The sequence below is a fragment of the Peromyscus leucopus genome, chromosome 1 (genome assembly GCF_004664715.2).
Source record: "Peromyscus leucopus breed LL Stock chromosome 1, UCI_PerLeu_2.1, whole genome shotgun sequence".
NCBI lineage: Eukaryota > Metazoa > Chordata > Mammalia > Rodentia > Cricetidae > Peromyscus > Peromyscus leucopus.
In genome coordinates, this window is record NC_051063.1 from 171,492,694 (window position 1) to 171,561,934 (window position 69,241).

Here is a 69,241-nt window from a genome sequence, read left to right on the forward strand (position 1 = left end):
AAACATTGAGTGCAAGCTCCTGCCCTGCTTCCCAGCCCCACCCTGCAAGATGTTTGCAAGCATCTCAATCAGCTCTGCTATAGAACACCCATGCCTCTCTGCACTATTGGGGCTTGTCTGCTGTTTCCACGTGATTACAGTCGGGTTCTGTGTATCCTTCCTGCCCAGTTCAACCCACATGATGTCTGTTTGTCCCATGGACCCCCATGGTTTTGATTATTTGGTTCAGGGAACGTTGGCCATATTCTCCCTCTTAGATCATTGCATCTATGGTATGTATAAGCAGCTAGTGCTGGTCTAAATGGAGCCTGTGGGTGTAATCTGCGCCTCTGCTGTGGGCATCCGCTAGCGGTTTTTGACTGAACCAGTGATCGCTCTGATGAGGGTTGCTCGGTCGTGTTTCGACTCCATCTATGCCTCCTTCAGATTTGTGTCTGTCTGTCTGTCTGTCTTCTCCTAGTGATCAACTGTTGGTTGGTTGTTTTGTTGTTGTTTTGAATCAGGGTTTCTCTGTGTAGCTCTGGCTGTCCTGGATCTTGTTCTGTAGTCCAGGCTGGCCTTAAACTCACAGAGATCCGCCTGCCTCTGCCCCCTGAGTGCTGGGATTAAAGGCGTGCGCCACCACTGCCTGGCTGGCCAGATTTTTTAAATGGGGTGTGTGTGTGTGTGTGTGTGTGTGTGTGTGTGTGTGTGTGTGGTAAATTCATGCACACGTTTGTGTTCATTTGGGTGTAGGTGTGTGTGTGAGCATGTGAATGTGTACAGGAGGTACAGTGGCCAGTGCTCAACTTGGACTCTTTCTCCAATCCCTTCCTCTTTGTGTTTGAGACAGGGTCTCTCCCTGAACCTGGAGCTCACTGCCTGGCAAGACACCCAACAGCAAGGTCAGGAGTCTTCCAGTCTCCCCCTCTTGCAGGACACACCACAGCCAGCTTTTACCTGGGTACTGGGGACCCAAACTCAAGGCCTCAAGCACCAGCTAAGCCACCTCCCAGATGCTACTTTTTTGTTCTTTGAGAATCATCTCCCTCTGTCACTCAGAATGGCCTTGAGTTTTCAGTCTTGCTGACTCAGCCTCCCAAGAGCTGAAACTGTTAGATACAAGCCACCATGCCTGCCTGGATATTTCTTTGATTTTCATTAGTTAACTTTGGATCACAAGAAGAAACTTTCTGCTGGACAGTGGTAGTGCATGCCTTTAATCCCAGCTCTCGGGAGCCAGAGACAGGCAGATCTCTGAGCTCGAGGCCAGCCTGGTCTATAAAGGGAGTTCCAAGACAGCCAGGGCTACACAGAGAAACCCGGTCTTGAAAAACCAAAATAGAAAAGAAAAAAGAAAGAACTTCCTTTTCTATTTTTTTTAATCCAGGCTGTTCTCCAAATCACTATCTAGCCAAAGATAGCCATAAACTTTCCACTTTCAAGTACATCACAGGCATGAACCAACTCAGCCAATTTTATGAAGGGCTGGGGTTCAAAGTGCTGCATACTAAGCTCTATCAAGTCAGCTCCCCCCAGCCATTTCTCTTTATTTGATTGTTTTTTTTTTCTTAAATAGCCCAAATTGGCCTTGAATGTTTGATCCTCCTGCCTCCGCCTCACTGGTTTGCACCTCTCCCAGGGTCCTAGTTTCTTCTCTAGTACTGTGATGGAAGACTGGCCAAGAGAGACTTAAGGGAGGGAAGGCTTTATTTGTCTTACACTTCCACGTTATCGGCTATCATCAAGGGAAGCCAAGGCAGGAACATGGAGGCAGGGACTGAAGCAGAGAGAGACCATGGAGGGACGCTGCTCACTGGCTCTTGCTCTCTGTGGCTTGCTTACCTATCTTTCTTATACAGTTCAGGCCCACCTGCCTAGGAATGATACTGCCCACAGTGGACTGGACCCTCCCATACCAATCAGTAATCAAAAAAATATGCCATAGACAGGCTTACAGTCCAATCCGATGGAAGCCCCACCTCAACTAAGATTCCCCATCTTCTCAGATCTATCTAGGTTGACACAAACTATGACACCCAGCTATGTATTTATTTATTTATATCAGTGTTGACTCATATTTCCCAATATGGACTCTTATTTCTTTTAATACAAGCCAGTGTTTTTCCATATGGATTCTTGTTTATTTAGTGGGTTATAGTCCTTTGCTATGGTTATTTAACTTGATCTTGCACTTGTCCTATATTTAGTCACAGAGAGCCTTTCTTTTTTTGTTTGTTTGTTTGGTTGGTTGGTTATTTGTTTTTTTTGAGACAGGGTTTCTCTGTGAAACAGTCCTGGCTGTCCTGGAACTCACTGACCAGGCTGGCCTTGAACTCACAAAGATCCTCCTGGCTCTGCCTCCCCAGTGCTGGGATTAAAGGCGTGTGCCGCCGCCGCCGCCGCCGCCGCCGCCGCCGCCGCCGCCGCCGCCGCCGCCACCACCACCACCACCGGCCACAGAAAGCCTTTCTAAGACACTTCCCTTTGTTATATTTCTTTGGGTGTTCTCTAGTCTTCTCTCTGTGTGTAGGTCTGTGTGTGCATGTACACACACGCTCTCTCACCTGCCCTCCTCAGGCACTGTCCACCTTTATTGTTTAAGATTTTGTTGGGAGCCAGACGGCCTAATTTTAAATCAGTGTCTGAGCACTCGTCCAGTGGGTCTCCAGATGAGGCAAAAGCCTGCAGAGACAGTCTCACTTAAGGACCCGTGGGCGTTGGGGCAGCGCAGAATACTGCTGGGACCACACAGCCTGCATGCTCTCTTCTCTCTTGTAATATCGATGATTCTCTTGGTGGTTTTTGTGCCATTTTTTCAATCATGCATAGAACAGATGTGATCATTCCTGGGACCCCCTTTTTTTTTCTTGAATATCTCTCCCTAAAATTCTTCGGGAGCTAATGCTTCTCAGGTTTCTTGTCTGGGGACACCAGCTGTCACTCCAGACCCAAGAGCTGTTCTGATTCGGTGCTGACAGGATCAGAGGCAGATCACCCCTATTTCTGTAAATATGTTCTGAATGACATTATTTTGAAAATGTGTGCCTATTTTTTATCACCTTTTAGTTTTGTACCTGGCTTGATATTTGGCCAAGCTAGCAAAAATGGTAAGTGTTTTCGGTTTAAAGATGTTTTGATGTAAAAGTTGGGAGAAAACATATTTGGCATATTTGGTTTTGCCAGGGGCTAACGTTGGAGGATGGGAAAACTTGCTCGGTAGTATGGGAAGACATGCTTGTTTTTGATGTGTAACTAAAGACGGCTGAAGCTATTCAGGGCTGGCTACATGTATGAAACTCATCTGGTGGTTGGACAGTTCATTTCTTCACGCCGACACATCTTCCCCGTCTCAGGACCTGAACCCAGGCTGTGGCGGGACTTCTGCAAAATTTACTTATTTTTATGTGTATAAGTGTTTTACCTGCATGTATTTGTGCACCACATTGTGCAGTGCCTATGGAGGCCAGAAGAGGGCGTCGGATACCCCAGAACTGGTGTTACTGAACGTTGTAAGCAGCCATGTTGGCTGGGAACTATGGCAGACCCGCTCCCACTTTTATGACCAGGGAACTCTTGAGTAGGGAAAAATGAGAAATATTTAGATAGAAATATAGAGGGGAAAGAGGCAGATAGAAACACAGGATATCCTCAGGAGGGCCTGGGTCAAAATTCACCAACCCCTTCTGTCTCTTTTAAAGGGCTATTTATAGAAATGCCAAGAGGTGGGGCAAAAGACCTCCCCTTAGCACAGCCAAGTGCAGACCCTTCCACACACCTGGTAAGCATGCACATGGTCAGTCCATCCCCTTATGCAGCCCTGCTGGATAAAGCAAGCTCAGATCTCACTAGGAAACTTCTGTGGGCTCCTACAGGAAACCCAGCTGGTTCCTCTGCAGGAGTGTGGCAAGTGCTCTTTCTCTCTGATATCATCTCTCCAGACCCCCACTTTGCTTTTTGAGACAGGCTCTGCCATTAGCCTGGGACTCTCAGCTGGCTGGCTGGCTCCTTATCCCAGGAATTCCGTCACCCCATCTCTACTCCTTAGAGCTGGGATTATACTCATGGACCACCAGGCCCAGCTTTTTCTCATGGGTTCTGAGACCAAATCCCGATCCTTACTGACTGGGCCATCTCTGCAACCCCCTACTCCCTCCCTTTCTAGATCACCTCTTTTTAAAAATGAGGAGGCTAAGGTAGGGTGCAGACTTTTAATCCCAGCACTTTGGAGACCAAGTCCAAGGCTAGTGGAAGAGACACATGGTAAGTCATTGTCTCAAGAGTGTAAGGCTAGTCTGTCCTATGAAGCAAGTTCAGGCCAGTCAGGGCTACATAGCAGACCTTATTTCAGCAAAACAAAAGATGTTAAACGAGTGAATATGTGACCTGTCTCATCTATCAGGTCTCTCCAGCCCTGCCTTCTCTCCCGTCCTGTCCATGTTTAATTTCCTTATAACATGTACTTTTTTTAATTTTGCTTGTGGGAACACACATGCCATGGCACACAGATGAGGGTCAGAGGGCAAATGTTTTGTTTTGTTTTTTTTCCACTGTGTGAGACCCAGGGATTGAACTGAAGTCCTCAAGCATGGTATCAGGCACCTGTTAATGCAAGGATCCATCTCAATAGCTCCCCCCCCCCATTTTTTTTTAAGTTTTTTTTTTTTTTTTTTTTTTTTTAGTTTTTTTGAGACAGGGTTTCTCTGTGTAACTAGCCTTGGCTATACTGGAACTCACTCTGTAGGCCAGGCTGCCCTCGAACTCACAGAGATCCACCTGCCTCTGTCTCCCGGGTGCTGGGATTAAAGGCATGCGCCACCAATGCCTGGCCCCCCTTGATTTTTAAGACAGAATTTCATGTAGCCCAGGATGGCCCTGATTCTCCTGCCTCTACCTTCCAAGTGCTGAGACTACAGGTGTGTGCTGCCATACCCCAGCTCTCTAGCTTTAATTTCTATCCAATATATATATATATATATATATATATATATATATATATATATATATATATATATTTGAGACAAGGCATTGCCGAGTAACCTTGGCTCTCCTGAAACTCACTGTGTAAGAATAGGCCGTCCTTGGCTGCATTTTGGGGGTGGGGAAGAAGACAAAGACCTTGGTATGAAAAATGAACGAGGTGGCAGCGACACAGTTAACCCACTATACAAAGTAACTAAACCTTTATTGATGCCTTCCTGTGCCAGCCAGAACACACAGAAAGGCCAGAGGTTTGTCCCTGCCCTGGAGTAGTTCAGTCTCCTAAGGAAGACAGGTACAAGGTTCAGATTCCGACAGGCAAGTGCAGCATCCAGGAGATGAAGCCATTGTCCACCTGCCTGGTCATCTTCCGGCCTGGCTATGAAAACGGAAAGAGGAAGCTAGCCAGGGACTCTCTTGGGCCTCCCTCTGCCAGTGGCTTTTCTTCCCTCTTTCCTGGTCACCATCACGGGGGATGCAGTCACTGCATCAAGAAGCTGGGTCACCCCAGCAGTATATTTACAACAGTAGGCTGTTTCCCAAAGCTGCAAACCAGTGCAGTGGAACCAGGGATGCCGGGGGATGCGGAGGGGCTGAGCCAGTCCAGTCCAGTGGGAAACAGACAGAGTTGGTACCCCAGGGCCAGGGAAGCAAGGTGAGATGGACAATTCAAGATGAGAAGCTCACAGCAGCGCACCAGCAGCCACAGTCAACAGAAGAGCCGGCAGCCCAGACCCCAGAACCACGGAGGCTGAGCCTTCATTAGCCGGGATCTGGTCCCCACCTTTTGGGGGGTACTTCCCCATATTGCTGCGGTCTTGGTGGCCCGCAGCACCTCCAGTCAAGTGCGACTCCCCATCTTGTGCAGTTTCGTGTTCTACCTCATGGGGAGAACTGTGGCTGGCTGGGGCTGAGGTGGGCTTGGTGGTGGAGGTGGTCGTGGTTGGGGCTCCTGTGGAGGTGGTGCTGGCGGAGGTCTGGGCCCGAGTGGACGGGGCTAGGGTGGTTGGAGGGGGCAGCAGGACTAGGGGTGGGATTCGAGGGGAGAAATAAGTCTTGTTGCGAAGGTCAGAGTTACAGCGGGGCCCCTGGCAGCAGGAGCCGCTGAGTGTGAACCCTGGACCCGTCACCCCGTCCCGGGTGCAGGACTCATCCTGGACGCAGCCTCGGACAGGTAAGGACACAGTCACATTGGCTGAAAGAGAGAGGCACAGGAAGGTCCGTCATTGGGGGTGGCGCAGCCTGAATAAAGCTTAGGCGGTTCTGGAACAAGACAAGAGCAGCGAACCCCAAAATGAGACAGAGGGTTCTGCGCTCATGAGTTCAAACAAACTCTGGTCCCACTTTCTGCAGAGCGTTGGGCTCTTGTTATCTGCTCACGACGGATTATGTTTCCACAAAATGCTTTGAGAGGAAAAGGGTGGACCCCAGACTCCAAGTTTGTCTTGGAACAAACGTTTCAGCTGAGACACTTCTGAGATCAAAACTCAGACCTAACCTCACCTTTGCCTCTCACAGCTCCCTGCTAAATTTTAGTCTTAGAGTCTGAAGTAGAAACACCTGGCACCAGAGGAATTGAAAAACTCCTCCCATGGTGTGAGTACCAGCCCCTCACTGGGGGATTCTAGGCAGGGGCTCTACCACTGAGCCACACCCCCGGCCCCTCACTGGGGGATTCTAGGCAGGGGCTCTACCACTGAGCCACACCCCAGCCCCTCACTGGGGGACTCTAGGCAGGGGCTCTACCACTGAGCCACACCCCAGCCCCTCACTGGGGGACTCTAGGCAGGGGCTCTACCACTGAGCCACACCCCAGCCCCTCACTGAGGGATTCTAGGCTTGTGCTCCACCACTGAGCCACACCCCCAGCCCCACACTGGGGGATTCTAGGCAGGGGCTCTACCACTGAGCCATGTCTCTAGCCCTGAACTACATCCCTTAATATTGTGGAACAAGTGAGACCCCTAAGTTTTCAGGGCTCAAACCAGATTTCCCATGGCACACAGGCAAAAAGCTTATAAACTTAAACATAAGTCTCGTTTCATGGTCTCCGATTTCGTACGTGGCAGTCACACACACACACACACACACACACACACACACACACACACACACACACCCCTCAGGATCTATAAGGTACTGGACTACATTTCCCATGATGCTGTAGGACAAGGCAAGCACCAAAGTCAAGAGCAGTACCCAGAGTTTGGGGCGGGGTAGGGGGTGGACCTTTAGATGAAGCGTCCCCCCGCCCCCTCCCCTCGCTGCGGACGGCTCTCAGAACTCCCACAGATCTCAAGCCCCTTCAGAGGGCTGGCTCACCTGCCGTCAAGGTGACGTTGCCATCGAAGCATCCCTTGTAAACGCGGCCGCTGGCGTTGTAGCAGTTCACAACCTGCGGCCTGGTGCCCTGGCACTCCTCGCGGCTCTGCCCCACGCAGCTGTAGCACTGTGCGCCGTTGGGCTCATATGCACTCTCGTTGCCTGCAGGGGGGGGGGGTGGTTGGGGGGAAGCGGAGGAGAGGGAGTGGAAACAGAAAAGGAAGGTTCAAGATGATGCCCGGCGGTGGTGGCGCACGCCTTTAATCCCAGCACTCGGGAGGCAGAGGCAGGTGGATCTCTGTGAGTTCGAGGCCGGCCTGGTCTACAGAATGAGTTCCAGGACAGCCAAGGCTACACAAAGAAACCCTGTCTCAAAAAAAAAAAAAAAAAAAAAAAAAAAGACTCAGGCCTGTGCTCCAACCGATTCAGAAAGCTAGGGCACGAAGATAGCAAGTTCAAGGCCAGCATGGCCTGCAGAGAGATCCAGAGAACCACAGCTCCCCAGGCGTGACTAGCTGTCCCTGTGACTCCGCCCCCTTTCTCCTATCCCCACCCCCAGTATCAACCTGGGGTTCATACAACGTTGATGTCTGCAGTCTTCAACCCACCACCCCCGCAGCCCTGCCTCAGCTTGCCATGGCCTCAGCTCCCAGCCCGGGTGCGGCTCCTCCCGCCACCGACCTGCAGGGTTGAGACCTCGCAAAGTAAGGTTGAGCTTGGCGTTGCATCGGTCCTCGGTGCACTGCTGTAGCTGGACGAAGGCCAGGAGCCCGTGGAGGTCCAGTCCGCGGTCGTTCTTGCCCTCGAGTCCGGAACCACAGCCCCGCACCGCCACAGCGAATTGCCCGTGGACTGCGTAGAAAAGGGGGCGGGGTCAGAGCAAACGGGGCCTCTTTGGGGCCGGGCTTTGAAGGAACAATACTTCTGGGTCTGCTGGTGGGGATCTTAAAGAGAGCAGATCCCTGGGAAGAGAGCTACAGGTGTGTGTGGGGGGGGGGGTCAAAGAGAAGAGATTCAAAGAATACAGTCCAAAGAGAACAAGCTGATTGACAAACAGGACAGCCGCGAGTGGAGCTAAAACTGGAGCCTCGATCGGTACTTCAAAAAGGGGAGGAGCCTCCGAAAGTAGCTTCAGAAGGATCCAATAAAGAGACTGGAAGAAAAAAGAAAAGGAAAAACAAACAAACAAACAAAGGCTAAGAGACAAATATGGCAGTGCGAGCCTACAGTCCCAGCTACCGGGGAGGCTGAGGCAGAGGGATCTAAAATCTGGGTCCAGTTTGTAGTACGCATAACGAGACCCTACCACGAGCAAACAAAGCCTGTAAACCCGGTGACTCGGGAGGCTGAGGGAGGAGATTCACAAGTACAGGGGCCTGCCTGAACTTCATCATAGTGAGTTCAAGAAGCAAACAGAGCAACTTGGCAAGACCCTGTCTCGGAACAGGAACGTAAAAGGGACTGAGGCTTATGGTCAATGTAGAGTGCTTATCAGGCATGGGTGTGCTGGGGCGCGGTTTCAGACCGCAGTACCACACAGACGCCTAGAGAGAAGGCCCCGTGAATGACTTGGGGGAAGGCGGGATTACTACGGAGTCTGGAAACTCCGTGTTGGTGGGTAAGCCTTCCTGCAGGGAGTGAGCAGAAAGTGGTCAAGATGTCTGGGTGATGGGCAGAAACGGGGATGGGATGTGGTCTCTCAGCTTAGAGCTCTCCAGTCAGTCCAGAACAGGATGCAACAATCAGCCACACAACAACCCCCCTCCCCCTCGCGCGCGCGCTCACCTCACCTCCACCCCCACCCCGGCCCCCTACCTGTCTACCTGCCTAAGCCCTAAAAAAGAAGGGCATCTCTGTGCTGCTGGAATGGAAAGGCGTGGCCAGAATCAGAAAGGTCTGTACGGAGGCGGAGCCACATTGGAGGAGTCCTAAGGGTAAGTCAGAGACCACCAGGTGGCACTTACTGGTCTCCACCGCCCCCACTGCCTCGGTACAGACGTCCACTCCTGGACCACACTTGACTGTCTTCATCTTGTACGGAGAGCATCCGTCGTCCGCCTTCTGCACGCAGCTGTAGCATTCCAGGGCCTGCGCTCCTGCGGGTGTGGGCCAGGTAGAAACGAGTGCTCTTTGTTAAAGACTTCTCCCCACAGGGAGAAAGTCTTTCCCGGTGGCCTCTGTCCCGGGGTAAGAGGACCCTACCGTGCAGGCCAGAACAGCAGGAGAAGAAGCCTCAGGGTGCGGGACACACCGGACCCTCTCCCTTCCCACCCCCTGGGCCTGCAATGGGAGCGTTCCTCTCCCATCCGTTTATTCCCAAGGGAGGAAACCCCTGCCGTGGAGCCCCTGTCTCAGGATCAGGGGGTTGCCTCTTTTACAGCTACCTGCTCAGTCCCCCACAGTCCCTCTGCCCTGGGTAGGACAACTCACAGCCTTGCCTTTGGCTGGGATCAACTTTCTTTAAAGGTCTTTCTGTGAAGGGCTGGGGGCGGGGGCTTAGGATCCCCCCACTTCGCCCTCCTGGCAGCTGGAAGCACCACTTACCTTCACACAGCAGTAGCGGCAGCAACAGCAGCCATCCGGTGGTCCAGACCACTGTCTGGGTATCTCCTCTCCTGGCAGCATCCATGGCTGCGTCCTGCTCTCTCCGCGTCCCCCCTGGGTGTGCCGCCTTCCAACACCGGCCCTCTTACCTGAGCCTCAGATGAGTAACCTACCCCGGGGCAACCCTGGCCTTGCCCAACCAGGCCAACTCAGCGTCCGCTGTGGGGCGGGCCCGCCTGTAGGTGCGTCACCCACAGGGAGAGCGGCCCCTGCCCTGTGCCCTTGCCAAGGAGGGAAAGGGCGGGAGGGAGAAGAGGTTCCCTGACAGTCCCCTGGATAAAGGATGTGTGAGTTTGGAGATGGAGTACCAGGGCTCAGCCGGGGGCATTCAGAGTGTGCTCCAGTCCTAAAGCTTGTTTGGAGTGTGTGCCTACCTTGGTCTGGGGACTGGGGAATTGACAGACCATTGTCAGTCTTCACAAAGCTCCTAGTGGGATGGCAGAGATGGATATGAACTGAATAATCGGGGAAAGTGCTACTCACACAAGTGCCAGGAGTTTGAGGCATGGTGAGTTCCAGACCTGGCTGGACTATAGTCTATCTCAAAAACCCAAAACCCAAAACAAACATCTCGGTTATTATTTACAAGAGATTAAGACTTTGGAGGAACAGGTATAGAGAGCTACAAGCAGGGTTGGGATTTAGAAGTGAGTATGACTTTCAATATGGTTATGCTGGGAAATAATATCACATACCTATCAATAAATGATTAAAAGGGTATATAAAATCAAAACATACATGGATGAAAGTCTCAAAGAATGAATAAAAACTGGAAAAGAATTCTTGAATGCCTATTGTGTGCTGGGCACTGCAATAAGTCCTTAAAATTAAAACAAAAAAAGGTAATTGGAGAGCTAGGATAGTGGCCTAGGGGTCAGCAGTAGAGAGCCCCTGCCTAGAATCCCCCAGTGAGGGGCTGGGGTGTGGCTCAGTGGTAGAGCCCCTGCCTAGAATCCCCCAGTGAGGGGCTGGGGTGTGGCTCAGTGGTAGAGCCCCTGCCTAGAATCCCCCAGTGAGGGGCTGGAGGTGTGGCTCAGTGGTAGAGCCCCTGCCTAGAATCCCCCAGTGAGGGGCTGGGGTGTGGCTCAGTGGTAGAGCCCTGCTAGAATCCCCAGTGAGGGGCTGGGGTGGTCAGTGGGAGGGGGGGGGGGGGTGTGGCTCAGTGGTAGAGCCCCTCCAGAATCCCCCAGTGAGGGGCTGGGGTGTGGCTCAGTGGTAGAGCCCCTGCCTAGAATCCCCCAGTGAGGGGCTGGGGTGTGGCTCAGTGGTAGAGCCCCTGCCTAGAATCCCCCAGTGAGGGGCTGGGGTGTGGCTCAGTGGTGAGCACTTGCCTAGAATCCCCCAGTGAGGGGCTGGGGTGTGGCTCAGTGGTAGAGCCCCTTCCCAGAATCCCCCAGTGAGGGGATAAGATAATGCTCAGTGGTGAAGCACTCACCTAGCATGTGTGGAGCCCTGGGTTGCATCCCCAATACCATCCCTCCTCCCCCCCCCAAAAAAAATGCAACAAATGGAAAAAGCAAGAGTAGTCCCTTCATTTGATGCAACGTTGCTCAGAAATGGAAAGTTTCAACGGATAATATATGCAGCTCTACATAGATGGATCTTTAAAACTGTGTGACTCAAAGAAGCCATAAGCAAGACAACACACGGTGTCACTTTGTTCACATGGAGTTCTGAGACAGACTAAACTAACTCACAGTGAGAGAAAAGTGAAGAGGGGTTCCCTCTGAAGGAGTCTGGTCCCAGAAGCTGCCTCTTCCACCTTCATCTGGGGAGGGTGGCCTCTCATGCGGCTGGGACGGGGAGAACCACTGAGCTGCATAGTTAACCATTTCACTGGAGTACATTATCCTTCAGTAGAAACATGAGGAAGCTGAGCCCGGGCCTGGTGGCCCAGTCCTGTAATCGTAGCACTTAAGGGGCTGAACATAACAAGTTTGACCCGAGTCAGCTACAGAGAGAGAGAGAGAGAGAGAGAGAGAGAGAGAGAGAGAGAGAGAGGTGGTTCAGCACATAAAGGCACTTGCCTCCTAGCCTGACAACCTGAGCTGGATCCCTGGAACCCACATGGTGGAAAGAGAGAACCTGTCTCTGACCTCCAGGTATCTGCTGCGGGATATTTGAAATACCCTCAACATGTCCACTAACTGATAAATAAATGAATGTAATGAGAGAGAATCACAAGGCCCTACCCAGTGAGAGCCTCTAGAGAGATCAAGCATAAGAAAGGGACAGAAAGAAGGCTGGGTGGAGTGACTCATGCTTAAAATCCCAGACTCCGGAAGCTGAGACAGGAGGATTGCATCGAGTGTGAAGCCAGCCTGGGCTGCATAGTGCAACCCTATTTCAAACTCCCCTCCGGACTTGCCAAAGGGTCCAGGAGACTAGAGCAGCCGGGCAGCTTCCAGATGAAAGAAAGAAAGAAAGTTTGGTTGCTTGCCTGGCGTTCGATGAAGCCCTGGCTTCTCTCCCCAGCTTTGTGAAAACCCAGTGCGATGGAGATGGAGTCGGGAGGCTGTGAAGCGGAAGTTCATCCTCAGTTACAGAGGGAATGTGAGGCCAGCCTCAATGTGAGACCCTGTTTTGGGGAAGAGGAAAAAAGACCCAGTGGTGACTGTCAGGATTGTCCAGTTAGTGTGGGGCCCGTGAGGCTGTGTTGGACACAAATAATCTCACAGAACACTGTCCTAGGCCAAGGTCACCTGCGGCCGTGAAAGATCAGTGCAAAAGCAAGACCAAAGACCACCCCATGACTGCGCCCGAACCCAGAAACCAACAAAATCATTACACAAACCACGATGTGACTCAGCAACCCCGCATCCTGGTGAACATGAGCAGTCGCTCAGGTTACTACGTTAACGCAAGTTACGATTTTAACCAGCTCCGCTCTTCCAGCCTCATAAATCAGATTTATGAAGACCCTAATGCTGCCCTTGCTCTGTGACAGGATCCAGTGCGGAGCAAACCCTACTTTCTGGACTGTCCCCTAAACTACCACACAGGAGGAGTCCATATGTTTACAAAGATGTCTCTAGTCAGGAGCAGTGATCCAGCCTGGAGTCCCAGCACTTGGTAAACACAGGGAGTTCAAGGCCGTTGTCAGCTATATAGCAAGTTCTAGGTCAGCCTGAGCTACACAAGACGCCGGGGAAAAAAAATCCAAAACATTTTTAAGAGGAAGAATTAGCAGGGATTACTGATGAATCAAATGGGAGGGAAGCCTAAAGGTGTGGCTCAGCTTCATGTGGCTCAGCAATACAGTGCTTGCCTAGAATCAGTGAGAGGCTGGGACCTGGCTCAGTGGTAGAGCAATTACCTAGAACCCCCCAGCAAGGAGCTGGGGGTGTGGCTCAGTGGTAGAGCCCCTGCCTAGAATCCCCCAGTGAGGGGCTGAGGGTGTGGCTAGTGGTAGCCCCTGCTAGAATCCCCCGTGGGGGCTGGGGTGTGGCTCAGTGGTAGAGCACCTGCCTAGAATCCCCCAGTGAGGGGCTGGGGTGTGGCTCAGTGGTAGAGCCTCTGCCTAGAATCCCCCAGTGAGGGGCTGGGGTGTGGCTCAGTGGTAGAGCCCTGCCTAGAATCCCCCAGTGAGGGGCTGGGGTGTGGCTCAGTGGTAGAGCCTGCCTAGAATCCCCAGTGAGGGGCTGGGGGTGGCTCAGTGGTAGAGCCCCTGCCTAGAATCCCCCAGTGAGGGGCTGGGGGTGTGGCTCAGTGGTAGAGCATCTACATAGAATCCCTCAGTGATAGAGCTCTTGCTTAGCATGCATCAGTCTCTGGTTCAATCTCCAGCATGTAGAAGAAAAGGGTTGGGGGAAGTGGGAGAAGGAACACAGGCATGTGGCTCTGTGTGTGTGTGTGTACATGGCACACACGGGAAGGGTGCACACACACACACACACACACACACACACACACACACGTCTGCAGGTGAACACATCCGTACTTGTGGACGTCAGAGGAGATATCTAGTGTCCTGCACCCTACGTTCCCCCTTATTCCTTGAGATGGGGTCTCTCCCTGAATGTGGAGTGAGGCTGGGATCCAGCAAGCCCCACCAATCCTCCTGTCTCCGCCACTGAGGTTACAGGTGTGTGTGTGGGGGGGATTGTCGGGCCTCTGCGCCTCAGTGTCCTCCATCTGGTTTGTTTTGGTTTTTCGAGACAGGGTTTCTCTGTGTAGTCCCGGGCTGACCTGGAACTCGCTCTGTAGACCAGGCTGGCCTTGAACTCACAGAGATCCACCTGCCTCTACCTCCCGAGTGCTGGGATTAAAGGCGTGTGCCCTCACTGCCTAGCTGTCCTCCATCTGTTTAATAGAGAGCTTAACGTAGACTTACCTCAGAGTCTGCTGTGAGAGCAACAGAAGATGGATGTGAAAAGCTTCAGGCAGTTCTCAGTGCTACAAACGCTTTTGGTAAATAGATTGTGATATTATTATTGGTTAATATCCTTATTGGTTATTGACAGTTCCCAGGTTTTCGGCTCCAGCTGTATGCTGGACAAGATGTGGTCCATGTCATTGTGGGCACGGGCCCATAGCCCCAGCACTCAGAAGGCTGAAGCAGAAGAGTGCACATTCAAGGCCAGTCAGGGCTACAAAATGATTAGAGCAGAGGCGCTTGCCACCAAGCCTGACGACCTGAGTTTGGCCCCCAGGACCCACATCGAAGGAGAGAACCAACTCCCCTAGGCTGTCCACCAAATGTGCACCATGTCACACGTGCCCTGGATATGGGCACAGCAATAGTCAACAGAATACACTCTGTAAAAAGAGGGGGCATACACCGGCTCCTTTTATAAGCAGCCTGTTGAGAGAGGCGGAGTGTGGTACGCGTTCCTTAGAAGAAGAACCTGAGACCAGAGCAGAAGCTCCTCATTCAGATCAGCAGGCCAACGGAGTGGCAGTCAGCCCCAGCTGGCCGGGTCACTGACTGAACATAGCGGCTGTGTTCAGAAGATACCTGCTCCCCAGACCCTGCCCAGCACCCCTGTTCCCAACAATGACAAGCACCTCAGTCACCTAGGTGGGGTCACCCGTCATCCAGGGAAGACTCAGAGAGAAAGTGAGTGACTCTTGTGACGTCATTCAAAACTGGCTCCAGCTGTGTGCCCCTGAACTCTTGTTTGTCCCTCTCTGAGGCTCCAAGGTATCTTTTTTGGGTTTGTTTGGTTTTGTTTGTTTGTTTGTACCCAGTTGTTCCATATAACCCCGCTGTCCTGGCATTCACTCTGTACACCAGGCTGACCTCGAACTCACAGAGATCCATCTGCCTCTGCCTCCCGAATGCTGGGATTAAAGGGATGCGCCACCACCACCCAGCCTGGCCCAAGGTGTCCTTCTTCTCATAAAGGAAAGGATGAGGCAGCGAGGAACAATTCAAGTCTAGAACTGGACAGACTGAACAATCCTGCTGTGTGACTCCAGGTAACTCAATCTCCCTCTCTGGATTTCATCCACTTCCTTCATAGAATAGGTCTGAAAATCTCAGGAGAGCCAGAAATCCCAGTGAGTGGCAGACAGAGTGATACTGCTGTGTTTTAGGCTCAGGAGGCCCCATGGGCCCCAGGAGCGTGGGAGAGTTTCAGGGGAGGAACCCCAACTGGTCAGACAGGAAGAACAAGCATCTTGGGAAGGAGTGGGACCCAGGGTTGGGAGTCTGCTCCTGCTCAGACCTGCCTGGATTTGGGCTGTTGACCTGAGCCTGGCCCAGGCCCAGGGAGCAGGAGTTTGTTTGTGTGTTACCTGGCTAATTTGCATGTTTATTTACTGATTTACTAATTTACACATGTTTTCTGGCAATCTTTGTCTTTTTGCTGTGCACTGGAGACGGCAATCAGAGCCTCGTGCCTGCTAGGCCAAGATCCCAGTGTCTCTGGAACCTCTCGGCCTCGGCTCCTCCTGCACTGGTGGGCTGTGGGATTCTCCTCACTTGCCTGGGATCCACAGAGGGGTTCCCACCTAAACAAAGGTCTCAATCAGAGCAGCCATGATGCAAGACTCAGACGCGCCTACGGCCTTGTCCAGAAGGGGTTTCAGGTCCTCTGAGACCAGGTAGGCTCTGAAACTCAGATCCCCTCCCCTTGGGATACAGTCAGAGGTACCAGGGAAGGGTGACCCACACATAATCTTGTCCATTGCACACCATTGTTCCCCCACACTTGATTTACAAACGCAGATCTAAAACTTAATTAAGAACTGAGCCTTCAGCGCTGGAGGGATGGCTAGGCGGTTTAGAGCACTGTGCTCTTCCAGAGGACAGGGGTTCAATTCCCAGCCCCCACATGGCAGCTCACAACTGTCTTTTAGCCAGAGAACTTGACACCTTCACACTAGATATACATGCAGGCAAAACGCCAATGAACATAAAATTTTTTAAAATTATATATTAAAAAAAAAAAAAAAACTGAGCCTAAAGGTAGGTAGGCAGGCACTCTTCTGAACAGAGACCCGTGGACTACACTGGTCACAGACCTCGTGAAGTTGACCTCTTCACAAGGCATCTGACTCAGCCTGGGGACCAGTGAGTTTCTTCCCAGGGGACACCCTGGATGGGACCCAAAGGAGCCCAAGAGTTCTGATAGCCTTGTCCACAGCTGTCTATCATCTTCTCACAAACTGACTCAAGGTCATTACCCAAGACCTTCACTGCATGCCAAGGACACAGGAGCCACAAGACAGCCTAGGAACAGCGTTTTTTGCCAGGAATGACCCAGGGCCATCAAAGCCAGGATGGGTGAAACTTAGGGTACAGCAGTCAGATTGCGATGGGATGGGCAGGCAGAATTACGTGACTCAACCAGGGAGGGCTTCCTGGAGAAGGGAACAGGCCACAGGGTCCAAGATGTGTGTTAGGAACGGGAGAAACGCTAAATACCTAAACAGATTGGATGAGCGATGACTAGGAGGTGGCAGGGGCCCTCTCTCCTCTCTGTCTTACTTTCACGGAGTCACAGAAATGTCACCAGAACAGTCCTGGCCTGGTCCTCTGGGGACAGCAAGGGCAGGATGGGTCGGCTCAAAAGGAGGTGCCTGGGTAAGCTGGGGAGTCGGGGGTGGGGGTCTTCCAGGTGGGGCCACTGAACTAAAACTTGACAAAGGGAAGAGGAGGTCAGAGCAGAGAACCCCAAGGAAAATCCAGGAATGAGGACATACTTCAATCAAAACTATAGACTACAGCACCAAATCAACCCCTAAGGCCACTCGTCTCCCCACCTCTTCTCCCATCTATGCATGCATGGCCTTAGGAGCTGAAAGTTTCCATTGCTAAGGAAACCGCTTGGCTCAGGGGTCCTGCCTAGGGCCAGAGGGGCCCCAAGACGCCCGCGCTGGAATCCACACCAGCAATCCTATTTTTCCACCATGTTTAATTCGGTATCAGAGGAGCACCAATAAATAGTTCCTTCCCCTACCCTCCCACACACACCCCCGCCCCCGTAATCTTCCTCCTGCCCCAAGCAGGGGCCTCCAGGGCCCGGCGATGTCACCCTGGAAGCCACCCGCAGCCCAGATCTCCGCGGCTCAGGCCAGCTGAGCGGGAGCAGCTGCAGACTTCCCAGGAGAATTCCAAAAGGGCGGGGCCGAGAGCGTCCTGAGGTGGGCGGGGCCCCGAGGGCCCGGAACGTGCGTGCAGGGGCGGGGCTCGCCGCCGGGACGTCCTTTCTCAGGGGCGGGGCCGCTCAGGGGGCGTGGTTTTCGTCCGCAGCCGTCACAATGACATCCATCCAAATACGCATGGCTTCCGGGCTGGGGGCCACCATATAGAAAAGGCGTTCGTAGGTCTTGACGCAGAAGGTCAGGCGGGGGCTGGGGCTCTGAATTTAGCAAGGAGAGAGGGTGGTTGGATCAGTTTCCACAACTGTCTTCCTAAATGAGGTCTAAAATGCCTACTCCCCCCCCCCTTTCTTTTTTTTGAGACAAGATTTCACTGACTGGCCCGGAACTCGCCCAGGCTGGCCTCAGAACTCTGTCTGTCTGTCTCTGTCTCCCCAATGCTGGGATTAATGGTGTGCACCACCATGCCTGGCGTTTTTTTTATTTTGGTTTTGTTTTTACTCCACCCCTTTTTTAGAAAGTGGGTTTGACTTTGCAGCTCAGGCTAGCCTCAAACTTGAAAGCCTCCTGCCTCAGCCTCCTGAGGGCTGAGATTACACCATGCCCATGCCCAACTATGGCCCGTTTACTGGGCACCAAATGGGCAACTCTTGAGTTGGGTAAAGCCTTTACTTGTATCCATTATGTTTTAACCCCAATGGAAGGGGCTGAAATGTACCCTTTTTTTTTTTTTTTTTTTTTTTGAATGAGAAAACTTAAGGCTTGAGATTAAGAAAAAAAAAATCAGCTGGGATTCCAATTTAGCCTTTAAAAACCCATAGTTGGGGGCTAGAGATCATGAGCAACTCCAGTTGAGATCAGCAGTTGAGAGCACTGACTGCCCTTGCAGAGGACTCCGGTTCAATTCCCAGCACCCACATGGTACACAATCTGCAATGCCAGGTCAGGGGACCCGATGACCTCCTCTGGCCTCTAAGGGGATGTTCATAAATACATGCAGGCATAACACTCATACACATAAAATATAATAAATCTATAAAATACATTTAAAAACAAACAACCGGATGGGGGTGGTGCACACCTTTAATCCCAGACTCAGGAGGCAGAGGCAGGAAGATCTCTGTGAGTTCAAGGCTAGTCTGGTCTACAGAATGAATTCCAGGACAGCCAAGACTAGTTACACAGAGAAACCCTGTCTCAAAAAAAAAAAAAAAAAAAAAGCCATGGTTGGCTCCTTTCCAAAGAGGATTCTAAGCAAAGTACCAGCTGCCAACATTTCATTTTCTGACCTTGTCTCCCTTATAGCCCAGGTCTCCAGCTTGAGATCCTCCTGCCTCAGCCTCCTGAGTGCTAGAATTACAAGCATGTGCTAAACCAGAATCTAATAATCTCCCTCTCTCTCCCTCTCTCTTTTTTCTCTTTCTTGAGGTCTCTGTAGCCCTGGCTGTCCTGGAACTCACTATGTATTCCAGGCCGGCTTCCAACTCACAGAGATCTGCCTGCCTCTGCCTTCCTGGTGCTAAGATCACAGCTCTCTGCCCCTAGTGTATATGATGCTGGGACTAAACTCAGGGCTCCGTGCATGCCAGGCAAGCACTCTACTACCATCTGAGCCCAAGGAGCAGCCCCAGGCAGAACATTTGGTCACTCTCCAGTGCTGGACAGTGAGGACAGCAAGGGTGACTTTCCCCAAAGTGACCCAGAGGTGGGCCGAGGTTTCAACATAGGGTCTCGGCGGGCACTGAGTGAGACGTCACCTTGAAGGCACAGCGTAAGTGGTCATAGTAGACTTCCTCGATGGCCTGGAAATAGATGACACCTTTGAGCTTGGTCTCTTCTTTGTCTGGTGGGAAGAGAGGGAAACAGATCTACTTAGAGACAGGTGTGTGTGTTCGTGTGTGTGTGTGTGTGTGTGTGTGTGTGTGTGCGCGCGCGTGTGTGTGTGTGTGTGCATGCATGTGCATGTGTGTGTGTGTGCGTGTGTGCGCATGCACGTGAACCGGGGTCATTGGGCCCTAGCCCTGAGACTATCTAGGTAAGGGACATTATAACAAACAGTGTGACAATCTCAAGGCGGGCAGGGAGGCAGATGTCTATACTAGGTAGGAGACAGGTCCAGCGACTACATGAACCTGGAGATGGGTCCAGGAGCCGAAGCCCTGGGTCCCTGAGGAGAGAAGGCATGCAGGGAGAGCTTGAACACCGGGGCTCCCCTGGTTCTGGAAGGAAAGGATGGGTTCTGGGGTCTAGGTATTCCAGCGGGTGCGGGTGGGGCCTGGTCTCCCTGACGTCTTAGGAAAACTGGATTAAGGAGTAGCCGCTGGGGGAGGGGAGGACTCTGGCGGCTTAGGGAGGAAGGGTCATGGAACAGAGCGGCTTTAAAGCCTAGACTCCAGAGTATGGAAGGGGCTGGGAGCCTAAGCCCTGGGTCCTAGTGGCAGCAGGGACCTGGACTCTCCAACCCGGGCCTTGAAGAAGCCTGGCCCCCAGCTTACCAGCATAGTAAGCCAGGCGGCGAGCCTGCCGGTCAAAGCAGAACCAGCGTTTCCGCCAAGTCTTGATGCGACCGCCCATCTTCACCAGGGGCCCGCGACAGCAGCCCCCGGACACCCGCAGGTGGGGGCAGCTTTCGGGGTTGTGGCCCCAGCGTTCCAGGTGCTGTGGGAGGTCCAGGACCCGGGGACCTGGAGGGCGCGGTGGGGTGGGGGTGGGGGTGGGGCGGAGCCTGCAGGGCACAGAGAAGGAAGGGTCATTGACCAGGGGCCAGGGGCAAGAGAGGGACTGCATGCAGCCTACAGACTGAGAGAGCCAAGCCTGTGCAGGGATCCTAACACACACACCATCCTGACGCCAGGCGTGCGGCTCACATGTGAGGCTGAGGCAGAAGGATTGCCGTGAGTTCGAGAGCTATAGATGCTGCTAAAAGCAAGAAAACTCTGTGTGTGTGTGTGTGTGTGTGTGTGTGTGTCTGTCTGTCTGTCTGTCTGTCTGTCTGCCAGTCTGTCTGTTCTAGCACTAGGGAAGTGGAGGCAGAAGGATGAGAAGTTCAAGGTTATCCACGGCTCCACAGTAAGTTCAAAGCCTGATGAACTCAGACCTCAGGGCTACAGACAGCATCTCAAACAGCCAAACCAAAAAAAAAAAAAAACAAAGGTCTCCATTTGACAAAAGACACAGCCAAGTCACAAAGTTTGCACTCCGTAGGAAAGCAGAGGTGGGCTGGGGGAACTGTCAACCTCACCCTCCTAAGTGAGTGAGTCACTTTCATAGACTGTCCCCCTGAGAGCCGCAGTCCCGGAAGCGAACGCTAGGTACCTCAGCATCCCACAGCTGGCTCCAGCCCTCGAACGTGGAGCCAAGAGTCTCAGAGAGGTGCGTGTCTGTGCACACAAGCACCGTGGGGACACGCGTAAAGGAACAATACACTCCACAGGGGCTGTTTAATAAATGATATTACTGGCGCTGCATTTTTAATGAGCACAAGTTTGTGCGGATGAACACAGAAGGCTCCATGGCCCTCGCTGCTCCCTGGCTCACTGAGTCTGGGGGGAGGGGTCTCTCGTAGCCCACTCGGCCTTGAAATCGCTCCGTAGTGGAGGGCGATCTTTCTGCCTCTACCCCCAAGTGCTGGGATTACAGGCTCGAGCCACCACGGCTGGTCCGTAGGGTGCTGGGGATGAACTCAGGCCTCAGGGCGATGCTACACAAGCACTCTGCCAGCTCCCGACTCTTTCCATAATTAAGTTTTTAAGTGGATTTTTCTAACTGCTACATGTGCTTATTCTCCATCTATAATAACTGCTGAGATGGTCACCGGCGTACGGGAAGGAAAATGACGAGACAAACTACCTGGAGCATAGCTCAGGGTACAACTTGTGATTAGCACACACAAAAACACACACAAAACAAGAACAAGGGGGAGGAGAGATGGCCCAGTGATAAAGGTGCTTGCCGCCAACCCTGACGGTGTGAGTTCGATCCCTGGGACCCACATGGTGGAAATCAAGAAGTGACTCCTCAGACTTGCACGCGTGCATTGTGGCTCATGCTCGCCTGTGTAAGTACACACCACTTAAATGCTAACCAATTAAAAAAACAAACAAACAAAACCAAGGACAAAGAAACGGAGTGAATTACCCGAGCAAAGACCATGGATGTCAATGAGTGAAACAGGAGTAGAATCTGGGACCTTTGGAGTTTTCTTCACGGGTCAAGCAGGACCCTTATTGGGTTGCATTGGAAGGCAGGAAACAGTGTGATGTAACAAAAGGCAAAAGCGGAGAAGGAAAAGAGACCAGAGGGGACTGACCATGATGGCAGGAACTGAAGGGCCTGTGGAACCTTCTGGGCTTCTTCTCATGCCTTCCTGTGGATTCATGACGGAGAATCAGTGAGGATCCCAGCTAGTAAGATGAGGGGCGGGGTCTGGGCCCCTGGATCTGAGGGAGGAGGGCTGGGCCTGGACCCCTGGGTCTGAGGGAGGAGGGCTGGGCCTGGACCTCTGAGTCTGAGCGAGGAGGGCTGGGGTCTGGAGCCCTGGGTCTGAGGGAGGAGGGCTGGGCCTGGACCCCTGGGTCTGAGGGAGGAGGGCTGGGCCTGGACCCCTGGGTCTTAAGGAGGAGGGCTGGGGTCTGGATCCCTGGGTCTGAGGGAGGAGGGCTGGGCCTGGACCTCTGAGTCTGAGGGAGGAGGGCTGGGGTCTGGATCCCTGTGTCTGAGGGAGGAGGGCTGGGGTCTGGATCCCTGGTCTGAGGGAGGAGGACTGGGCCTGGACCCCCGGGTCTGAGGGAGGAGGGCTGGCCCTGGAGCCCTGGGTCTGAGGGAGGAGGGCTGGGCCTGGAGCCCTGGGTCTGAGGGAGCAGGGCTGGGGTCTAGATCCCTGGGTCTGAGGGAAGAGGGCTGGGTCTAGATCCCTGGGTCTGAGGGAGGAGGGCTGGGGCCTGGACCCTGGGTCTGAGGGAGGGCTGGGGCCCAGACCCCTGGGTCTGAGGGAGGAGGGCTGGGCCTGGACCCCTGGGTCTGAGGGAGGAGGGCTGGGGCCCAGACCCCTGTGTCTGAGGGAGGAGGGCTGGGGTCTGGCCCCCTGGGTCTGAGGGAGGAGGACTGCCCTGGACCCCCGGGTCTGAGGGAGGAGGGCTGCCCTGGAGCCCTGCATATAAAGGAGGAGGCTGGGGCCCGGGCCCCTGTAAGGAGCAGGGCCTGCAGTCTCACCCTGGCCTTGAGCAGCCGTTCCCTCTCTGCCACAGCCTGCTGCAGGAGCCGCTCCATGTGGGCGATGTCGGGGTGCAGTGCCGAGTGTCTAGGTGGACCAAGGCGCAAAGGGGGGTTCCCTTAGCTAAGCTCCTCCTCCCTCTTCCCCTCACCCCCCTCATGCCTCACCTATTCCCAGAGCCACAGTTGAGCAGCTGATAGAGAGGGTGTCTCCCAGGAGTCCCCACTGCTTGCGCGAGAGCCGAGGCCTCCAAGGGTCCTGAGGACGAGGGCACAGAAGGAGGCCAGGTGTTTCCTCCCCCATCCCTCTAACTCTCCAGCCAACACCCAAGCTGTTTGTCCATCCTCTGCTGTGGGATGGTGAGGGGGGAAGCAGGAGGGGAACAGAAACCATCCTCACCTGTACAATGGAGAGACAAAGGTCGAGGGGATCCCCTCTGACTGGCCCTGTCTCCCCTCCTCCGGGGCAGGCTTCCTGTCCTCTGCAGACCGATAGACCCCTGAAAACACAAAGATTGGAAGTGTTTGAAAGGGAAGCATCCCCCGTAAGGTGCTTAGGAAGTACTATTGAACGCATTGGCACCGGAGATCACTTCCTAAATATAACACCAACAGCACAGACACTGAGCACAATTAATAAATGGGACCTCTCGAAACTGAGAAGCTTTTGCAGGGCAAAAGACAAGGTCAATAAGACACAAAGACAGCCAACAGATTGGAAAAAGATCTTCACCAACCCCACATCTGACAGAGGAATGATCTCCACAGTATATAAAGAACTCAAGAAACTAGATATCAAAATACTGAACAATCCAATTAAAAAATGGGCTGAAGAACTAAACAGAGAATTCTCAGAATCACAAATGGCTGAAAGACATTTAAAGAAATGCTCAACATCCTTAATCATCAGAGAAATGCAAATCAAAACGACTCTGAGATACCACCTTACACCTGTCAGAATGGCTATGATCAAAAACACCAATGACAGTCTATGTTGGAGAGGATGTGGAGCAAAGGGAACACTCCTCCACTGTTGGTGGGAATGCAAACTTGTACAACCACTGTGGAAATCAGTATGGCGGTTTCTCAGAAAATTGAGAATTGATCTATCTCAAGACTCAGCCATTCCACTCTTGGGCATATACTCAAGGAATGCTCAATCATGCCACAAAGATACATGCTCAACTATGTTCATAGCAGCACTATTTGTAATAGCCAGAACCTGGAAACAACCTAGATGCCCTTTAACTGGAGAATGGATTAAGAAAATGTGGTACATATACACAATGGAGTACTACTCAGCAGAGAAAAACAATGACAGCATGAAATATGCAGGCAAGTGGATGGAACTAGAAAATATCATCCTGAGTGAGGTAACCCAGACTCAGAAGGACAAACATGGTATGTACTCACTCATAAGTGGATACTAGATATAAAGCAAAGGACAATCAGACTGCAATCCACAGAACCAGGGAGGCTACATAGCAGTGGGGACCCCAGGAGGACTGTGGCTTAAATACGTTTTGGTTTTACTCAATTACTGGGCAAGCCTTAATGAAACATTTCACTATTAGGATAAGAATTTATCAGGCTGCAGAGATGGCTCAGTGATTAAGAGCACACTGACTGCTCTTCCAGAGGACCTGGGTTCAATTCCCATCAACCACATGGTGGCTCACAACCATCTGTAAAAGATCTGGCACTCTCTTCAGAATAAAAAAATTTAAAAAAAAAAAAAAAAGAATTTATACTGTATCAAGATGATAATAGAAAAATAATTAAATAAATATGGGGGGAGTACAAACCACCACATCTGGCTAAAAATAAATCTTTAAAATAAAACAAGGAGGACAGCTCCTTAGGAACAATAGCCGAGGCTAACCTCTAGGCATCCACATGTGTATCCTCACACACGTAAATATGAACACACATACCAAGAGATGGGTCCCTCTGCTGAAGTAGGCTTCTTGAAGTATCCCCCTAGAAGGGTTTATCTTGTCCCACACCCACTCTTTTGTTTGAGACAGAATTTCTCTGTGTAGCCCTGGCTGTCCTGGATCTCACTCTGTAGACCAGGCTGGCCTGGAACTCACAGAGATCCGCCTGCCTCTGCCTCCTGAGTGCTGGGATTAAAGGCATGTGCCACCACCACCGCCCACCCAGCTAGCCCCCACCCACTTTTGTGCTCTCTGCCACTTCCTGGCTGACATGAGGTGAGCAACTTCACACACACAAACACACACACACACACACACACACACACACACACACACACACACACATACTTCTACCACGATGCTTTCTTTCTTTAGCTCACCACAGGCTCAGCACCCATGGTGCCAAGTGACTCAGGACCGAACCTATGAAAACTGTGAGCTAAAAGCTTTCTCACTCATTGTGTGTGTCAAGTACTTTCTCACGGAGATGGAAGGTCACTAGCCCAGACGCACACTCCCAGGAAGAGGTGTGTCGTCTCTGTCTCAGCGAAAAGTCAAGAACACTGCCTAGGAAAGCCACCAGCTAGCTGTCCCAGATCAAACATCATAGGGGGATGAGGCCCCAATCTTACCCCTAGTACCAGAAAAAAATTTTTTTTTTTTTTTTTTTTTTTTTTTTGTTTTTCGAGACAGGGTTTCTCTGTGTAGCTTTGCGCCTTTCCTGGAACTTACTTGGTAGCCCAGGCTGGGCTCGAACTCACAGAGATCCACCTGGCTCTGCCTCCCAAGTGCTGGGATTAAAGGCGTGTGCCACCACCGCCAGGCTCCAGAAAAAATTTTTAAAAGGACTGGGGATGATGCTCAGTGGGTAGAGTGCTGGCCTCACAAAGTCCTGGGTTCGATCCCCAGGACTACATATAACTGAGCATGGTGACACATGTCTCTAATCCCAGCACTGTGGGGGTGAAGCAAGAAGATCAGAAGTTCAAGGTCATCCTTGGCTATACGGTGAGTTTGAGGCCAGCCTGGGCTACATGAGAACATGTCTCAAAAGTAAATAAATCCTGGCATTGACTCACGCTTTTAATCTCAGCACTCGGGAGGCAGAGGCAGGTGGATCTCTGTGAGTTCCAGGCCAGACTGGTCTACAGAATGAGTTCCAGGAAAGGCGCAAAGCTACACAGAGAAACCCTGTCTCAGAGGGAAAAAAAATTAAATAGTCAGTACTTATTAAAATATATTATCTACCTGCTGTGGGATGTTCTGTATGGCAAATGTGTTGCTCTGATTGGTCAATAAATAAAACACTGATTGGCCCGTGGCTAGGCAGGAAGTATAGGCGGGACTAACAGAGAGGAGAAAAGAGAGAACAGGAAGGCAGAAGGAGACACTGCCAGCCACCACCAGGACAAACAGCATGTGAAGACGCTGGTAAGCCACGAGCCACGTGGCAAGGTATAGATTTATGGAAAAGGATTTAAGCTATAAGAACAGTTAGCAAGAAGCCTGTCATGGCCATACAGTTTGTAAGCAATATAAGTCTCTGTGTTTAGTTGGCTGGGTCTGAGCGGCTGCAGGACTGGCAGGTGACAAAGATTTGTCCTGACTGTGGGCCAGGCAGGAAAACTCTAGCTACATCTACCCAACTTCCTACCGTTGGCCGGTGGCTCTGTATCCCCAAGCCCAATACACCGGGACAAAGATTCAAGGAAAGAAACTACAAAACAAGACAATGTGGCAACTGCCTGCAGCACACGACCTCCCACTGCGGATTATGAATCAGCCAGAGGGCATTTGCTTTTTAGAAAAAAATATTGATTTACTTACTTATTCACTTAGAGATAGGCCCTTGTTGTATAGCCTAGGCTGACCCTAAACATTGCTAAGTAGCTCAGGCTAGCCTCCAATTCACAGTCCTCCTGCCTCTACTTCCCAAGTGCTGATTTATGTGTCCATCACCTCCCTTGGCTTCATTTTTATTATTTGGAGACAGCATCTCACTATGTAGCCCAGGCTAGCTTGGAACCTCCCCCTTCCTCGGATCCCTGCGATTACCATGCACCACCAAAGGCACATGAAAGATGGTTTCCAGTGTGTGGGAGGATGTGCAAACAGGATGCCAGCCTGAGCTACACAGTGAGACCCTCATGAATAAAGGGCTGGGCAGTTAAGAGCACCAGCTGCTCTTCCGGAGGACTCAGGTTCAGTTCTCGGCGCCCATATAGCGGCTCACAACCGGCTGTGACTCCAGTTCCAGAGGTATGCGTCGCCCTCTTCTGGCCTCCATGGGTACTGCACACACACGTAACGTGCGGGCAAAACACTCACGAGAGTAAAATACAACCTGAGACTTTAAAACTGCTAAAGGAAAACACTCAAGAGACAGGCAGGATCTTTCTGAAGAGGACTCCAAGCACAGGAAATAGCTCCAAGAGAAGGGATTTCAGGGAATTAAAAAGCCAGTGCACAGCCGTGGGTGTGAGTCCAGCAGTACTTCAGATGGATGGAGCCGGGATCTAGATTCCAGAACACTCACAAAAACTGCAAAATTTAAACACACACACACAGCCCACACAACTCCAAGACTGCCAAACAAGATTGGGCTAATGAGCTGAGTACACAGTTCTCAAAAGGCAGGAAACAAATGGAGGATAAACATTTTTTAAAGTGGTCAGCAGGGCTGGAGAGACGACTCAGCAGTTAAGAGCACTGGCTGCTCTCCCGGAGGACCCGGGTTCGATTCCCAGCACCCACAGGGCAGCTCACAACCATCGGTGACTCCATTTCTAGAAGATCTGATGCCCTCCTCTGGCCTCGGAAGACATCAGGCATGCATGTGGCACATAGACACACACAGGTAAGTAATTAATAACTAATTAAGTGCTCGTCCAGGAGTACACAGAGAGGACCTCACCAAAGTAGCCTGTCGGCCACTTTTAAATGTCTCTCTTGGGTTACGGGCTCCCATCTCGCATAGAGAAGTGGGTGTTGTGCAAAATAATAATAATAAATATCCCATGCCAGGTTTCCCATCTCCCATCGCCCCGTCCCTAGGCAGAGAGCACCCATGGCGGTTCCCTCCCTCCCCAGGGAGCACACCAAGACAAACAGCACCTGTAGGGAGCTGTGGACGGAGAAGAGGCACGAAGATGTGGAGGCAGCATGCGCAGCAGGGTCCTGCAGAACCAGCAGCTGACGGTCTGTCTTCTGTGTGAACAGCAGCTGGGAAGAGGAGGGGGGGAGTGGTTACAGGAAGATAGGGTGCGCGTGTGCGTGTGTGTGTGTGTGTGTGTAAAGACAGGGTTGTGTGTGTGCAAAGACAGGGTGCGTGTGTGCACGTGTGTTCGTGTGTGTGTGTGTGTGTAAAGACAGGGTGTGTGTGCAAAGACAGGGTGTGTGTGTGTAAAGACAGGGTTGTGTGTGTGTAAAGACAAGGGGTGTGTGTGTGTGCAAAGACAGGATTGTGTGTGTGCAAAGACAGGGTGTGTGTGTGTAAAGACAGGGTTGTGTGTGTATAAAGACAGGGTGTGTGTGTGTGTGTGTGTGTGCAAAGACAGGATTGTGTGTGTGTAAAGACAGGGTTGTGTGTGTGTAAAGACAAGGGGTGTGTGTGTGTGTAAAGACAGGGTTGTGTGTGTAAAGACAGGGTTCGTGTGTGTGCGTGTGTGTGCGTGCATGTGTGTGTGTGTGTAAAGACAGGGTTGTGTGTGTGCAAAGACAGGGTGCGTGTGTGTGTGCGCGTGTGCACGTGTGTGCATGTGTATGTGTGTAAAGACAGGGTTGCGTGTGTGTGTGTGTGTGTGTGTGTGTGTGTGTGTGTGTGTGTGTGCTGGAGAGATGGCTCAGCTCTTAAGAGCACTGGCTGTTCTTGCAGAGGACCTGGGTTCAATTCCCAGTACCCATATGGAGGCTCACAACTATCTGTAACACATACAACCACCCACAAGAAATAAGGACCTAGGAGGCAGTCCCAGTTCACAGATGGTCCGGCTTCAGGCTGCCAGCACCAGTCCACTTCTCAGATGGAAAAGCAAAGGCCTGATCATAAGAGAGCCAGAAGACAGTCCTCACTGCCCAGTCTCCCAGCAAAAGCCAGGGCTACAGGCATAGAGTGCCAGTTCTTTGCAGCCTTGATCCCTGGGTCTCATGGAAGAAAGCTGGGGCTTCAGTCCTTGAGTTTTCAGAGAGAATAGCTAGGGCCTTGACTCCTGGTTCTGATGTCTGAGGGAGGAGGGCTGGAGCCTGGACCCCTGGTCTGAGGGAGGAGGGCTGGGCCTGGACCCCTGGTCTGAGGGAGGAGGGCTGGGCCTGGACCCCTGGGTCTGAGGGAGGAGGGCTGGGTCTGGACCCTGGGTCTGAGGGAGGAGGACTACCCTGGACTCCTGGGTCTGAGGGAGGAGGGCTGGGCCTAGATTCCTGGGTCTGAAGGAGGAGGGCTGGGCCTGGACCCCTGGTCTGAGGGAGGAGGGCTGGGCCTGGACCCCTGGGTCTGAGGGAAAAGGGCAGAGCCTGGACCCCTGGGTCTGAGGGAGGAGGGCTGGGCCTAGATTCCTGGGTCTGAAGGAGGAGGGCTGGGCCTGGACCCCTGGTCTGAGGGAGGAGGGCTGGGCCTGGACCCCTGGGTCTGAGGGAAGAGGGCTGGGCCTGGAGCCCTAGATCTGAGGGAGGAGGGCTGGGCCTGGAGCCCTGGATCTGAGGGAGGAGGGGCCAGAAGCTCATACTCCTGGGATCCAGGCTCCCCAGGAGGAGGACCAGCAGGTACAGAAAATCCCCTACCTTGGTGAGCGCTTGGTCAGGCTCAGAGAAGTCGCCACCACATGTTCCCTGAAGGCGATTGAGCTCAAACAGCCGGCTCCGTTCCTAGGAGAGGGTATCAGGGACCTCACCTCACAACACAGGCCACACCCATAGATCTTCTGATGCTGGGAACTACCCAGGGTGCAGGGAGCCAGGACAGTGAGGGTGGGGACAGGTCTCCGGGGAAACTCACCTGTGTGAGGGCCTGAACTGCCTCTTCTTTCTTCCTGCTCAGCCCCCAGCTCTCAGCCGCCATCTGCTCCCCCAGCGACTTGAGCTGTTCCTCCAAAACCTGGATGCGGCGCTGCAAGGGATCCCCAGTCTGGTCATTCAGGTGGTTGCCTGCCTTGGGTTCCCAGGCCACCCTCCCACAGCGCCCCGGCTTTTCCACACCCCCTCATACACCTCAGGAAGTGGGGAGAGAGCGCTGACATTAAGCTCCTTGAACCCTCTTTGTTTTTTGGAGGTGAAGACCCAGAAGACATCTGGGGTTGGTATAGGGGAATAATGCAGGGCAGATCCCAAGGGAGACACAGAAACTCATGGAGAGCAGAGAGCCTGGCTCGGGGGTTCAGAGTCTGTACTGCTCTTGCAGAGGGGACCCCTAGTTCAATCCCCAGCACCCACAGCAGGCGTCGTCCACAACTGCCTCTAACTCCAGCTCCAAGTGTCCCAACACTCTCCTGGCCTCCATGGGCTCCTACCAGCACATGCACACACTTGCACACAGACTCACACACACACACACACACACACACACACACACGTCTCTCACACTCATACACACACATTCACACATACAGTTAAAATAAATAAATAAAAATAAATCTTAAACAGAGAAAAAGGAACCATGCCTATAATTACAACACTCAAGAGCCTGAGGCGGGAGAATGGCCTCGAATATGAGGCCAGCCTGGACTACATAGCGAGTCCTAGGCCAGCCTTGGCTAGATGAGACCCCGTCTCAAAGCCAAGCGAACCAGCGGGAGTGGAGGTGTGGCTCAGTTGGCAGAGCGCTTGCCTGGCAGGCCTGAAGTCCTGGGTGTCACCCGCGGTGCTGCATAAACTGGGTGTGGTGGTTCACACCTGCAGGCCCGGCACTCGGGAGGTAGAGGCAGGAGGATTGCAAGTTTAAAGTCATCATTCTTGGCTACCTAGCTGGTTCCAGGCAGCCTGGCCGCCCGCAGACAGAAACAGGAAAAGAGAGAAAGGAGACGGCCGTCTTCCAGAGGAGGGGTGTGGAACTTTTTACAAAGGGGTGGGAAGCTGAACTGTACAGTCAGGCTCGCCTCGCTTCCCCACAGCGCAAGGCCGAACTTTAAACGTCAAGCTGCCAGAATGAATGAGCGGTTGGGGCCAGCGAGACGGCTCAGCAGGTAAAGGTGCTTGCTGCCAAGCCTTACGATCTGACTTTGATCCCGTGGACCCACATGGCGGAAGGTGAGACTGTTCGCCCGCTCTGTGACTTCCAGTGCATGGCGGCATGCATGCTCTAACACACACATAAATAAATGAATGAATTTAAATGTGAAAACAACTCCCTGCTCTCCCCTTTATGAACGACGTGGGAAGAAAGATAACGTGAGCACCTTGGCTTTCACGGTCTTCGGGTTCAGTGGGAGAAAACGGAACAGCGCGTGCCTCGGAGTCTGACACACAGCGAGGGTCCCAGGACGGTCACGGGAATGGGCAAAGGGAAGGATGGAGGAGGCAGGGCAGGTCCAGGGGACTCACCCTGTGCTGAGCCACGCTGGCCTGAAGTTCCCGGACCTTGGAGTCGGGGGCTCGGACCTCAGGGCTATCCCGCTCCTCATCCGCGCGGCTCTCGCGCTCCAGCTGCTGGAACTCCAGGTCCTCGTAGGCGCGTTGGGCAGCATCCAGCTGCTCTCTGATCTGAGGGTGGGGACACAAGGGCTGGAGGCAGGATCCCTAGACCCGGGGAAGGAGGGAGCTGGTGGGCTTGGCCCAGGCCCCTAGATCTGAGGTAGAAGACGGGGGTCAGGACACTGGGTCAGAGGGAGGAGGCTGCGGCCTACATCTGAGGGAGGAGGGGTAGAGCCTGGACTCCTAGGCTGAGGGAGGAGGTTTGGGGCCTACAACCTCACATCTGAGGGAGGAGAACTGGAGCCTAGAACCCCATGTATGAGGGAGGAGGCTAGGCCCTCGACTCCTGGACCTGAGGGAAGAGGCCCGAGCCAGGACTCTTGGCTGCTAGTGGAAGGAAGACAGGCATGGAACCCAGTTTCTGAGGAGGTCCAAAGAGCCCTCACCTCCTGTACCCGCTGCAAAAGCCGTTCTCTCTGGTCCTCCGGCTGCAGATCAAGCTGTCCTTGGGCCTCCCTAAGTCTCTGGCGAAGACTCTCCACATGATCCCGCTCCTGGCTCAGCTGCCTCTGCTCCTGAAGGAACACGCAGGCTATGGGCCTGGACTCAAGCAAGGACATAGACAACCAGGACTCAGGCCCTGCTGGGGTGTCCGCTCCTCATGGAAAAACCCCCATGTCTGCTTTATGGCCCTGAATCACCATGGAAACAGTGTAAGAAACAAGTGACAGCCAGGCATGGTGGCAAATGCCCACAATCCTAGCACTCAATAGATGGAGGCAGGAGAATGGCAAGTTCAAAGCTAGCCTGGGGCATAGAGCCAGACCCTACCCAAGGAGGGGGGGAGGGAGGGGGAGGGAGGGAGAGGGGAGGAGGGAGAGAGGGAGGGGGGAAGGGAGGGAAGGAGGGAGGGAGGGAGGGAGAACAAATAAAGGCATGAATATAAAAACACAGTCGTGCTGAGTGAAAATGGAGAGCCAAGGCAGATGAGCCCCGGGTCCGGTGCTCTCCCAGAGACAAAGCTGTTACAACTGGGAACTGTGAGGGGCACTGAGATGCGCACCCACAGGAACTTGCAACATGGATTCCATTTCTTTTCCTACTCTCTTTTTTCTTAATTTATTATTTATTTTGGATTCAATCCTATATATGATACAGCAGTGCTACACATCCCAGCCCCGCACTGGGGGATTCTAGGCAGGGGCTCTACCACTGAGCCACACCCCCAGTCCCTCACTGGGGGATTCTAGGCAGGGGCTCTACCACTGAGCCACACCCCAGCCCCTCACTGGGGGATTCTAGGCAGGGGCTCTACCACTGAGCCACACCCCAGCCCCTCACTGGGGGATTCTAGGCAGGGGCTCTACCACTGAGCCACACCCCAGCCCCTCACTGGGGGACTCTAGGCAGGGAATCTATCACTGATCTACATCCCCAGTCCCAGAGTTACTTCTGATGCCCTCTACAGTGAGCAGAAACCAGGCAATATTTAAAGCTAATGAGATACAAGGAACTACAAGAAACTTTTTGGCACAGGTGTGCAAAAGTCCAAACGTTTTGGAGGCAAATCCTATGTGTGGGAGGATGTGGCTGTGGGAAGAGAAGGGCTGAGCAGGGCAGTGACGTGGAGAATGGAGTATGTACAATTCATGTTTGGCTCGGTCCGACTTTATCATTGGGGTTATGTGGAGCCGTGGAAAGACTGGAGCAGACCTCCATGTTGAGAAGGACTTCTAGCAGTGAAGGGGCACCCAGGAGCCAAGCCTGGGGATGGAAAAGAGGAGGTGGAAGGAGGGAGCTTGGCAACTGTTGTCCCAGGGGTCAGAGCAGGGGCATGCAGTGCAGGGGGCAGGGGCAGGGGCAGGGGCATGCAGTGCAGGGGGCAGGGCAGGGGCAGAGGCATGCCAGGGCATGCAGGCAGTGCATGCAGGGGGCAGGGGCATCAGTGCAGGGGCAGGGGCATGCGTGCAGGGGGGCAGGGGCATGCAGTGCAGGGGGCAGGGGTATGCAGTGCAGGGGGCAGGGGCATGCAGTGCAAGGGCGGGGCAGGGGCATGCAGTGCAAGGGGCGGGGCAGGGGCATGCAGTGCAGGGGGCAGGGGCAGGGCATGCAGTGCAGGGGGCAGGGGCATGCAGTGCAGGGGGCAGGGGCAGGGGCAGGGGCATGCAGTGCAGGGGCAGGGGCATGCAGTGCAGGGGGCAGGGGCATGCAGTGCAGGGGGCAGGGGCATGCAGTGCAGGGGGCAGGGGCATGCAGTGCAGGGGGCAGGGGCATGCAGTGCAGGGGGCAGGGGCATGCAGTGCAGGGGGCAGGGGCAGGGGCATGCAGTGCAGGGGGCAGGGGCATGCAGTGCAGGGGGCAGGGCAGGGGCATGCAGTGCAGGGGGCAGGGGCAGGGCAGGGGCATGCAGTGCAGGGGCAGGGCAGGGGCATGCAGTGCAGGGGGCAGGGGCAGGGCAGGGGCATGCAGTGCAGGGGGCAGGGGCATGCAGTGCAGGGGGCAGGGGCATGCGGTACAGGGGGCAGGGGCAGGGGCATGCAGTGCAGGGGGCAGGGTTATGATCTGGTGATAGAAAGGACACCAAGATCACAGTGTGGAGATGAGGGTTTCTCAGGATGGCTCTGGATTTGTTAGTTAAGGGTCTGAGGTCCCTGGGTCTGAGGGAGGAGGGCTGGGCCTGGACCCCTGGGTCTGAGGGAGGAAAAGCTCAGTACTCAGATTTCTGTGTCTAAGAAAAGAAATACCTAGAACCCAGAATCCTAGACAAAGAGACCCAGACCTCAGGAGTGAAATCAGGGCTCCGGGTGACAGGGCTCTTGGACTGTAAGAGCAGGACGCAGATCCTGAGCATACGGACAGCCACAGCTAACAATGTCAACAAGGCTGCAGTGTTGACTTTTTTAGACCCAGCCAAGCCATGACCTGGAGGGATGTTCACATCTTTAGATAAGAGTCTTAAGATCAGCGTGACTCACTGAGGTCCACACACCCAGAGCTGACGTCCCTCAGACTCAGCGGGAAGGCATAAAGCACATCCAAATCTGACCACACCTCTACAGCCATGTGACCGCGTGCTCACAGAGAATAGAGGGGCACTGACTGTCCCCAACGGCACATGGTCAGCCACATCCTGGCTACTGACAGAGGACTCGGATTTTTGTCAGGAGTCATGGTGCAGGACTTGAGAGGTGAAGGCAAAGAAAGGGATTCAGAATTCAGAGTCAACCTCAAATACAAAACAAGTTCAGTGCCAGACTGGGCTATAGACCCTGGGTGGGGTGGAGAACAGGAGGAGGAGGAGGAAAGTGTGGGGGGAGGCGGGCAGAGAGCACCAGCTGGTGTTGCTATAAGGGCAATGCATAATTCAGCTGGGCCTAGTGCTGTGTACCTGAAACCCCAGGACATGGGAGGTGGAAGCAGAAAAATCAGGGTTCAAGGTCACCCTAAGCTACATAGTGAGTTCAAAGCCAGCCTAGGCTATCTGAGATACTATCTTAAAAGAAAAAGAAATAATGGTGCTAGAGAAATGCTCAGCAGTTAAGAGCAAGCACTGCCCTTGCAGAGAACCCGAGTTTGTTTCTAGCACTTGTGTTACAGGTGTGACAGCCTGTAACTCCAGCTTCAGAGGATCCAACATCCTCTTCCAGCTTCTGAGATCATCTACATACGTTTTACACACACACACACACACACACACACACACACACACACACACACACACAGAAGTTCTCATTTTGCAGTGGTACCTGCTAACTGTATGTACAGGCAATATGACTTCTGTGATGAGCATTTAAAACTTGCGACAGGCTAGGGATGTGGATCAGGGATAGATCACTTTGCCTCTACCTAGAATCCCTGAGTGAGGGGCTGGGGATGTGGCTCAGTGGTGGAGCCCCTGCCTAGAATCCCCCAGTGAGGGGCTGGGGTGTGGCTCAGTGGTAGAGCCCCTGCTTAGAATTCCCCAGTGAGGGGCTGGGGGTGTGGCTCAGTGGTAGAGCCCCTGCCTAGAATCCCCCAGTGAAGGCCTGGGGTGTGGTTCAGTGGTAGAGCCCCTGCCTAGACTCCCCCAGTGAAGGGGCTGAGAGTCCCCAGTGAAAGGCTGCGGTGTGACTCAGCCTAGGATATTGGCACTGGTTTTGAATCTTAGTATGGATCCAGGGATAATGGGACGAGGAAGAAATTGGGGAAGATGAAAGAAGAATATTAAATGAATCACTGATGAAGCTGGGGAGCACAAGACACCTGCCCAGCTGAATATTCAATTTTTGAGGGTTTGAAATGTTTCCCAGTACGCTATTAAAGTGTGAAACAGAGGGCCAGCCAAGAAAGAGACTTCGGTCGTGAGGCATCCAAGTCAGGCCCCCAGAAAGAGGAGGAAAGCAAGTTCTCTGTCTGAAGAACAGGGGCCACCATTAGGCCGGATCACAGGACGGTCCAGCCAGGAAGAAAGGAAAATGATGGTGTGGCTGGTCAAACCAACCTGTTCCTGCAGCTCTTGGCTGCTTGGCTGGGACTCCACCTGCTGGTCCAGCAGCTCCTTCAGTTGCTCCTCCTCTCGCCGAGCGGCCACCCGCTCCCCAGCCAGTTCACCCCGGAGCAAGGCCACCTCCACTTCCATCTGCAAGATAAAAGCAAGAGGCCCCCGGCCTGGAACACCTGCTCATCCGAGAGCTACTATGGCTTAGAGTGGCCTTGCAGGTTCCCGCACCGTTTCCCAGGGGCTCCCCATCCTCACCTCGATCCTCAGTTCCTTCTTCTGGCGCTGTAACTCCTTCACCCGCTGCTCCATCAGAGCCACGCGGGTCAGTGCCTCCAGCTGCTGTCCTCGCAGCCGCCGCGCGGCCCCTCGCATCCCTTCCCTAGGAGCCAGGCATGGGGAAGGTGTGGCTGGAATCTGCGCGGCAGGCGTAGCCTCGGGCTGAAATTAGAGAGGGTGTGAACGAGAGGAGAGAAGTCCCCCCCACACACACACACACACATATACAGTCACCAAACAGGTCTGGTCCCCACCCCAGCTGCGCCTCTGGGGGTCACGAGCTGCCTAATTCAACTACTCCCATTTCGGTCTGAATGGAAGAGCGTAAAGGTGGGGGGGGGGGGGCGCCAGGTTCAGGACGGGTACAAAGCCAGGAAGCAAGCTACAACGCTAAACTGTGTTTCTCTCTCTCTCTCTCTCTCTCTCTCTCTCTCTCTCTCTCTCTCTCTCTCTCTCTCTCTCTCTCTCTCTCTCTCTCTCTCTCTCTCTCCCCCCCCAACCCCCGCTAGTGCCAGCGGAGGTCAGAGGCATCTTGCCTTACATCATGTGGGTCCAGGGATCGAACTCGGGTCATCAGACTTGGCAGCAAATGCCTTTGTACCCGATGAGCTCACCTGCCCCTGAGTCCCAACCCCTGGGCATCACTTTCTCGGAGTGCCTAGATCCCTCTCTTTCCCGTTTCTCTCTGACTCCGTCTCTTTTTTCCATCTCGGCATTTCTTCCTTTTGTTTCTCTGTTGCTGGATCTGTGTGTCTTCCCCGTGTCTGTCTCTCTTTCGGGTCTTTGTCTCACTCCGTGTGTTTCTGTCTCACCCAGTCTCTGTTTCTATCTGGGTCTCTCTGGCTTCAAACCCAACTTGTTTGACTCTGGGTGTCTCTGCCCGTCTCTGGGTTCTCTCTCCTTAACTCTGGGTCTCTCCCCATCTGTCCTTCTGCGTCCGGCCGGCCCCCTGCTTGGGTGTCTGTCCGTCTGTCCGTCTGTCCGTCTGGGCCCCCCCGCAGCCACCCCTCACCTCTTCTCGGCAGCTCTCGGTGCTGCTACCTTCTCCCACTTCTTCCTCTTCCTCGGCCTGCCGCTCAGCACCTTGGCAGCTCGGAAGCTCCACGGGGACCTGGGGCTCCTTGGGCTCTTGGGGCTCCTCGGGGTGCCCCTGAGGCTGCATGGCCCCTTGAGGCTGGACCTCGGCGGTGCATTCCGGAACCTGCGGCGACGAGGACCCCTCCTCCGGGGTGCTGGGTGTCCCCATGGCCGCTTCGGAGTCCGGCGGGGTGGGCGTGGCCAGGGCCCCGGGGCGTGGTCTAGACCCCAGTGAGCGTGCCCAGGGGCGGAGCCCAAAGGTTCAGAGACCAGCTCTGCACACTCGGAGGGCGTGGCCTGGAGCTTCCTGGGGACCCGCTCGGGATTGGGGCTGGGCAGGACGACTCCGGAGGGTGACACACACACCTGGAATTGGGAAGAGAATTTTGTGTCCGGAGTCCCAGTTCGCCCGGCGCTGGGGAGTCGCACACCTAGCATTCATTCCCTTTGCGCCAGGTGTCATCCCGGAACTCTCCCTCCCAGCAGCCCTCCTCACTTGCCCGGATCGCCTCCAAGAGACCCCATCTCCTCCAGCCCCCCGGGACGAGCCCGGCCCTCCTCCCCGAAGCTCTGCAGTTCGGTCCCGATCCCCCTACAGGATAGCAGCGTCCAAGGCTCCTCACCCTCGAATCCAGACCTCGGGGCTCGCAGCGACTCCCTCTCCGGATGCACCTGGGGCCCCGACGCCTCCGTTCCTCCCTGGGAGGAGATCCCCGGAGGTCGCCAGCCTCCTCCCCGTCTCTGCGCTGGGCACGGCGGCTTCTGCCGCGAAACAGGTGGCTGGGAGGAGGGAGGATAGAGAGGCCGCCCCGTCCCCCTCCCCAGCAGCCCGGAAGTGGAGGGGGCACAACAGGTCCGACAGCTCTCCAGGGAGGAGGGAGCCAGCAGCCTGCCCCGCCCGCGGCCCAGGCACCCGGCCATCCCGGCCCCTCTGGCCCCACCCAGCGAGAGCCCAGCGCCCAGACCTCCCACTCAGCCTCCCGCGCCCCCATTCCTGTGCCCCTGGAGGGCCGGGCGCCTTGGCCACCCGTGTATAGCAGCCTCCCTAAGGCCAAGACACAGGAAATCCTCAAAGGAAGATAGGAATGAAGACGGGGCCCTCCCCTCTAATAAGCCCTTTGGAAGGGCCCCGACCGGTTTAGGGAGCTGGACAAGGGGAGGGGGTACCCCGAGCTGAGTCAGCGGCCTGCCCAGGGACAAACTGTGCCCCACAAGCACTCAGTTTACTATGGAGCGGAGAGCAGAGGTTGAAGGTCACAGCCAGACCCTTTCCTCTCTGGACAGAAACAGGAAAATAGGTGGCATGCAAAACCCGATCGTCAGATGTCAGGAGCTGTGCAAAATATTTGACTCACCTAAGTGTCATACAACAGGCCACAGAAGAAGAAATGGACTGTCTCCATTTTACAGTTGTGGGAAACTGAGGCTGAGGGAAACAAGGGCACCCGGGCACTACAACCGTTCTAAATGACGCTTACGTTTTATTTATTATCGTTGTGCAGGTGATAGTACAGGCACACAAATACCCCCCTCATGTACGTGGAGGTCAAAGGGTAACATTGGGAAGCTGTTTCCTTCCAACCATGGGGTTCGGATTCGGGCATGGGACTCAGGTCATTGGGTTTGAAAGAGACACCACACTCGATGGCCCACAAACGTTACTCTCAAAATCTGGGTTCATAACTGTTAGGTAAACTGCCACTCCACGCCAGCACCTAAGAGATCATTCCAGATGGTGGGGACAATAACAGTGACAGGGATGGGGAGTTGGTCATGGAGGCAGAGTGCCAGGTGTCACGCGTGTGGATTTATCAGTTCACTGAAACATCCCGTTGTTATTATTTCCATTTTACAGACCAGGAAGCCGAGGGGCGGAGAGGGCCTTACTTGGCCCTGGGACTCCCAGGAGGAGAGGCTCACACAGGATTATGAGCTGTGATGCAAGGCCGTGAGACGACCTCCCTCCCTCAGTGTGTGCACCTCGCTCTCTGATCTTCCAGGGCTCCCCAGACCTCCACCCCCACCCCCATCGCCCCTGACTGCTGCTGTCTCCTCCTCTTTCATTTTGTTTGTGTGGGTGGCCAGCCTACATGTGTGTCTGGTGCCCACAGAGGCCAGATCCTCTGGAGCTGGAGCTACAGATGATTGTGAGCTGCCATGTGGGTGCTGGATGGAACCCAGGTCCTCTGGAAGAGCAGTCAGTGCTCTTAACCACTGAGTCATCTCTCCAGCCCGCCCCCCCTCCTTTTCTTTCTTTTTCTTCCTGTCTTTCTTTCTTTCTTTCTTTCTTTCTTTCTTTCTTCCTTTCTTTCTTTTTTTAACGTTAGGGTCTTTCATAGCCCAGGCTGGTCTCCAACTCACTGTGTGATTGAGAATAACCTTGAACTTCTGACCCTCCTGCCTCTGGCTCCCAGGTCTGCGTTGTGATGCCTGGCTAATGCGGTACTGGGGGTGGAACACAGGACTTCATACATGCTAGGCAAGTCTTCAACCAACGGTGCCACATCCCAGCCTACCCTTGGCTTTGGGAGAGACCAGAACTGAGTCTTGGCATTCATCTGGAAACGTAGTTCCTTCCCCCAAGAAAACAAGCAGAACTCGGATTCGTGGTAAAAACAAAGTGAGGTGTATTTAAGAATCTGAAGTAGCTGAGAGAGTAGGGCAGGAGAGGAGCGGGGCTCTGGGGTGACGCCCCTCCCCTCACCCCACCTAGTGCAACGGACGTGAGCAGCTGGCTGGCACCGGTCAGGAAGGTGGAGTCTGGACCCCACAGCGCATGTTTGCCGGAACAGCAAAGTCTGAAAAGAAACCTCAAGTGATTCTGAGGATCGGGAATGACTCATGTCTCACAGAGGCCCAGAAATGCTCAGGGCTCTTTCGAGGGATTAGGGATCTAGTCCTGAATCCTCCTCCTCAGACCCTGGCCCTCCTCCCTCAGACCCAGGATCCAGACCCCAGCCTTCCTCTTCAGACCCAGGGTCCAGGCCCAGCCCTCCTCCCTCAGACCCAGGGGTCCAGGCCCAGCCCTCCTCCCTCAGAAACAGGGATCCAGACCCCAGCCCTCCTCCCTCAGACCCAGGGATCCAGACCTCTACCCTCCTCCCTCAGACCCAGGGGTCCAGGCCCAGCCTTCCTCCCTCAGACACAGGGATCCAGACCCCAGCCCTCCTCCCTCAGACCCAGGGATCCAGGCCCAGCCCTCCTCCCTCAGACCCAGGGATCCAGGCCCAGCCCTCCTCCCTCAGACCCAGGGATCCAGGCCCAGCCCTCCTCCCTCAGACCAGGGTCCAGGCCAGCCCTCCTCCCTCAGACCCAGGGGTCCAGGCCCAGCCCTCCTCCCTCAGACCCAGGGGTCCAGGCCCAGCCCTCCTCCCTCAGACCCAGGGGTCCAGGCCCAGCCCTCCCCTCAGACCCAGGGTCCAGGCCCAGCCCTCCTCCCTCAGACCCAGGGTCCAGGCCAGCCCTCCCCCTCAGACCCAGGGGTCCAGGCCCAGCCCTCCCCCCTCAGACCCAGGGGTCCAGGCCTAGCCCTCCCCCCTCAGACCCAGGGGTCCAGGCCCAGCCCTCCTCCCTCAGACTCAGGGGTCCAGGCCCAGCCCTCCTCCCTCAGACCCAGGGGTCCAGGCCCAGCCCTCCTCCCTCAGACTCAGAGATCCAGGCCCAGCCCTCCCCCCTCAGACTCAGGGATCCAGGCCCAGCCCTCCTCCCTCAGACTCAGAGATCCAGGCCCAGCCCTCCCCCCTCAGACTCAGGGATCCAGCCCTCCTCCCTCAGACCCAGGGGTCCAGACCCCAGCCCCTCCTCCCTCAGACCCGGGGATCCAGACCCCAGCCCCTCCTCCCTCAGACCCAGGGTCCAGACCCAGCCCTCCTCCCTCAGACCAGGGATCCAGGCCCAGCCCTCCTCCCTCAGACCCAGGGATCCAGGCCCCAGCCCTCCTCCCTCAGGTCCAGGGATCCAGGCCCCAGCCCTCCTCCCTCAGACCCGGGGGTCCAGGCCCAGCCCTCCTCCCTCAGACCCGGGGGTCCAGGCCCCAGCTCTCCTCTCAAATCAAGGAGTTCCCGACCCTTCTCCCTCAGATTCACGGATTCACACCCCAGCCACTCTTTCCTCAGACCCTGGGTGCTCACCTATCTGCTTTGGCTTGGGCAAGTTCAGGTTGTCCATAACCTTGATAAACTCCTCACAGCTGAGGGTGAGCCGTGGGTTCAGAGTCCTTTCCTCCTCCACAGTAGAAACCGTGAGCCCTATCGGCAAAGGGGAGGGGAAGAAAAGTAACCAGGGGACCATGGCCTTGGGCAGCTCAGAACTACATTTCCCAGGAGGCCTTGGGGGTGCCAACCTAGCCTGGGACCGAATTGGCTCTCCCCTGAATGGTCCTGAGACGCCGTCCCGCCTCTCTTTGGGCACTATGGGAAATGTAGTTCCCACAGTTGCCTGCGCTCTAGGAGGACGTACCAGGGAAAGCTATGCCCTGCAGATGTATCTTACTGTTTCTACATCCACACAGCACGCCCAAGCACATAATCTTTTCAGCCACAGGAATTTCTGGGCTCTGTAGCCTCCGTGCCTCGCGAGGACAGCAAGCAGAGGGTATTCCCTGTCGTGGCCTCTGGCAAGCCCTCACCGTGGTAATCGTGAGCCGGGTAGATCAGACAGTTGCCTGGAAGTGTGAAGATCTTTTCGTGCACAGAGTGGTACAGAGTCCTGGCGCAGCCTGAGGGAAGAAAACTGAGAGTCAAAGGGGCGAGGGGAGCCCCGGACCCCCGTCTTCCAGAGAAGGACGGGAAGATGGAGGCCCTGGAGTTAAACCCCATCCCTCGGCTCCTGCCAAGAACGCCCAGGTATCTGGAGACAGAGAAGGAAGGGCATGCTAAGGGTTGGAACGGCGTAAACGAAGAACCGAAGAACAGCGAGAAATTCATCGGGACAATGTGTGATTCGGTCAGGTCGGGCTGGGAGCCTCAAGAACCAGGAGCTGTGACATCCTCCCTGGGGAGGTGAAGGAAAGGCTCTGGGCCAGGAGGGTGGACTAAAGGTAAGACTGGAGACACGGGGACAGGGGGACACGGGGGAAGAGTGACTCTGGGGTTTAGATAAGGAGTTCTGAGTCCTGGAGCTGGAGAGATGCTGGGGGGTGGGGGGTGGGGTGTAAAAGTGCTGACTCTGCAAACACAGGGACTGAGTTCAACTCTGCTCCCGGAACCCCAGCACTGCAGGCAGCGGAGGCAGGAGACCACTGAGGCTTCCTGGCTGCCGGCCCAGGTCCTCAAGGAGACCAGGTGAGGCGTCTAGAGTAGGGCACCCCCCAGCCACACACAGGTGCACACACACACCTCACACAGATACACAAAGAATTCCCGAGTCCTCTCTTCGGGTGAATAGATAAAAGGGAGATTAGGAGTCACCCGTCAATCTAACTGCTCCCTAAAGCTAGACCCCAAAAGTTACACTGCCTCCTAACGAATAAACAACGTACAGTAACAAGCTTGGTTGGTGTGGGGGGGGGGGTTGGGTGTATGTGTGTGTGTGTGTGTGTGTGTGTGTGCATGCATGTTCTATGTTACCACAATGACCCTACACTCTTTTTTTTCTTTTTTTTTAATTTTATGTGCATTAGTGTTTTGCCATGGGTGTCAGATCCTCCTGGAACTGGAGCTCCAGACCGCTGTGAGCTACCACGTAAATGCTGGGAATTGAACCCAGATCCTCTGGAAGAGCAGTCAGTGCTCTTAAACATTGAGCCATCTCTCCAGCCCCGCCTTACACTCTTGATCCTCCTGCCTCCACCTCCTGAGTGCTGGGATTAGAGGTATGGTTCAGCTATTCCCAGTTGATGAAGTATGAGGATTGAAGCCTGGGCTTCATGTGTCTACCCACTGAGCGGCACTGCCCCAGCTACACATTCATTCATTCTTGTAGCTGCTTTTTTTTTTTTTTTTTGAGGTAGGGTCTCTCTACAGAGCCCTGGCTGTCCTGGAACTCACTACGTCGACCAGCTGGCCTCGAACACGCAAAGGTCCTATTCTTAAGATTCTCACACACACCATCCCACTGAGATCTTGGGCTGGAGAAAAAGAGCGGGTCACCTTGTTGGAAGTCTGTCCGTCCACACCCGCGGATCAGCAGGGCATCTCCAGTGAAGGCCATGCTCTGGTCATTCAGGACAAAGGTGACACAGCCTGGGGTGTGGCCAGGGCTGGCCCGAGTCTCCAAGGCCTGGCAGGGATGCAGTGCACAGAGACAGTCAGCAGCAGGAGTCACAGGCCCCCAAAGCCCCACCCACCCGCGGGAAACAATGGACGAAGGAATAGAACAACCGTTTGGTTTAAAGTTAATCTGAAGGCTGGACATGGTGGTAAATACATCAGACAGAGGCACTCCGGAGGCGGAGGCAGGAAGAACTGAAGTTCAAAGCCAGCCTGAACCATGACAAGCCCCTGTCTTGGGAGAGGGGTCAATTTGAACCCTCCCTTCCTTCCCTCTCTCCCTCCTTCCCTCCCTCCCTCCCTCCTTTCTCTTTCTCTGACAGAATCTCCCACATCCAGAGTGGACTCAAGCTTGCTATGAAATCAATGATGACCTTGAACTTCCGATCTTCCTGCCTCCGCCTCCGAGCTCAGGGGTTATGGGCTTGCTCCAACAGGCTTGGTTTATACCGTGCTGGGAATGGAATCCAGGGCTTTGTGCATACCTGCCCAGTGTTTTGACAGCTAACCCAGCCACATCCCCAGCCCAGACTGAAGTTCTGAAGAGCAAAAAATACCACAGATGGGTTCCCAAGAGAGCCAGAGAGCCAGAGACATGCATTTGTAACAGACTTATACCAGAGAGGTCATGCACTTGATACAAAGAGAGTTTGCATCTCAATAATGAAATAGAAACAGAAGCACCAGGCTGGGGTTATAGCTCAGCAGGCTGTGCACACACAGAAAACAAATACTAAATCAAAGACTAAAATTAGCAGAAAACAAAGACTAAATTAGCATTGAGAGTCATACTGTTGGGCTGTTGAGGAGGCTCTGTGGGTAAAGGGTGCTTGCTGCCAAGCCTGAGGACCTGAGTTCTATCCCCAGGACCACATGGTAGGAGAGAACTGACTCCCTCAAATTATCCTCTGATCTCTACAAGTATGCCACAGTATGAGCACACATAGGCAAATAAATACAACAAAAAAATTAAGTGCTCTTGTTGGAAAGAAACTTAATGGTATTTCAAAAATGCTTAATGATACAAAAAAAAGTTTGCTATCCATGCAAAAGATGGGCTATAAAGCAACTTCTACAATGAGATCCTTGTACTGAGCTCAGCAGCACATGCCTGCCATTCAAGTACTAGGGAAACTGAGGCAGAAGGATCAGGAGCTTGGAACTAGTCTAAGCTGCAAAGCTCCAGGCTCCCTGAGCTCAGAGGGAGACCCTGTCTCAAAGAAAAAAGTGGTGCTCTTGGTAAGATAAAAAAGTTACTAACTAAATGTATACTTTATTCCTTTTTGTTTTTGATAGTGTTTTGAGACGAGATCTTCCTAGGTAGCCCGGGCTGGCCTTGAATTCATGGATCTTCCTGCCTCAGCCTCCCAAGTGTTGGATTACAGGCATGTGCCACCCTCTTCTCTGTAGTGGGAAGAGACACTTCTTTTGGCTAATGGTTCCCAAGGGTCTCAACCCAGTGGCAAAAGCCTGGCAGAGTTGTGGCAGCTGGAGCATGTAGCAGAGACTCCTAGTACCAGGATGGACCACTAGGCCCTGACTCTTTCTCTTCCTGGCTGTCCAGTGCAGACTCTCTGTCATGATACCCTGTCCCAGCACAGGTTCACAGCCAGCTCTTCGTAGATTGGAATTTGGAAACACTAAACCAGAACAAAACTTTCTTCTTTTTAAAAACATTTAAAATTGCATTTTATTTACTGTGTGTGTGTGTGTGTGTGTGTGTGTGTGCGCGCGTGCGCGCGCGCGCCATGGCTTGTGACTGTTGGACAGATGACAATCCACTGGACCATGTGGGTCCCATGTTTAAACTTTTGTCATCAGCCTGAGCAGCAAGCATCTCATACCCGCTGAGCCACCGACCCAGCCCACCTCTACTCTTTGTTCATGGCGGGAGCCAGAGAAATGGATCAGTGGATAAAAGCACACACCACTCTTGCATGGGACTGGAGTTCTATTCCGAGCGCCTGTAACAACATGTTACAACCACTTGTAACTCCAGTTCCACATCTAACACCCTCTTCTGACCTCTGAGGGTACCTGACTCACATACATGCTAACACACACACACACACACACACACACACACACACACACACACACACAATTAAAAATGAATCTTTTTTTTAAGATGATATTTATTGAGCTGGAGAGATGGCTCAGAGGTTAAGAGCCCGACTGCTCTTCCAGAGGTCCTGAGTTCAATTCCCAGCACCCACATGGTGGCTCACAACCATCTGTAATGAGATCTGGCACTCTCTTCTGTATACATAATAAATAAATAAATCTTTAAAAAAAAGATATTTATCATAGGCATTTATTTATTTATTTATTTATTTATTTATTTATTTATTTATTTATTTATTTTTGGTTTTTCGAGACAGGGTTTCTCTGTGTAGCTTTGCGCCTTTCCTGGAACTCACTTGGTAGCCCAGGCTGGCCTCGAACTCACAGAGATCGCCTGGCTCTGCCTCCTGAATGCTGGGATTAAAGGCGTGCGCCACCACCGCCCGGCTCATAGGCATTTCTTTTGTCACAGTGACAGAAAACTAACAGCCAAAGAAATCCACATGGAAGCACACTGTGCTAAAAAACAACCCCACCATGGTGGCACAGGCATACAAACCCAGCACTGAGGAGGATCAGGCGTTCAAGATCCCGTCTACTGCTGTGGGATGTTCTGTACGCTGTGAATATGTGTTGCTCTGATTGGTTGGTAAATAAAATGCTGATTGACCAGTAACCAGGTAGGAAGTATAGGTGGGATAAGCAGGCAAGGAGAATTTGGGTCTGGGTGGCTGCGGGACTGGCGGGTGAGAGAGATTTGTCCTGACCGCAAGCTGGGCAACACTGGAGAAAGTTCCAGCTACAGTCTACTGTACTGGATTTGGGGCCAGCCTGAGCTATATGGGCTTTGTCTCGGAATAAAACAAGATAAAATAACTTCTGAAAATTTAAAAAATAAAAATCTACAAATGAGGGCCAGCAAGGTGGTTCAGGGGGTAAAGGGGCTTGCTGCTATGCCCGATGACCTGAGTTTGATCCCTGGGACCCACGAGGTGGAAGGAGAACTAACTCCTACAAGTTGTCCTCTGACCTCCACACAGGAACTGCAGCATATGCATGCCACCACCCACCCCTTATAGAAACCAGGTGGGCTGCAGGCTGCTGGTGTCCAGTTAATAACACCCATGTGAGCTGTTGTGTCAAAATTATGCTAGCCTCATAAAAGGCATTTGGAGGCTTTTCTTCTGTCTCCAGGCACTGAAATGCTTTGAATAGTTCTGGCATGATTGTTTCCAGTAAGCACGCACTGACTCTCTCATGTGACTTGCGAGGTTTAGTTTCTATTCATTCATTTTTCACAGCTATTTGTGTACAGGGAGATGGGTGCTGAGAATCAAATGCAGAGCCTTGAGTATGCTAGGCAGGGGCCCTACCACTGAGCCACACCCCAGCCCCTCACTGGGGGATTCTAGGCAGGGGCTCTACCACTGAGCCACACCCCCAGCCCCTCACTGGAGGATTCTAGGCAGGGGCTCTACCACTGAGCCACACCCCAGCCCCTCACTGGGGGATTCTAGGCAGGGGCTCTACCACTGAGTCACACCCCAGCCCCTCACTGGGAGAGTCTAGGCAGGGGCCCTACCACTGAGCCACACCCCCAGCCCCTTACTGGGGGATTCTAGGCAGGGGCTCTACCACTGAACCACACCCCCAGCTCCTCACTGGGGGATTCTAGGCAGGGGCTCTACCACTGAGCCACACCCCCAGCCCCTCACTGGGGGATTCTAGGCAGGGGCTCTACCACTAAGCTATATCCTGAGCCCTCTTTTTATATATATAAAGATTTATTTATTTATTATGTATACAGTGTTCTGCCTGTGTGTATGCCTGCCCACCAAAAAAAGGACACCAGATCTCATTATAGATGGTTGTGAGCAACCGTGGTTGCTGGGAATTGAACTCAGGTCCTCTGGAAGAGTAGGCAGTGCTCTTTACCTCTGAGCCATCTCTCCATCCCACTCAGCTCTCTTTTTAACTTATTTGTTTAGTTTTCTTTTTACAGGGTCTCATGCAGCCAAGTAGCCTCAAAATTATTCAGTAGCCCAGGCAGGCCTTCAGTTTGCAATCTTCTGCCTCAGTATGCAGAACAGCTGGGATCACGGGCCTCTCACATCTTCTGAGATGCTCCCACGGCCATGGTGACAAACATCCCCGTCACTTCCCAAGGTTTCTTTGTACCCCTTTCAAATACACCCTTCCTCCACCCTGTCCCCAGCTGAGCCTTGGCCTGCTTCCGGTTACCATAGATGACTTTGTCACTCATCTATTCCAGAATTCTATGTAAACAGATCGAAATAGTTATAAACAAAACAAAAATTTTGGAAGCAGATAGCCTAGCTCTTAACCTCAAATCTACCAGCTTTGGGGGCCTATCTGCTTATTTGCAAAATATAGATATTGTCCCCAGCCCCTTGGGATGCTATAAAGATTAAACTGCTTTGAGTATATAACGTACTTATAAAAATCCTCAGTACACAATTGGTGCCTTGCAGTAAAAACAAGAATAAGGGGTTGGAGAGATGGCTGAGCGGTTCAGAGCAAGCTCTGTTCTCCCAGAGGACCCCAATTCAGTTTCCAACACCCACAAAGTGGCTGACAACCATCTGTTAACTCCAGGCACACACACACACAGGAAAAACACTCATACATAATTTTTGTTGTTGTTTTGTTTTGTTTTGCTTTTCGAGACAGGGTTTCTCTGTGTAGCCCTGGCTATCCTGGAACTCACTGTAGACCAGGCTGGCCTCAAACTCAGAGATCCACCTGACTCTGCCTCCCAAGTGCTGGAATTAAAGGCATGACCCACCAAAAGAAATATATTTATTAAATCATTAAAATTAAAAAGTATATCTGCCCAGCAAAATAAACGTATATATTTTTTAATTTTTAAAATAATAATAAGACACTGGGCATAGTGGTGTGATGATGTCATCTCAGAACTCCAAAGCAGGAGCGTTACAAACTCAAGGCTTCCATGGACTGCTGAGTGAGTTCGAGGCCAGCCTGAGCAAGTCAATGAGATTCTGTCTCAAAATAAAAAGTAGGGGGTGGAGACGGCTCAGTGGTTAAGAACACTGGATGCTCTTGCAGAGGATCCAGGTTTGATTTCCAGAACTCACATGGCACCTTTCAATCATACATTTCAGGGAAACTGGCCCCTTCGAACACTAGGCACTGTTGTGGAGCTCATATGCACATGCAAGCAAAACACTCATACACATTTAAAAAAGAAACGAACAAACAAACAAAACAAATGAACAAAAAAAATGTCATTTTAAAATATAACAGTAAGGCTGGGGACCTACCTCCGTGGCACAGCACTTGGCTACCTTGACTGAGACTCTAGTTCAATCCCCATTACTGGAAAAAAGTTGTAGGCGGGGTTAACCTACAGAAGACGGCCTCCACTGTTTGCTGACTGATGAATGCCCTCAGCTGCAGAATATTCCGGAAGAGTCCTGCCGGCCTAGCAACAGCTGGCCGGGGGCCGTCCTGACCATCCATCCATCAACAATGCCTCTTTCTTTCCAGGACGCATAAAACACAGGATATCATCTCCACGGCCTCTCCCAGGCTCCCAGGCGGCTTCGCAGTTCACGCACCCTGCACTGCCCCCTGGCGTCGGCAAGCTGCAGGCACCAGATTCTCCGGCTCCTTCCGCCTTCTCAAGTCCTAAGTGGTGTTGGCGCCCTCTGCTGTTCGTACGCCCTCAAATCTCATTTTCCCACTGCTGACAAATGGCTCTGCGTCTCCACCAGCTACAACCTTTCCTTTATTTTGTGAAAGAAAAAGGTGTTTGAGATGGCTCAGTGGTTAAGAGCTCTCGCACAGGACTAAGTTCGGTTCCCAGCACCCACATGAAGGCTTACACCTGTCCTTAACTTCAGTTCTAGAGGATCCTGTGTCTTCTGGCCTCCGCAGGCACCAGGCATGCACACCCATGTACTTACATACAGGCAGGCAAGATACGCAGACACATAAAATAAAAATACTAAATCTTTAAATAAAAAACGAGGAGGCTGGCAAGATGGCTCAGCAGGAAAAGGTGCTTGCTGCCAAGACTTACAACCTGAGTTCCATCCCCACTATCTACATGTGAAAGAAGGAAAAAAACAAAAGACAAAACTGAGTACCAAAAGTTGTCTGTACTCTGACATGAACCCTGCACATACACACAATAAACCATGTAATTTTTAATTAAAAAGGGTTAATGATAACAACAAAAAGAGGACTAAGGATGTATAGCTCAGAGGTACAATAGGGGCTGGGATGTGGCTCAGTGGTAGAGACCCTACCTAGAATGTCCCAGTGAGGGGCTGGGGTGTGGCTCAGTGGTAGAGCTCCTGCCTAGAATCTCCCAGTGAGGGGCTGGGGGTGTGGTTCAGTGGTAGGGAGTGTGCCTAGCATGTTCATGGTCCTGGGTTTCATCCCCAGCACCATAAGAGAAAAATGGCATCCGGCAATTTCACTAAGGTTAAAGGTATGTTCTCTCTGTGACTCAGCAAGGCAATTCCTTGGAACTGAGGGCAGCTTTCGCCAAGGGACTTGTACAAACAAGAACATCCCCACCACCACCCACTACAGTAGTGAAAACCATGGATAACCATGCAGAGAGCATGAATAAACAAACTGTGGATCCACATCAGGGGTTGGCAAACTGGGGGGCACCAAATTTGACATACCTCCCCCTTAAGCCCTATCACCTGAGAGTACTTGGCTGGAACAAAGCTAGCGTGTACATACAGACATGTGCACACATGGGATCCCAGCAAGGAGGAGGGGAAGGCAGGAAGATTACATCAGGAGTTCAAGGTCCACCTCAGCAATATAACAAGTCCAAAGCCAGCCTGCACTTCGTGAGACCCTGTTAGGGGAAGTGGGGGAGGGTGGATTTTAGCCAGGTATGGGAGCCCAGGCCTAGGAGGCTGTGACAAGAAGATCTCTGTGAGTTCCAAGACCACTAGAGTCACACCAGAGGCAGGGCATTCTAAAACTCAAATGTTAGGAGCCATAACTGAAGCTCTTGAGCTCACAGCCATACTTCTACTTCTCTGTTTGTGCCAAACATGGCTTTCACACGCCACAAGAGGAGAGCCAAGCCACGGGAACACATTCCCTGTGGCCTGTGAAGATTAGATTTACTATTTAATCAGTCACAGGAAAAGTTGACCAGCCCTGACTACAAAACCATGAGAAATAAAGAATTTAAACTCAGAAGGCAGAGGCAGGGGACTCTCTGTGAGTCTGAGGCTAGCCTAGACTAAATGATGAGTTCCAGGTTGACCAGGGCTACATAGTGAGACCCTGTCTCAAGCCATCAACAAAAATGACAGTTGCGGACATCAAGTGGAAAGAACAGAGACCACGGCTCACACACTCTGTGCACTTCTTATCTTCCTTTTGTTTGGAGAAAGGGATTTACTTTGTAGCCCAGGCTGGTCACAAGATTAAGACCTTCCTGCATCTCCTGAGCTAGAATTAGAGCATTGCATCACCCGGCCTGTAAATCTCCCAAAGTTGAATGCCAAGTGAAACGATCTGTGATTGTGTAAGTCAGGATGGTCCCTGGGCAGACAGATCGGTGGCCAGGAAGAGCAGAGAGGCCTGTGGGGTGATGAGGATGTTCTGTGTGGGGATACGGGAGGAAGGGACCTAAGACTAAACATGTAAAAACACAAGTGATTTACACAAGCACAGTGTGTGCACACTTTACCTCATTTTATGTATAACACAACTTTTTGTTTTGTTTTAGAGTTTTCAACAAAGTCTCATGTCTTACTTTTAATGTTTTTGTTTTTTGGGTTTTTTTTTTTTTTTTTTTTTTTTTTTTTTTGGTTTTTCGAGACAGGGTTTCTCTGTGTAGCTTTGCATCTTTCCTGGATCTTGCTCTGTAGACCAGGCTGGCCTCGAATTCACAGAGATCCGCCTGCCTCTGCCTCCAGAGTGCTGGGATTAAAGGCATGCACCACCACCACCCTGGCTACTTTTAATGTTTTATTACATTTTATTTATTATTATTGTGAAGGGGTGTGAATGCATGGCCCAACTGTGGAGGTGAGGGATAGTTTATGTGTGTGGAGCTCCAGGTTGGCCCTGAGCTCATTATATAGCCAAGGATGACCCAGAAATCCTGATCATCCTGATCATCCTGCCTCCGCCTCCCAAGTGCTGGGACCACAGGCTTGTTCCACTAGTCCCAACTATAATTCAACTTTTAAAGGGAACAGAAAACCTAACAGTCAGGAAAAAGAGACCCATATAAGATGTGTAAAGAATTGACACAAAGTGAGACCCACACTACCTAACACAGACAACAGCAGGTGTTGACACAGTTGTGGAGTACCCAGAACCTTCACACCATGCTAACAGGACTGCAACCGGCTCCCACGAAAAACAGCACAAGAACGTTCACAGAACGTTCACAGATCATCACTATCCATCACAGGATCACTATCCATCACAGGATCACTATCCATCACAGGATCACTATCCATCACAGTATCACTATCCATCACAGCATCACTATCCATCACAGGATCACTATCCATCACAGGATCCCTATCCATCACAGGATCACTATCCATCACAGGATCACTATCCATCACAGGATCACTATCCATCACAGGATCACTATCCATCACAGGATCACTATCCATCACAGGATCACTATCCATCACAGGATCACTATCCATCACAGTATCACTATCCATCACAGTATCACTATCCATCACAGTATCACTATCCATCACAGGATCACTATCCATCACAGGATCACTATCCATCACAGTATCACTATCCATCACAGGATCACTATCCATCACAGTATCCCTATCCATCACAGGATCACTATCCATCACAGCATCACTATCCATCACAGGATCACTATCCATCACAGTATCACTATGCATCACAGTATCCCTATCCATCACAGGATCACTATCCATCACAGGATCACTATCCATCACAGGATCACTATCCATGACGGTCCCAAAGCAGAATACCCATCGCCTGATGAATGAATAAGTAAAATAACGGTAGGTCCCTCATTCATCAGACTGTTGTTCAAAAATAAAGGGAAATGAAGTACCAATGGGGGCCTGAACATGGATGAACCCTGCTAACACACTAAAAAAAGAAGCCAGCCTGAAAGACCACAAGCTGTGTACTCCTGTCTCTATGTGATGCCCAGACAGACAGAAAATCCAGACAGACAGAAAGGACAGTAAAAGAATAAAAGCAACTTAACGGCCAAACATAATGGCATATACACCTGCTGTCGCAGCTACTCGGGAGGCTGGGGCTGGAGGAGGGGCTGGGGGTGTGGCTCAGTGGTAGAGCCCCTGCCTAGAATCCCCCAGTGAGGGGCTGGGGTGTGGCTCAGTGGTAGAGCCCCTGCCTAGAATCCCCCAGTGAGGGGCTGGGGTGTGGCTCAGTGGTAGAGCCCCTGCCTAGAATCCCCCAGTGAGGGGCTGGGGTGTGGCTCAGTGGAAGAGCCCCTGCCTAGAATCCCCCAGTGAGGGGCTGGGGTGTGGCTCAGTGGTGGAGCCCCTGCCTAGAATCCCCCAGTGAGGGGCTGGGGTGTGGCTCAGTGGTAGAGCCCCTGCCTAGAATCCCCCAGTGAGGGGCTGGGGTGTAACTCAGTGGTAGAGCCCCTGCCTAGAATCCCCCAGTGAGGGGCTAGGGGTGTGGCTCAGTGGTAGAGCCCCTGCCTAGAATCCCCCAGTGAGGGGCTGGGGTGTGGCTCAGTGCTAGAGCCCCTGCCTAGAATCCCCCAGTGAGGGGCTGGGGGTGTGGCTCAGTGGTAGAGCCCCTGCCTAGAATCCCCCAGTGAGGGGCTGGGGTGTGGCTCAGTGGTAGAGCCCCTGCCTAGAATCCCCCAGTCAGGGGCAGGGGTATAGGATGAATCAGACCCTAGGTTTTATTCCTAGTACTGGGAAATGTTGCCTAAAGGCTGGGTGTTGTGGTACAGGCAACCCTAACAATTGAAGGGTTGAAACAGAGAATTGTGAGTTCAAGGCCAGCCTGGGCTACATAGCACTATATAAAAAGAAGGAAAGAAAAAGAAAGAGATTTCTTCAAGGCTGGGAGGGAGAAGAGGGAGGCTTCAGATGACCTCTCGTCAGGAGTAATGAAAACATCCTGGAATGATGTGCAGAGATGAACACACCATTTTATGAATTCACTACCAGTCACTCACTAACTTACAGCCTTCCGGTGAGTGAATCATACGATATTTGGATTATATCAATAAAATGCAGTAAAGGAAAGACAAACAGACACAGCTAAGCCCTTCTGTACTTGATCACTGAAGGCATCTCTGTCTGAATATTGGGATTAAAAGTGTGTTCACCCATGCCAGCTTTTTTTTTTTTTTTTGTACAGGGTTGCACGTAGCCCTGATTGGCCTCAAACTTGATATGTAGCTGAGGGTGACCTTGAACTCCTAATTTTCCTCTCTCCACCTCCCAAGCACTAGCATTACAGGTGTGTGCTCATCACACCCATTTCAAGGCTCCTCTGTTGTCATTTTTTTAAATTTTATTTTATTCTCACTGTGTGACCCTGGAACTCTCTAAGTAGATCAGGCTAGTCTCGAACTCACAGAGACCCAGCCTCTCAGTCTCTGCCTCCCAAGTGTTGGGGTTAAAGGCATGTGTCACTATGACTGGCTTGTTTTTAAGATTTTAAGCAGTCATTTTATTTATGTGTATGTCTGGGTATCTAGACAAGTGCATGTGTGTGCCAACAGACACTAGACAAGGGTGCCGGTTCCTCCTGGAGTCGACAGGAGAGTCAATTGTGACGTGGGAGCTGGGAACCCGATTTGGGTCCTCTGGAAGAGCAACAAGTGCTCTTAACTACGAAGCCATCTATCTAGCCCCTAAGGGCTCCTGTTGACACAGCCCTGGTCCTTCTAACCTTCCACACTCCTCTCCAGCCCAGAAACACTTGTTACTCCCTAACTAGTAGGGCTGACACAAACCAACTATGCATCTTTCCAAATACAGGGGTGAAATCAAAGTCTCTCACGGCAGCTACACCCTCTCCACACAACACACGGCCCTCACGTCTGCTTACCGCCTCCAAATAAACTGTACCCATTCCACAAGACCATCAACCCAGAGGCCGGGACCTCACTCTCTCACCAGACACTCTGTTCCCTACGTCAGCCAAACGACATCTTTGGCAATTCTAACCACCTGTTTCCTCCCTTTGGGTCCAACCCCCCACCCAGTCCACTGTGCCCTGGTTTGCAAAGCTGGCTGGAAACCTGCTGATTAAGCTTGTAGCAGAGAGAGAGAGAGAGAGAGAGAGAGAGAGAGAGAGAGAGAGAGAGAGAGAGAGAGAAGAGGAGAGAGACAGGAGAGGAGAGAGACAGACAGACACAGACAGAGAGACAGAGACAGAGACACAGAGAGACAGAGACACAGAGAGAGACAGAGAGAGAGGAAGAACTGTCAGCCCTCTCCTGGGTGAGGCAATAGGGTTGTGGCTAGGGTGAGGCTTCAGGGCCAACATTTAAGGAAGAACCCACTAATACGTGGTTGACCCCAAATTTATACCACCATGCCAGTAAGTGCCACCTTAAGTGGTAGCCCCGGGTACCTACCTCACTAGACCGAACCTAGACCTACTGCTGGACAACGGGATGCTCCTTCTTCAATGCCAAACCCCAATCAGCTTTTATGGAAATGGCCAGGCCAAAAAACCTGCCCCCAAGGCCGCAGGAGTCGTCCATCGATGTTGACTTAGGAGGTTTGGCAGAGGCACACCTGCCTCCAGCCCCAGTGCCCCACCTGGGTTTATGGTACTTTCCGCATAGAACAGAGCCGCCATCCACGGGCCCTTCTTCCCCCGCCCCTCCCACGTGCACCCTCTTCTCTAAGACCCCAACATCCAACTCACAAAGCGTCCGAAGCGGATGGAATCACCTTCGTCGATGTGTAAATCAGCCTGGGCTCCGCTGAGGCGGGAGATGACAGATTGGCAGCCGGGGAGGAGGGACCGGAGAACCCCTGAGCCGGTGATGTGGTCAGCGTGGCAGTGGGTATTCACTAGGAGAGAAGAAGGCAGAGAAAACTCAACGTTTCCAGCCACCCAGCCCTCAGACCCAAGGAGGCAGACCCTAGTCAGCCTCCCACAGACCCAGAATCCAGGCCCCAGTCTCCCTCAGTCAGATACCGTGGTCCAGACCTCCATCCTCCTCCCTCATCCAGGGAGACTCAGGGGTCCAGGCCACAGCCATCCTCCCCTGGACCAGGGGCCCGGGTCCCGGTTTTCCTAGGCGCCCTTTCTCCGTGGCCCCGCCTCTCTCCCGCCCAAGTTTGGTCCGCAGACTAACCAGCGTAGAGCAGCTTCAGCCCCAACTCCTTCACGAGATGAGCATCCCGCTGCGCCGTCTCCAGGACAGGGTCGATCAGAAGGGCCTCTCGGGACTCCCGGTCACCCAACAGGTAGGTGTAGGTACAGCTCTTGGGCTCAAACATCTGGGAGGGGTGGGGCACGGGAGAGAGTTCCCGGACCTGACTCCCCTGCCTGGGGACCCAAGGATCCAGGGCTCCCTCCCCTCCATCATCTTCTAGAATGAGCAGCCCCACCCCTCTTTGCCCAGGGGCCCACCGGAACCAAGGAATTCCATCTTCCCACACGTCCCTAATCGAAGACCCCCGCCCTCCGCTGGCAGTGGGCCCCAGACCCTCGGCCCCAAGCCCCGGGTCTCCCTGACCACCTCCTTGAAGGGATCGGGAGCCCTTTTATTTGCAGCAGCCAGGAGTGAAGGACCCCCCGCCCCAAGCCCTCTCCATCTCCTTGAAAGGACAGAGAGGTCCCACCCCACCCGGACCCGGGGTCCGCTCGGCCATCCGCCTCGCCGCACCTGCCGCAGGAGGACCGGGGCCCTGGATGAGCTTTGCTGGCTCAGCCGTCGCACGGCGACCCTCAGGGCCGTGCTCGCCATCGCGCCGGGCCCGCTCCGCACTGAGCCCAGCAGCCACCCGCCTGAGCCCTACGCACCCGGGCTGACCCGGGAGGGCGGGGCGGGCGGGGCGGGGCCTGTCTTAAAGGAGCCGCAGAGGACGCGACCCAGGAAGGCCGCAGGCAAGGGCTGCCGGGCGACCCCGAACCCCGCAGAAAAGAGACCTTAGGACATTCGGAGGAGATACTGCTGTAGAAACAGGGAGAGAAGTAGAGCGCTCCCAGACACTTAGAGAGGCGGCACGTTTTCCAGGAAAACACGGGGTCAGCGAGTCATCCTGAGAAAGGAAACAAAAAAAAAAAGAAAGAAAAAGTGAAATTCAGTATCGCCAGTGTTTTGAGGAACTGTTGGATTAAGTGTCTGATTACAACTCTTTTTTGTTTGATTGTTTGGTTTGGTTTTTTGAGACAGGTTCTCATCACATAGCCCTGGCTGTCCTGGAATTCGCTCTGTAGACCTGGAACTCAGAGATCAGCCTGCCATGCCTCCAAGAGTGCTGGGATTAAAGGGGTGCTCCACCACCCCCTGCTAAGACAAGATCTTTCCATATAGCCCAGGCTGGCCACAGAGTCGTGCAATTCTGCCTAAACCTCCCAAGAACAAAAACAAAAAAGAAATAAGATTTTTTGTTTTAGGAGGGTTTTTTGTTTTTTTGTTTTGTTTTTTCTTTTTTTTTTTTTTTTTTTCCTTTTCCCCCCGGATCTGAGGACCGAACCCAGGGCCTTGTGCTTACTAGGCAAGCACTCTACCACTGAGCTAAATCCCCAACCCCATTTTTTTTCTTTTAAGATTTTTGTTTTTTGTTTTTCGAGATAGGGTTTCTCTGTGTAGCTTTGGAGCCTGTCCTAAAACTCACTCTGTAGCCCAGTCTGACCTCGAACTCACAGAGATCAGCCTGCCTCGCCTCCTGAGTGCTGGGATTAAAGGGGTGCTCCACCACACCCTCTAAGACAAGGTCTTTCCATATAGCCCAGGCTGGCCAGAGTCGTGGCAATCCTGCCTAAAACTCCCAAGAACAAAAACAAAAAAGAAATAAGATTTTTTGGGAGGGAGGTTTTTTTTGTTTTGTTTTTTTCGAGACAGGGTTTCTCTGTGTAGTTTTGGTGCCTGTCCTGGATCTCGCTCTGTAGACCAGGCTGGCCTCGAACTCACAGAGATCCGCCTGGCTCTGCCTCCCAAGAGCTGGGATTAAAAGCATGTGCCACCATCGCCTGGCCAAGAAATAAGATTTTTTTGTGTATTATTTTTGATTATGTGTATGTCTGGGGGGTGCAAATGAGAGTGAGTGCCAGTGTAGGTCCGGGGCAATGGATCCCCTGGAGCTGGAATTACAGGAGGTTGTGTGCTGCCCAGGTCGGGTTGGGAACAGAATTTGGGTCCTCTATACACTCTTAACTGATGAACCATCCCTCCAGTCGAAAAATTCTTTTAAATTGCCTACATTTTTGAAGGGACTCCACGTGCATGTGGAGGTCAGAGAAAAACTTTGTAGGGTCAGTTCCCCACTTCTGCCTTTATGTGGGTTCCGGGGACCAAACTCCTCAGGCTTGCCAGCCTTGGTTTCTTAGCAACTGAGCATAAGCACTTTGTCAGAAATAGTTATTTTTCTTTTCTCTTTCCCTTCTTTCTCCCCCTTCTGTTGTTTGTTCTCTCTCTCCTCTCTCTCTGTTGTTGATTTTAGACTGGGTCTTTGTAATCCAGGCTGGATTTGAACTCCCACGTAAAATTAGAATGACTTTGAGCTGCTCTGTGCGCGCGCACACAAACACATCTTCGCTTCCTAAATGCTGACATTACAGGTGTGGGACACCATACCTGGCTAACTGGTTTTGTTTTGTTGGGTTTTTATCTTTATTTTTATTTATTTTTTGCTTGTTTTGTTTCTTGCCCAGGACAAACCCTTTCGCAAACATCTGCATGCATGCGCCTTGTGTGATATCTTGCAAGTTCAGTATGAGGGTCATTTGTCTTCTTTGGGTGTTGAAGACTCTAAAAGCTTACTGATCCCTTATATCAAGGATGCAGAGATAGCTGGGTGTTATGATGCATGCCTATAATCTTAGCACTCAGGAGGCTCAGGTAGAGAGGATTGCTATAAGTTTGGGGCAAGCCTTGAGTACATTGTGAGTTAGGCCAATTCGGCCTAATGTCCAGTCAGGGTTACTACAGCTCCAATGAAACTCCATGACCCAAGCAACTTGAGGAGGAAAGCGTTTATTTGGGCTTATATTTCTACATCACAGTCCATCACCGAAGGAAGTCAGGGCAGGAACTCAAACAGGGTAGGAACCTGGAGGCAGGAGCTGATGCAGAGGCCATGGAGGGGAGCTGCTTTCTGGCTTTCGACACATGCCTTGCTCAGCCTGATTTCTCACAGAACCCAGGACCACCAGCCCAGGGACAGCACCACTCACCATGGGCGGGCCCTCCTCCACCAATCACTAATTAAGAAAATACCCGACAGGCTTGCATATAGCCAGATCTTACGGAGGTATTTTCTCCTTTGTAGTCCCTCCTCTTGGACGGCTCTAGATTGTGTCAAGTTGGCATAGAATTAGCCAACACACCTACCCACCAAACCCCGTCTCAAAAACAAACTCAGAGCTGAAGCTCAGTGCACAGACTATCAAACAGTTTGCTCCTGGAAGCCTATTGATAACGGGGACACTCCTAGGCTAAAGGGTGATGGGTGTGACTTCACCATAGAGCCTTTGTGTAACATACATAAGGTTTCTATCCCCAGCAACAAGGAAGAAAAACCCAAATCCTCCATTCCAGTGGACCCCAGTCACCTTGCACTTTGTCACAAAGAAGAGCCGTGATGCCTCGTCTAGGCGCCAAGAGAGAATCCAGCAACAACAGTCCGCCCACCGTTATCTTAATCTTGCAGGTCTCAAGGTCCCTGCTGGGTGCCTCACAGCAAGACCTGTTAGTATAAACTATACACAGCCATATATAACTATATGACGGGCTCCAAGGTTGAGGGGAAGGTTTTATTGTAGATACGAGGGAGAATAAAGCCAGAGTCATCTGGATGGGTCCAGAACAGGGAGAGAAAGTCGTTCACTGGTCATGGCCAGAGCCCACAGGTCATGGGGCCAGGTGGGGGTTGGCGAGAAAAGTAGACAGAATGGGCTAATGAAATGAGGAGAGCGAGAATGCATGGCCCAAATAGGGAAAGGAGAAGCTAGGGGAGGGAAGCCTATGAGCTGGAGACGTTTTGGGTAGGAGGCTGGGTGAGAAGAGCTGTGAAGAGCTGCTGGTACTGGGGTACTGAGCCGCCTGGAGGCCCGGGTGAGCTTTGATATGCTAACGGACACCACAGATAGCCTTTTGTTTCTTTTGGACCTGACCTTGTTATTCTCTTTACACAGCCTGCTTTGCTTTGACCCAACACTCTGCTTCACAAAAATGTTACACGAAAGTCACATTTTCCAAATCCTCTGTCTCCCCTGGTTTGGGGAACCCGCCCCAGGAGCCCCATTGTGTTCTTGTCCCCCAAGCTTCAAGTCAATAAAAGGCAAGCTATCTTCTGACCCCCCCAACACACACACACCTTTGGTGTGGAACAAACGCATCCTACACCCCAAAATAAATACCACCAGTGCTGGAGTCCTCAGCATCTCTGGGAGCCTTCATTAGGAAGAGGCTCAGAGAGCCACTCAGAGACATGCCTATGCTTAGAAAATGGAATGGGCATGAAGAAGGAAGCCAGAGGGTTAGAGAGAGAGGTGGGAAAGAACAGAGGAAGGGCCGTGGGGTGTCTAACAGGGAAACTAACACAGGCCAGGCGATGGTGGCGCACGCCTTTAACCCCAGCACTCGAGAGGCAGCAGCAGGCAGGTAGACCTCAGTGAGTTCGAGGCCAGCTTGGTCTACAAAGCAAGTTCCAGGACAGAGACATACAGGTCCACTTGACTGCAGAAGATTGTGAGAAGCTAAGCATGGTGAGGGATGCCCATAATCTCTACAACTGGGAGGCTAAGGCTGGATGGCCATGAAATTTTGTTATTGTTTGCTTTTGGGACAAAGTCTCTCTGTGTAGCCTTGGATGTCCTGGAACTCACTCTGTAGATCAGGCTGGCCCCGAACTCACAGAGATCCAGCTGCCTCTGGCTCCTGAGTGCTGGGATTAAAGGTGTGCGCCCCCCTGCCCGGGTTTGTATTGATTTTTAAGGCCAGGCTGGGTGACAGAGTGAGACTCAAAAGCATAACAAGATTGTGAGAGATGGATAAACAGAGGGGAGCAGAGAGGGATGTAATATGGAGCCGGGAAGGGGGAAGAAAAGATGGCCCAAAAGGAAGAGGCAGAGAATGTTGCTCAGCCTTCCAGGCACTTATGAAGTCTCTTGTTTGCTTAGCCCAAGCTTGAAGAGGCTGGGACCCAGAAGCCAGTCACCAGGCCCACTGGGGAGGGAAACAGCGCATACAGTCAGGAGGTATTAAGATTGTGGAAGCCCAGGAGAGAAAGAGGCCAGGAAACCAGGACCTTCAGGCACAGCTGAAGAGCCAACCACACTTATGGGGCCCTCCTGTGGTGATATTGTGTTCCCCAAAATATTGTGCACCCTAATAAACTTATCTGGGGTCAGAGAACAGAACAGCCACTAGATATAGAGGCCAGAAAATGGTGGCACACACGCCTTTTATTCTAGCATTCCAAAGGCAGAAATCCATCCAAATCTCTGTGAGTTCAAGGCCACACTGGAAACAGCCAGGCGTGGTAACAAGAGCTTTTAATCCCAGGAAGTGATGGCAGAAAGCAGAAAGGTATATAAGGTTTGAAAATTAGGACCTAGCCCAGTTAAGCTTTCAGGCATTCGAGAAGCAGTTCAGCTGAGATCCATTTGGATAAGGACACAGAGACTTCCAGTCTGAGGAAATAGGGTCAGCTGAGGAACTGGCAAGGTGAGGTGGCTGTGGCTTGTTCTGGTTCTGTGATCATTCAGCGTTCACCCCAATACCTGACCACCAGTTTTGTTTTGTTTTGTTTTAATTAATAAAACCTTCTAAGATTCGTGCTTCACCCTCCACTAGTGCTTTAGCAGGACTTTGGCTCCCTGTCCCTATAAGGGAGTCCCTGGCCTGCCACACTCCAGATACAGGCTCTACTAAGTCTTACCTGAGCCACACCCCAGCCCCTCACTGGAGGATTCCAGGCAGGGGCTCTACCACTGAGCTACACCCCAGCCCCTCACTGCGGGATTCCAGGCAGGGGCTCTACCACTGAGCCACACCCCAGCCCCTCACTGGGGGATTCTAGGCAGGGGCTCTACCACTGAGCCACACCCCAGGCCCTCACTGGGGGATTCTAGGCAGGGGTTCTACCACTGAGCCACACCCCAGCCCCTCACTGGGGGATTCTAGGCAGAGGCTCTACCACTGAGCCACACCCCACCCCTCACTGGGGGATTCTAGGCAGGGGCTCCACCACTGAGCCACACCCCAGCCCCTCACTGGGGGATTCTAGGCAGGGGCTCTACCACTGAGCCACACCCCCAGCCCCTCACTGGGGGATTCTAGGCAGAGGCTCTACCACTGAGCCACACTCCAGCCCCACTTCCACTGTTCAGATCCCTGGCCAGGTTCCTCTCTGAGTTTGCATTCCTTCCTAAGCCCTTTGCCCCTGAGTTCTGCTTTCCCCCACCGTTACCCTTAGTACAGAAGGCTTCCTGCTGGTTATCTACACCATGCAAATATGTAAACATCTATGTGGAAAGCCCTGCTCTTCCCTTTGGAGGCAAACAAGATGGGTGAGCTGTCCATCTTAACAGATGTACATTCTAGAAGACAGACACACAGTGGGGGAGGGCAGAGATAACGGAGGAGAGGAGGAGAGCGTTGCCCGGGAAGCCTCCTGCCATGGTGACTTCTGAGCCAGACCTTTGGAAAGGGAACCAGATGAGCCAAGAAATGAAGGAAGACTCCTGGGGAGAGGGCAAAGCCCCTGAGGTAGGACTGGCCACAGCAAGCACAAGAGCCCACCGGTGAGCCAGACTCTGGGGAGGGATAACACTTGATAGGGGAGATCCCCTAAGTACAGCACAGTCCTTTCTTCTTGAGGCCTGATCACCTGCTCTTCCCAGGACAACTTGACCCCATTCGGCCTAATCGAACACACAACAACAAAACACTGGACTCACAAGATGCCTCAGCGGGTAAGGGTGCTTACCTCATAGCCTGAATACCTGTGTTCAAGCCCCAGAACCCACCAATAGAAAGAGTCAACACACCAGGCAGTGGTGGCGCACGCCTTTAATCCTAGCACTTGGGAAGCAGAGGCAGGCAGATCTTTGTGAGTTCGAGGCCAGCTTGGTCTACAAAGTGAGATCCAGGACAGGCACCAAAACTACACTGAGAAACTCTGTCTCAAGGAAAACAAAAACAAAAGAACAAAAATAGCCAACTCCCACAAGTTGTCCCCTGATCTCCGAATACAGATTGCCATGGGCATACATCAAGCACATGCATATAACTAACAAATGTAATCTTTTAAAATTTTATTTTATAACAAATGTAATTTTTTTTTAAAATACCGGTAAAGGGGCTGAAGAGAGCCCCGTGCTTATCCGCACTACCTGGGACAGGGTGTGGTGGTGCACACCTTGTATTCAAGCTCTGGGAAGGAGCTCTGTGCATTTGAGGTCAGAGGTCACTAGTCTACATAGTGAGTTCCAGGACAGTCAGAGCCACATAGAGACACAGAGACCCTGTCTCCCCCCACTCCCAAAAAAAAAAAAAAACAGAAAACAGAGAAAACAAAACAAAATGCTTGCTGGTCTTCCAGAGGACCAGAGTTTGGCTCTCGGCACCCACATCACATGGTTCACACTCATCAGTGTCTCCAGTCCCAGAGCATCCAGTGCCCTCCCTTCTCTGGCCGCTGCACGTACACATAAGTAAAAATAAAATAAATCTTTAAAAAATATTGGCAAAAGCCAGGTGGGGTGCCACATCTCTTTAATCTCCTCATGTCTTTTTTTTTTAAATGATTTTTTTATTTTTATTTTATGTGCATTGGAATTTCACCTGCATGTATGTCTGTCTGTGTGAGGATGTCAGGTCCCCTGGAGGTAGAGTTACAGGCAATTGTGAGCAGCCAGGTGGGTGCTGGAAATTGAACCCAGGTCCTCTGGAGGAACAACCAGTGTTCTCAACCACTGAGCCATCTCTCCAGCTCCTAATCCCCTCATGTCTTTAATCCCAGGCACGCCGATCTCTGTGAGCTCTAGGCCAGCCTGGTCTACATAGTGAGTTCCAGAACAGCCAGAGATACATAGTGAGACCCTGTCTTTGAAAAAAAAAAAAAAAAGACAGCATTAATTGAACACTTAACAAGTTGTAAACACTTTCCATTGATAATTCAATACCAAAAGACCTCCATTTTCCGGATGAGGACATTGAGACCCAGAAATGTGAAATGACTCATGGTCATGCAACTAGAAAGTGGCAGAGTCCAGGGCAAACCAGTTACTCAGCCCCACCAAATAACTCCTGTGGCTCCCAGGCCTGGCCAGATCTTGTGGCTTACCCGGATGAAGGCACACCAGTGCAGAGGACTTTTAGGAGCACTTTACAATCAAGTCAGTGCAGGGCAGGATATTGCACCGTCACTGCCTGGACGAAGGCCAAGCACTCTGTGTCACCCTTGGCCTGGCACTCCTGGACCACCCAGGTTAGGGAAGGGAGGCAGGTGGTACCAGATGCTGGGTGTGGCCTGAGGCTCTAGTCACCCAGTGGTGAAGGGTGCCTGAAGTCCTGTGCAAATACTTTTGGATGTCGTCCAGTTCACTGAGCTCAGAGTCCTGCCCCCTGCCCTTTCTGGAAGAAACAGCCAGGCTTTCCATAAACACTTGGAGGAGGGGACTCTAATCCACCCGGAGCTTCTGAAACTGCTCCCAGGGGTTGAACTCAGACTATCCACAGAATTCTCAGTACAAGGCCGGGGAGCCATCGCCGTGGATAGCCCCAGGCGGCCAAGCCTAAAGACCCAAGTTCGCTCCCTGGGACCCGCCCGCACGGTGCGGGGAAAGTGAGAACTGATTCCCACACACACAAACACATCCACATACAACAAATAGTAAGTGTAACCAACTTTTGAAAGAAAACAACAGGGGCATTAACAAAAAGAAGTAGGGCGTGGCTGTACACGTCTGTCTCAGCACTCGGGAGGTGAAGGTTTGAGGATCACCAGTTCAAGGTCACTCTCTATTTTGTAAAGAGTTCAAGGCTAGCCTGGGCTACTTGAGACCCCATCACAAAAAAAGAAGAAGAGGAAGAGAAAGAGGAAGGTGCGTGCAGCCAGCCACGGTGGGCCCCACACCGTGCCAGCCATGCACTTTTCTAGGGTCCTTTGGCCGACAGCTTCGCGCTTGCTCACGAACTTGCCAGCTGGGTGGCGTATCCATCCCCTCCTTCCACCGTGTCTTCCCCCGGCTGCAGCCTCTTACTGGCCGTGACTGCGCATGCGTGCCGACGCCCCCTCCAGCCCCGGATGGGAGGAGGGGATGGAAGTGAGGTTGGGCCCCGCGGCTTTGCTGGTCTCCTTCTCTCTCCCCTTCCCTCGGGCGGCGTCTCTCGGCGCTCACAGGGCGGTGCAGATCCGAAGGTTGCAAGATGGCACACAGGTTTAGCTGAGACGAGAGGGTTCCGGAGCCCCACCCCGGGAAGAGGCCGCCCTGCAGGTGAGGAGGGCAGGGCAAGATCCTGGTCCCCTGGAGATAGATTGGGGGCCGGGCACCAGGATCTCTCCGAGGACCCAACGTAGACTTGGGTCCGAGTGTCCCGGTTCTTGAGGAGTGCATGCGATGCCAGACGTTTGGGACTCCCTCCAGTGGAAGTCTATTCTGGTTCTCTAGGTGGCTCTACACACACCTTCCTTTCGTCTTTTTCTCCAGGTCTCCCTATCCTCTGAGGTTCCCAGTTCTCTACCAGGGATGCGATTTATCGACCAGAAGGACAGGGTGGACACCGCACCCATGGACTGAGACTAAAGGCAGGGTAAAGTTCCCCCCTTTCCACTTGAAATCCCTCCCACTGCCCTCGGGAGGGCCCACCTCTAGGACTGTGTGTCCAGGAGCACGCCCACTGAGCTCAAAAACCCGCCCCTGGGTTTGGGTGGCGCGGCCACTGACTGTGATCCTTTTTGTATAGCCCCGCCCCTCCCAGGTTTAGCAGCCCCGCCCACTCTGAAATAGCCCCCACACCCCCCTAGCAAAAAATGATCTCGATTTGATTTGCATATCCCCTCCCAGTGTGCGCTTAGGCTCCTCCTTCCAGCCCCGCTGCTGGGGTGAGTCGGGATCAGACTTAACCAAAACCCTGGCCCTAACAGACTGACCTCCTGATTTTAGGCTCTCACCCCTGTCTCCATGAACTTGGTAATCACCGGCTTCTTCCCCGCCCTCTGTTCTGCGGCCCCTGGTTCCTCTGGCAGCAAGATGCTGGGTGGAAGCGTGAATTCCGAGGCCAGGATCTCGGAACCTAGTCTCACTTGCCAGGACCCAGTGACCAAAGGAGGTGAGAGCAGCCCGGCTTGTACATAGGGATCCTTCCCCAGGATTGACAGCTGTGAAGAACCAACGTTAGGACCACTTGGGGTCACACACACACACACACACACACACACACACGCACGCACGCACGCACGCACGCACGCACGCACGCACGCACGCACGCACGCACGCGCCTGCGCTTGCAGCAGGTTATGGGGGAATTTCCCCATCTGGCTGGACCTCCCATTTGCTCAGGAAATAACAGGAGGTGCATAGGGGATAATGTGGGATTATGAGGAGTACTAGAAATGAACATTTTAGTAGGTTTCGGGACCAAGGTTGGCACTCTTTTTTGGCAACCTTTGAGGAGGCCAAGATAGAACGTGGGGTCAGAGGTCAAGCAGACATGATCCTTAATGGGACCCCAGTGTGACACTCGCCTGCTCAGACACTTTAAGGTGTCCCTCTGGTACGCCGTGGTAGCGCAGGTCCCTAATCCCAGAATTCGGGAGACAGAGGCGGGGGTCTCTGTGAGTTTGGGGCCAGTTTGGTCTACAGAGCGAGATCCAGGCCAGCCAGGGATGCATAGTGAGGTGTTTCAGAGAGAGTGGGGAGGGGAGAGAGAGTCTGGCCTGGGCCCTGGGAGTGCCTGTTACCAGAAGCTCATCAGCTCTCCTGTCCCCAAGTTCCCCACCAGGACCTGCTGAAACCCAGCCAGCCCGGTGCATCTGGGAGCGCGCCCTCCCGGCCCCGCCGGCGGCCCCCGCCCCAGCGCCCGCACCGCTGCCCGGACTGCCCCAAGGCTTTCTCCTACCCGTCTAAGTTGGCCACGCACCGGCTAGCACACGGCGGCACCCGCCCGCACCCGTGCCCCGACTGCCCCAAGGCTTTTTCGTACCCGTCCAAGCTGGCGGCACACCGCCTCACGCACAGCGGAGCTCGCCCGCACCCCTGCCCGCACTGCCCCAAGGCCTTCGGCCACCGCTCCAAGCTGGCAGCGCATCTCTGGACCCACGCGCCCGCCCGCCCCTACCCGTGCCCCGATTGCCCCAAGTCCTTCTGCTACCCCTCCAAGCTGGCGGCCCACCGCCACACGCACCATGCCACCGAAGCCCGCCCCTACCCTTGCCCGCACTGCCCCAAAGCCTTCTCGTTTCCCTCCAAACTGGCGGCCCATCGCCTGTGTCACGACCCCCCAACTGCGCCCAGCAGCCAGACCACTGGCAACCACCGATGCTCCAGCTGCGACCAGGCCTTTGGCCAGAGGCGTCTCCTGTTAGTTCATCAACGCAGCCACCACCAGTCCGAGGGCCAGGGAGAGAGGGAGTGAGCAGTGGTCCGCACACCGCACACCCCCTCGGCCTCCATCACGTGTCAATAAAGACCTGGAATTTCTAAGCCCTGCTGTATGTGTGGACTTCCCTTAAACAGGGAGAAAGAAAGGGTCTTGATACATGTAGCCCAAACTGACCTGGAACTCTCCGTCTTCACGTGTGGCCTTGCAAATCCCGTGTTCCAGTTATGTACCTCCCGTGCTCGTTTGGGATTAGCTATATTGGAATCTGGTTTAGATGGTTGGAGAGGCAGGTGTCATCAGGTTGGCACTGGACTCAAACCTTGATGACTGGCCCCACCTGCTCCCCTACACACACACACACACACACACACACACACACACACACACACACACACACTTGTATGGCAACGGTAAAAAGCCTGCTGGCATCTTGGGTTGGTGAGGCACACGGGCACACAGGCTCTTTGCTTACTGTTGAAAGTAACTCGGTGCCTCTGCCTTGGCCATAAGGCATTTACAACAGGCACTTATTTGTTGCAGGGATTTATCTTGAACGCTCAAGCCTATAATAAAGGCTTAAGGGGACAGCGCTGTGGTGTGGCCACACTGGGGCCAGTAAACAGAGGGGAATGTGTGGCTGTAGGAAAGAGACCAGCCCTGTGTATACAAAGTGCCCTGAGCTCAGGAGGTGACAGGGGCCAAAACAGAGGACAGACCACCAGCAGCGCACATACTGGAAAGCTCAACGCTGGAGTGCCTCTGAATCTCTTGGGGACCCTGGACAAGGTTTGTAACTTCTCAGGACTCAGGTGCATTATCTGGGAGATAGGACTTTGTGTTTGTGGGATATTTTATTTTATTTTTTGGACAGGGTCTCATGTCTCCAGGCTGTCCTTGAACTTACATGGTGCTGGGGATTGAACCAGAGCCGAATGCTAGGCAAGCATTACACACACAGACTCTGCACACTTTTCTTTTCTTTTTCTGTGTGTCTGAGCATTTTGCCTGAATTCAAGCATGTGCACCACATGTGTGCCTGGTGCCTGTAGACATGAGAAGAGGGGGTTAGATCCCCTGGAATGTTAGAGAGGGTTGGGAGCCGCCATGCGGGTCCTAGGAGCAGAACCCTGGCCCTTTGCAGAAGCAACAAGTGCTCTTAACCACAGAGCCATCTGTTAAGCCCCAATAAATACACCCTTAACCCCAACCCCCCTTGGCTGTTTATCTTTTTTCGTTTTTTTTTTTTAAGATTTATTTATTTATTATGTATACAGTGTTCTGCATGTATGACTGCAGGCCAGAAGAGGGCGCCAGATCTCATTACAGATGGTTGTGAGCCACCATGTAGTTGCTGGGAATTGAACTCAGGACCTCTGGAAAAGCAGCCAGTGCTCTTAACCTCTGAGCCCTCTCTCCAGCCCTCATTTTTTTTATTTTTATTTTTTTAAGATATGGTCTGTGTAGTCTTGGAATTCACGATTTAGATCAGGCTGCCTTCAGTTTCAGAGACCTGCTTGCATCTGCCTCCCAAGTGCTGGGATTAAGTGTGTGCCACCACACCTGGTCCCCTTTTTGGTGTTTTAAGATAAGGCTTATTCTGTAGCCCAGGCTGGCCTTAAGCTTATGGCAATCCCCCTGCCGTGGCCTCCCGAATGGGGATTGTAGGCGTTTGGCAACACTCTTGGTGTAACAGGGTTGCTGTAAACGGTGTGGAAGGGAAAGCTGTGGTGCCAGCCCAGTGAAGCGTTTGAAGTCTGGAGTCCGTAAGGATGAGGGGATCGATGTTGCCTACACCTGTGTTCTGTAGCGCTGAATTAAACACCTACTGCGTGTGGAGCCCTGCATGGGGCACTATGGGTACAACGGTGAAGACCCGGTCTAGAGACAGTGGACACTAGTCAAGTAGTGGCCCAAACCAAAACCAAATGGGGCTCGCAAGATTGGTCAGCCTGACGACCCGGGACCCACATGGGGTCCTGCAAGCTGTCCTCTGACCTCCACGTGCATGCTGTGGTACGCACCCCCCTCCCCCACGCACACACTAAATAAATAAATGTAGTAACAAAACCGAGCTGGGAGTGGTGCCACCCACCAGTAGCTCCAGCACTCAAGAGGCAGGAGGGTTGCAAAACTTCAAGGCCAGCCAGGGCTATAGCGTGAGGCCTTG

General features: G+C 52.9%; 4 protein-coding genes across 4 annotated transcripts; 1 reads left to right on the forward strand and 3 right to left on the reverse strand.

The window, feature by feature from the left end:
• Positions 1-5,140: 5,140 nt before the first annotated feature.
• Positions 5,141-10,048, reverse strand: Lypd3 (LY6/PLAUR domain containing 3). The gene is made up of 5 exons (XM_028893914.2): positions 9,826-10,048; positions 9,246-9,377; positions 7,963-8,133; positions 7,282-7,443; positions 5,141-6,154 (listed from the first exon to the last, which is right to left on the reverse strand). The coding sequence occupies exons 1-5, from the start codon at positions 9,908-9,910 to the stop codon at positions 5,643-5,645; spliced, it is 1,062 nt and encodes a 353-aa protein (XP_028749747.1). The 5' UTR covers positions 9,911-10,048; the 3' UTR covers positions 5,141-5,642.
• A 7,206-nt stretch (positions 10,049-17,254) lies between these two features.
• On the reverse strand, positions 17,255-37,896 carry Phldb3 (pleckstrin homology like domain family B member 3). The gene is given in 17 exon segments (XM_037201498.1): positions 17,255-17,693; positions 19,191-19,276; positions 19,929-20,133; positions 20,135-20,158; positions 21,743-21,799; positions 22,645-22,732; positions 22,813-22,903; positions 23,045-23,144; positions 27,696-27,803; positions 29,358-29,441; positions 29,572-29,682; positions 31,113-31,271; positions 31,649-31,777; positions 35,683-35,820; positions 35,938-36,120; positions 36,971-37,401; positions 37,659-37,896. Coding segments are annotated over 16 exon segments (1,932 nt in total). The 5' UTR covers positions 37,205-37,401; positions 37,659-37,896; the 3' UTR covers positions 17,255-17,558.
• Positions 37,897-39,638: 1,742 nt separating this feature from the next.
• Ethe1 (ETHE1 persulfide dioxygenase) lies at positions 39,639-56,336 on the reverse strand. The gene is made up of 7 exons (XM_028893819.2): positions 56,185-56,336; positions 55,651-55,795; positions 55,215-55,363; positions 43,125-43,254; positions 41,663-41,752; positions 41,166-41,282; positions 39,639-39,833 (listed from the first exon to the last, which is right to left on the reverse strand). The coding sequence occupies exons 1-7, from the start codon at positions 56,263-56,265 to the stop codon at positions 39,781-39,783; spliced, it is 765 nt and encodes a 254-aa protein (XP_028749652.1). The 5' UTR covers positions 56,266-56,336; the 3' UTR covers positions 39,639-39,780.
• An 8,195-nt stretch (positions 56,337-64,531) lies between these two features.
• Znf575 (zinc finger protein 575) lies at positions 64,532-67,176 on the forward strand. The gene is made up of 4 exons (XM_028893817.2): positions 64,532-64,967; positions 65,181-65,283; positions 65,637-65,802; positions 66,464-67,176. The coding sequence occupies exons 3-4, from the start codon at positions 65,655-65,657 to the stop codon at positions 67,105-67,107; spliced, it is 792 nt and encodes a 263-aa protein (XP_028749650.1). The 5' UTR covers positions 64,532-64,967; positions 65,181-65,283; positions 65,637-65,654; the 3' UTR covers positions 67,108-67,176.
• The last annotated feature ends 2,065 nt before the right edge of the window (positions 67,177-69,241 follow it).

What these genes read in the sequence shown, in the direction of transcription:
- Lypd3 (XM_028893914.2), bottom strand. Translation starts at nt 9,910, where the DNA reads ATGGATGCTGCCAGGAGAGGAGATACCCAGACAGTGGTCTGGACCACC. An exon ending in AGTGGGGGCGGTGGAGACCA is followed by an intron (nt 8,134 to 9,245) that starts GTAAGTGCCACC and finishes TTTTCTACGCAG; the next exon opens with TCCACGGGCAATTCGCTGTG. An exon ending in GCGAGGTCTCAACCCTGCAG is followed by an intron (nt 7,444 to 7,962) that starts GTCGGTGGCGGG and finishes CCCCCCCTGCAG; the next exon opens with GCAACGAGAGTGCATATGAG.
- Ethe1 (XM_028893819.2), bottom strand. Translation starts at nt 56,265, where the DNA reads ATGGCGAGCACGGCCCTGAGGGTCGCCGTGCGACGGCTGAGCCAGCAA. An exon ending in CCCGGCTCACGATTACCACG is followed by an intron (nt 41,283 to 41,662) that starts GTGAGGGCTTGC and finishes CTTTGCCGATAG; the next exon opens with GGCTCACGGTTTCTACTGTG. An exon ending in GCCCAAGCCAAAGCAGATAG is followed by an intron (nt 39,834 to 41,165) that starts GTGAGCACCCAG and finishes GTTTCTTTTCAG; the next exon opens with ACTTTGCTGTTCCGGCAAAC.
- Znf575 (XM_028893817.2), top strand. Translation starts at nt 65,655, where the DNA reads ATGAACTTGGTAATCACCGGCTTCTTCCCCGCCCTCTGTTCTGCGGCC. An exon ending in GGACCCAGTGACCAAAGGAG is followed by an intron (nt 65,803 to 66,463) that starts GTGAGAGCAGCC and finishes CCTGTCCCCAAG; the next exon opens with TTCCCCACCAGGACCTGCTG.